Consider the following 70,513-nt stretch of genomic DNA (forward strand, 5'->3'; position numbering starts at 1 on the left):
GATAAGTCTTGTGATCCATCTCAGAAAAATGGGGTCGCTGTTTCCCTCCCACATCACTGGAGCAAAACAAAGGCAAGCACAAGCATGAGAAGCGTGACTGTCAGAGTTGGTGCTTGAGCCCACAAGCTGACCCCCTCCAGCCTGCAGGGAAGAAAGAAGAGCTTTGATGAATCAATTCAATCACGGAACCGAGCAGCTCAACGCGAGGCTGTGCATGCACACACATATAATGCAAATAGTTATCTAAGAAATCATGATGTCTCCATGTAGGTCTCATGTGCAAATGTTATCTTTACATATACAAATAAAAAAACAAGATGCTTTTATTATATAAAATATAATTGAACGATTGAATTGTACATGAAGGTTTTACATGCATTGCATAATGTTGACGAATCCTTTGTAACTCGTAATTACATCGCGCCTACAAGGCTTCTGTTCTTAGCCACCTGTAGCGATTTTACATTTACAATCAAAGGCAAACACATTTTCATCTTTAATTAGAACCCTTGAGTCTAATATCCTTTTAGGATTCAGTACAGTGAATATACCTCTTAGGCTACCTGACACACAGTATTCTCCAGAGCCAGCGGATGCTTCTTATCTTGCATGCACAAATGATCATAATATCCAAGATCAATAGATCTTGCAATAGATAATGAAAGGTAAATAATAAAATAGTTAATTAAAGCATAGTAGAAATACCCCTCCCCACACACACACACATTACAAATAAACACTTTAAGGTACCTCTTTCCCTAGAAGCCCTAGAAGGTGGCTGTCTCTCAGCTACAGCTTAACAGGGGAGAGGGGACTTCTGACCCTTTTCCTGAAAGTAGGCTTGAACAGATCCCTGCTGCAATACGCTGAAAGGACCAAAGAAAGATGCTACCAGTGGCCGTGCCCTTCAGCATGATGCTACAGAGTACAGACCATCCAAACTGGATCAATAAGGGACAGCTGCACACCACACTGTAACGACACAAGTGGTTGCAGAAGCTGCAGAACATCAGCTGTAATCAGAGCAGGGCTCATAACTGGTGTTGAGGTTGCAGATTCTGCAAGGCATTGGAGAATGTGTTTGGGGCTTTCAAGACGTTTTAGAATAAAGTAATAACTAAAACATTTAGAGAATGAACTGTCTACTGGAGTAGGGATTTACTTCCGCACTCGTTTCAAAAACACTGAGGTATAGGCACAAGTTCTCGTCACCGTGCCGGTCGGTGATTTTACGTGCATGCCTGCAGAGCACACATTCATGTGTTTCCATAATAAACACTGCACATCAGGGGTATGGGAAATCCTGCTGTGCAGGTTCAAAAGCGTCCCTGACCGGCGAGCGAGGACTGAGTGGACGAACGCAGCAGTCAAAGCATGCAGAGAATGAGGATTGGACACGGAGGACATTCAGAGTATCATCATAACATGCAAGTGACGTCACTGACTGGTCCCCGGCACGTTTGCGTATACCTCGGCTCACGTGCACACGCGGATGGGCGGGACAAGGCAAGCGCGCCCGCGCGGCTCGTGCGCGTTTGGATTTAGCGCTGCATGTCGTCGTCGGCCGATGGTGGATGACGTCTGACGAAACTGGAGGATTTGCAACTGCGCAAAACGTGCCAGATCGGAGATCTATCATGGGAAAAGTGCAGGGCGCGATGAAGTGCGTGAAATACCTGCTTTTCGCTTTTAACTTCATCTTCTGGGTGAGTCCGCGCGCGCTCGGTTCACATGGAAACAGCATCCATAGGTACCACCTTCTCACTGTACATGTTATTCCAGCAAACTGGTGACTATTTAATGATCTGCTCCACATAAAATATGCATATTTCATTAAACCTGTTATTTGTTTATCTCCCCACCAAACCGGGCCAGTTGTCTCATCTTGACTTAAGTCCATTATAAAGCACCAGCACCTCTTAGATTGGATGTCTTTAATAACCAGGGAGTGCCACTAACCCCTTTACGCTCGTGTGATTGATGGTTTTGATGCGCTGTGGTCATCCTGCAGCACAAACTGCAGTGTGTGCTGCTACTTTTCCGACACACCCACTGGTGGGATCCTCGCCCGTGACTTGGCGTGGCGCTGTGAGAGACTTTCCAGCTGCACGTCTCTGTTTCTGTCATTTATAATCTGACATCCTGTCAGTTATCCCTTTTTTTTTGTTTAGAAATATTTCCTTGGTCAGCATGGTTTCGGAGTGAGTTTCCTTAGATGTCTCACAAATGAAATAAGGATTCTTCACTTTAAAAGTCTCCATTATTTGGAATTTAAGAGCCCCCAAAAAAGAGGTTAAAGTAAATCCCATGATGAAAGTCTTGCAACATGTTTTTGTATCTGATTTGTTTTTGTTCTTTCGTACATTTAATCATCTTTCCACTGCAGCTCGGTTGTGAACCCATTGAGGTGTCTGACTCGCATGCTGAAAATAAAAAAACTAGAGGAAGGAATCCGGGCTAAAAGAAAGAATAATTTATCCCCCCATGTTTTTGTTAAATAATGTCTCAACATAGGTTTATATCTAATCATATAGTTATTCGATCTGAAAAACAATCAAAAACACAAAAGAATATATTTAAAGTCAAGCGGCAAATTAAAAAAGTCTTGACAACAAACTGAAGCTCAGTGGTGCTTGACATTTTTCATTCCAGAAAACAAAAAGAAAAAAAATATTGCATAAGTTAAAAAAAAAAATACAATCACAAAAAGTCGCTAACTGCTGTCCTAGAGTCAACGTTGGACACTAATGTTTGACTGCTAAACGATATTTAAATGGCTGAATGGACTCATCTTTCATCTGTGAGATGATCACTGGAGTCACCCCCACACAGCATCCTTTTTGTTTTTGGAGCTTCAGGACTGAAACTAAACTGCTGTGGTCTGAGCCAAAAGGGGCGTTACAGCACGCTGTCATTTTGGGGTGCAGAGCCAAACAGGCGACAAATGCCGGGTGTGGGTTACATCACCAAGATACCCTGAGGCTGGCACAGCCTGCGGCTGAAATGCACCGTGGGAGGTGATTTATTGATGCTATTGATGCCTGATGATGAATACGACCCTCACTTCAATCGTAAAGCCTTAAATTGTGACCTTGAATTGAAATATTCTGTTTCTGAAACAATGGATGCTCACAGTCAGCAATTATTGTAAAACTGCTCACCTCATGTTTCCTATCAGAAAGTCTGACCTTGACAGGCAGCATTCATTTAAATCCCCTTTTATTGTTGCATAGAACCCTGATAACATGTATATGTGTACATGTATACAAAAGGTGTGACAATCCTGCAGCAACAGACAGGAACACACAGTATACACACACACACATTTCAGTTTGAGCGTCTAAGCAAGTCTGAAACTTTGACACAGATTGTGAGCATCAAGTGTCTCTGTTTGCGACAAGACAAAGACACGCTTGCGTCCTCTCATGAATCTTAATGACAAGCAGAGCCAAAGGAGAAACCTTGTTGGGGTCCGAAGGGATCCCTGGGAAAGCTCCATCGCCACTTAAATCCTAAAAATGATTGCGTTGCTTCTCTGCTGAAGGGATCGGACCAGTCATTGATCGTGTTATTTGTCCCGTCTCAGCTGTCGGGCCTGTTGGTGCTGGCCGTGGGACTTTGGCTGAGGTTCGACGTGGAAACAGTGGAACTTCTGACGGGAGATGAAGCCCCCGACACCTTCTTCATAGGTAGGTGTGGCCTCCAGTCACAGGCCAAGAAAGTGGAGGAGAAAATAGCACTTTGACATCTTGATGAATCAAACCTGACCGTCCAAAAGATAGTTTCATGTAAATGTTGTTCATAAATTCAGATTCCATCCTGCTCACACCGGTAGCAGATTTGAATGGCTGATTGCATCAGGTTTTAAGATGCACTGTGCTAATGAGGGAACAGACCCTTGTTAACGTTAACGCAAACTGACCAATCAGAGATGCTCAAACAGAGACAAGTAGATCAGCGCCTCTCTCAGATTAATTACCAGCTCTGCCCCATCGCTGCAATCCAAAGGGGGCTTTTGATCCATGTGGTGAATTTGGAGTTCCTTTGCGGAGCTCAGAATAAAATATGCAGTGTGTGATTTAAATGTGCATTTATAGCAGACTAACTCCCTTCAGTGTGCAGTGCAGCAACTTTCACACAATGGGCCCCGTTGTCTCTCCCTCTGCGTGGGAGCAGATGCTGAGAATGAAACCTATTCTTATTCCCCTTTGGAGCCTGAAATGGTGGTGACTTCACTTCATCAGCTCTCTGCTGTGCTTCTGTGGTGGCGGCGGCCTGTCTCCCTGAGGACACAAGAAGTAGAAGGTTGGGCGAGGCAGGTGGCAAATCTATCCCGAAGAGCCCCTCTAGTCATTCTAGCGCAGTATATGCTACACCCTTGAAACAAACATGATGCTTCAGACGGTAAATTCAGTAAGCGGGTCGGAGGAAGAATGCAAGTCATTAATGAGCCGACAGTATATTTAAGACGCTATTTGTCTAACAGCTGTCTATGTGTACGCTACTGCAGTTCTTCTTTTTTGGCTTGAGTTGACGTGCATATATTATAAATATTGACATTATCACAGCGTTTTATAAGGCTTCACTCTGTATTTTTTATTTATTTTTGACGTTTTTACATTTGCAGGTCCATTATGTCTAGTGTTCTGTAAACTGTAGCTGGACACCACGATTGCGTGATTATTCCGCACTTGAAAATAAAATTGAACGATTGAATTGTACATGAAGGTTTTACATGCAAAATATATATATACGGTAGTATGCTCATCTCATGATGACACACTGTATGTCGAAGGGTTTCCATTGATTGTAAATGTCCAAGTATCAATAAAGCCATCAGAACAGCACTACAGCGATGGTGCTTCTGCAGGTTCTGCAGCAGCCCTCGTCGTTAGACGGAACCAACTGCGGCAGATTAAAGGAATTATCATTCATCTAAATATCTGCAGGAGTCTGCGGAGGATCAGTCGCCTTAGCAACAAAACAAATATCACCAGGAGCTTCCTGAGCACGGCCTCGGCATGGGATACCATGAGAAGGAAAAAGTGCCGGGATTCACCATGGGGAAAATCACTGCCCATTCTGTCATGGCTGCCACTCACGAGTCCAGAAACCTGAGAGTGAGCTGTTTACACACAACAATGTGCATCGCTGGAAATTGCCCGCTGCCATCAGCAGCCATGGAGATCTTCCTTGACATCACCATTAAGCCTGTGATTAAGTGGATGGAAAGTATCACCAGCCAAGATCCGTTCAGTGTCGACTCTTTGTACACACACCAGAAGCTTTCTTGGCCCACTCTGTTTTCCATTGCTCGCTCTCCTCTCTTGAAAGCAGCGCCTCCCTCGCCCCACCAGCAATCCATTCACCGCATCTTTGCCTTCCTTGTGCCCAACGGCAGCAAAACAATAGCTTTGCAATCTTCCCCATGTGGATTAATTAAATTGCTGAGCATGGACCTCAGAGAGGTCTGGTTTGTGGTTACAGCGTTAAAGGGCTCAGTAGCGAGGGCTGGGAGCAGGAGGAGCAGGTGATGCTATCCAGGCCTGGGGGGGGGGCAGTCGGCCTAAATGAAAATTTAATTTGCCTTCACATGGAGCAGATGGTCTGTTTTCCTGCTTCACCCGATGGAAGTGTTAATGCACAAATAACAATAGTGCACGGTTGGTATAGCAAACTTATTCCATGTACAAAATACAGGCATGATTATTATCAGCGACACCGGGAAACATTTGACACCAATTCAAAGCTGAGAGATTCAGTGTTCTCGTCTGCGACTCATGGCTCACCAAATGTAAAGCCAAGGTGATGAAGTAGGAGGGACGTGGGATGCGACTCAGGGGGGGGTTTAAGCCCCTGGAAGGAACGTCCACCTCCACCTGTCTGCTGCTGGTCGTCACACATCACTGCTCCAACAACGACGCGAGACAAGTTAGATCCTCAGTTCAGTCTGTGAACTGCACAGACTGGGTTTAGACTTTTGTGTTTATTATTGTCACGTTTTGTGCATTGTTCTTTTTATGATGGTAAAAACGTGACACAATTGAAAGCATTAATCGACCTGGCTTTTTGTCTCCTCAGCTGTGTACATTCTTCTTGGTGCAGGCGGGTTAATGATGATCGTTGGATTCTTTGGGTGTTTCGGGGCTGTTCGGGAGTCTCAGTGTCTTCTGGCATCGGTGGGTTAAAGTGCTTAAAAATATGGAATGGACTTAATGGAATATGGAAATATTTCACATATTTCACTTTATGCACTATTTAAATAACTTTCCGGTCTGTTTTAATAAATTAGTACAAGTTAAATACATTAATAATCAGAATTGCTTTCATTGACGCCAAATCACTAGAAGACAATATTTAACGACAGCGTCTTCTCTTTTCTGCAGTTTTTTGCTTGCCTCGTGATCATCTTTGCAGCAGAGATTGCTGCCGGTGTGTTTGGCTTCATAAACAAGGAGCAGGTACAACACCAGAGTGATAGGTTGTTTAATTCTATTGTAATATCTTACAAAAAAGAAATAAAATCTATATTTGTGGTTGTATTTCATCAAATCAGATTATTGAAGAGGTCCAAAAGTTTTATAGCAGCTCCGTCAGTGACGTCTCCAGTTCAAATGGGACCGCTGTCGCACTCGTTTACCATGAAACCGTGAGTCAAACCTGTCATCACTCGTTCCCCTAATTCATCAGGAACAGTTTATTATTCCATTTGCTTTTTCCATGTGCAGCTGAACTGTTGTGGAGGTTCTGCATCCGACACGTCCGACACACTTTGTGCAGCTATGCCAGATGATACCCAGGTGAACCCCCCCCCCCCCCCTCTTGCACCTGTTGTTACACGTTATAACCACATGGTGGCAGTATATCCCTGTTTTTCTTTTTTTTTAAAGACAACATGCTGTAAAATGAATAAATGAATTCACTGCTGGATCGTTTATCGCACCTGTAATAATAACATGCACACTAACTGCTGTTTTAGGATTGTCTCACTGCGATATCCAACTTCTTCAACGAGAAGCTTCATGTTCTTGGATACGTTGGGATTGGTGTGGCAGGAGTGATGGTGAGAAGTCCTTAATCTAAATTAAAACTGCGTACTTCATAAGAAGCAGTCTGTGAGGATGCTTCAAGCTTCAACCTGTTCCAACATTGTGTGTGATTCCAGATCTTGGGAATGATCTTCAGCATGGTTTTGTGTTGTGCCATCAGGAACAACAGAGAGGTTATATAGATATAGATGATAATCCCGGCCCCTCCACCTCCAGCCAGCCCCGTAAAGATCAACTCCACAGTTACCTGTCAATGTCATTCCCCATCATCCAGCCTGAACTGAAGGGTAGTTTCACTGAAAAGCTTTAACAAACATCCGAGCTATCACAATCCTCGCACCTCCACTGGTTTTAAATGGATATTGGATGTTTTAACTTTATCTCACAGCAAAACAAATCTACCTTCGGGTACAAATAAAGTAACCTTGAACCTTCCACCAGTCCTTTCTTTTCTATAAATCGTGCACAGTTTCTGACACGGCTCCAGATATTCCTCGGCCTTGAGCGTTTTTCCTCGCTGGCGCTCCATGGACATGAAAGCGCTGCACAGTAGCTACACAGAAATGTTGTGACTGAGGATTGCTGCTGTAAATACGGACACCTAATTCATGCGCCTACTGCTATCACCATTTATTGTGTCCTTTCTAGCTCCTTTTATGTTTATAGGCCAAACACTGAGTGCATACACATTGTGAGGGCTAGTCCACCTCTGCAAATACATTTCCATGTGACTTTATGCCACTCATCGGCACAAAGAAGCCTCAATTTGCTGTGCTGTTCATATATTCCCTTATGAATGGATCTACATAAGGAGTGTGCTTGCTGCCAGCCTCCACTCGTGAGTATTTCTAAAATAAAAGCACAAAACAGGAAGTGCAGACCCAATGTCAACCGAAGGGTTAGGAGGACAGGGCTGATGAGTCATCTAAATAAAAGGTCACATGGGCTCTCGGAGCGTGTATGAACTCCGACAGTGAGCAGCTTTTGCATTTTGTGTCAATTGTTGTGGATGTAAATTTTGTTGGTGTGTCAATATGATGTGACTTATAGAAAAATAAACGTTATGTTATATGTTAATAGTAATAAAAAGTTAATAAATAAGAATACCGGGTGCTTTTACTGACATGTTTGACTCATTACTACCCCCCCCCCCCTCCTACCTTTGATGTGTATGAATCATGTTTTCTTTTGGTAAGGTGTCAAGAGGCAGGAGCAGATCAGATCTGGCGTCACAAATGTAAATTTTGCGGTGGTCCAAGTTACTGATCAAGCAACTCAGGCACGCCGCTAAAGCAGAGCTACAGTGGAGACACACATAGATGATACTTAGAAAATGCCCCTGCATGCGTTTAAATGATATACTCAGTCATTGCTAGAACACAGTTAGGCGCTCTGTCTGATCAACACAAATTCTGTTGATTCATTTTGTGACTTTAGTAACTTCCATGCTTAATTTATCATTCAGACCTTGCAAAATTTAGCAATCTGGATTCCATGCAGTTATTTTCTATTCTTCATCAAGAAGTCCCTCCGTAATATCAGATCTGATTTCGAAACTGATTCTCATTTTTTAAAGGCCTTAAAAATATGGCGGCGCCAACATTTTAATGGTTTATAAAGTTTTTATTATTTTATATGTTATGATGTCTCGGAATTCCTTGTCTTTATTGCCTTGTTTATTTTCAGCAAAGGAAATTTCTGCCAGGGTTTGTCTGATCGCATTAGACGAGAGCTACTTTCATTTAAACTGGGAATAAATAAAATATGTTTTTTTAAAGACATTCAGTTTTGAAATGATCCAGAGACGATGTTGCATTATCTAATAGCACTGGTTTCCCTTGCTTTGTCCTTGTTAAGCCATTCAATAAATCCAGGAGTGCAGAATGAATGCATCGCAAGTTTAATGTACAGAAAGCCATCAGAAAAACAAAAAATTGTAACATCCACATCTGGTCACAGTACTTATTGTTTTATGGCCGACAGCGTTTTTTTTGTTTCTTCAAAAGATAAAAAGTCAGTCTGTTAAGGCAAAAAAACAAAACAAAGTTAAACTAGTAGGGTATTTAAATGTGCATACACGCAAATTGTGTGGTCAATGTGCACAAATGCATCTCAAGTTTTGGCAGATATTAATAAACTACAACTTCAGTTCACAGACTTCTACACAAGTGGGCTAATACCAAGTATATTGAGGACACAGTCGACAGTTTGGCAAGTATATGGCCCCGTATCAGTCGGAAAGTTCACGATCAAATGTGACATGTATAGGCAGCGATTATCAGACGTGTGAAAAATGATTCACAAAGATCCCTTTGCTATAAACGGAGCACCATTTATCCCCTCGTTTGAATCCACCTGTTCCAGCTTCAAGGATTTGCAGCACGTGACAGAAATGCTAAATAAAACTAGGTTACGTATAAAAAAAAAATGAAATCAAACAAAGGCCAACCCTTTTGACATAATTGGTAATTGCATGTGTCTCTTGAATGGAATGCCCCCCCCCCCCCCCCCCTCCCTCACAGAGGGAAACCGAACTGAACTGCGTTAGAGATTAAGAAAGAATAACACTGCAACTCTCAGTCCCTCGGCCCAACAAAGGCGAACATTTCAAGTGCAAACGTTGACTTCAGTCGACTGAATAAATCACCAAAGTGTTTCCGTGCACATCATCCGGTTTTTGGAACACGATGATGCTTTCAAACTCAATCAGATAAAAGGCATAAACTGATGATGATGATGATGATGATGATGTAGCTGCCAGCCTTTCCAACCGTCTACGCCCGGATGGTCCTAAACGGACAGCCAGGAAGCCGCTCACGCCAACAGAAGGCTTAGTGGCGACTTGTCCATGATGTACTCCCCGACACCAACAAAATACATAACCTGTGCAATGCCGAAGAGGGGGGCGATGACGAGAGCCCGGCAGCCAGCACCCTTCAGGAGGGCCGAGGGTCCCTCCTTGTGCATTATTTTGCTGTGAAGAAACAGAGGGATGATTTATTTCTAAAACCCGCACTAGAAGATATAATTAGCAGTTATGTAATGACTTACTTTACACAATCCAGAACTCCTTTGTAAGTCTCTTCATTGGACCCTTTGTTTAAGCACTGCAGTCTAGTTTTCACCACTGGAGAAAAGAAAAAACAAAAAAAGACCAGGTCACAACCTGGAATATCTCTGAACCGAGGAAAAAATATAAAATAAACTAGAATATAAATGATTATATTTAACGTTTCATCCAAAATGTTCTGCAATGGTTCTTGCAGCTCCATTTCAGTAATCAATCTAGATAAAAAAATAAATCTTGACAAATGTCGCGCTGCTCTTTCTGAAGATCACTTCATCCTCACCGTCGCAGGGGTTAACAGCCACGGCGGCGGTGGATCCGGCCGCGCAGCCCGAGAGGAAAGCCCAATAGAGCGGCGCCGACGACTCGGGTCCCCGTTTGCCCAGGTTGTTCAGGTTCGCAAACAAGGGGAAGTACACGACGGAGAAGGGAACGTCCCTGAAAGAAAAAAAGGAAAAGATTTAATGAGCCGCTGACGCCGACGTAACCGGTCTCAGCAGACAGACGTGTCGTACCTCATCAGCGTTGCCCCCAGACCTCTGTAGAGCCCCTGGATGCCCTGCGTATGGAGCAGCTCCCTCGCAATCTGGGTGGCAGACACGGCTCTCGGAGCAGAGACCGCAGCGCCAGAGTTGTAGGAGCGACTGAGCATAGAACTGGTGGCCGCCACCTTGGTGGGGGACATCCTTCCTGGTTTCTGCTGCTGGGCCGCTGCGCACAAAAGACAAAACATAGAACGAGGTGATTCGCATTAGAGCCAGTTCGACGTTTGGCGTGCTCGCAGAGGGAGGGGGGGGGGGGTAGCTGTCTTCATTCTCACCCAGCCTTCCCGCGTCCTGCAGCTGTATCTTGAGCATTTCCATGGGGGTGGTGACAATCACCTGGCACATGCCTGCGCCGCAGCCTGCCAGCATCTCTTTGATGACAGGCAGCCTTTTTCTATGAACACAAGGAGACACATTTTAACCAATGGAGGGGGGGGGGGGCTTCATTTCCCCAAAGAGAACGTCCTGAATCGATTTTGCTCACCCATCCTGGGCGAGTTGGTGCCTGAAGAAGTCATTAGCAGCCAACTTGATTGCCTTCTCGGGAGTGACAAGGGTCAGATTTACAGCAGCGCCTGAGGAGAGAAGAAGCACAGTTAGCACTGAAGTGACAATCACGGCTCATTTAAGGACACATCAATCAATACATTAAAATGTAAAGAGAAAAAAACACTTTACAGCTAATGAACAGAGACGTTGACAGAAGGATGGCTACAGACAAAAAGGTTTGAGAATAATATAGACAAGCCATGAGGGTGTACACAGATAGAAGCGTGAAGCGCAGGGAGTCAGTTTATAATCAGGTCACACTGAGTGGAGGAGAAAAAGACTCCATTTAGAGTCTTCAAGTCAGTTAATGGCAACAGACAAGAGAAATGAGACGCCAGCGGACAAACAGAGCGAGGACAACTGTGAGCGAACTTCAAACTGGCCTGAGAGAGAGCTTAAATGAACTTCCTTCCACCACAGGCTTGTTTTAAAGATCAGCCACAGTCTGGAAAGGAGGAGGAATGAAATGGAGTTGACGGGGTGGAAAGCAGAAAGCCAAGGAGGTATTAACAAGGAGTCAGTAAAAAAACAGAAAACAAAACACAACGTGGGCCGACAGTTTCAAAGAGAGCAATATTGTAAGAACCATTTAATGATTTGCCTCCAGCGTGGCTGCGCCTTATCGGCTAGCCTTCACTAGCCCAGGGGGGGACCCAAGTCTGTAATATGAAAAACACAGATGCAAACAAACAGCATTCCTCACACAAGCAGAGGCCCGACGACTACAGGCCGCAATTTTCATCAAATTTATCCACAGATGTATTTTCATTTTCCACAGCACAACAAGCTGATGACTAAAAACTACAAAGACATGCGTTTTCCTACTTGCTGCACGAGAATAGCTTTTTGGCCGCTTCTTATTCCATCTCAGATATATATATATATATACATATGCAGCATGCATTAAAAACAAAATGGCTGCAAGGCCTCAGCAGCATGTTCAGGATCTAATATAACGGTTTGTCCTTCTCATTATATCTGATCATCTCCTACATGTTCTAGTCTCGTGGCTCTTTATGTTCAAACGTGCACAAGTCTTACCTCTGTACATTCCAAAGTAACCCTCTGATCGAACTGTCTGCACAAGGCAGTCCATCCTGCACAGAAACAAAAGGGAGGAATATGATGCTAACGGGGTAAACGGGGCAGGACACGTCCACCTTCCACAGGGATCCATTAGTCATCGTGACCCATCGTCCATAATTCTACACACGATGGGTCGGCGTGTGCCACAGTGAGGTTAGCATGAATAGCATGAATAGCATAGGATACTGTCAGCGTGTTGTCATGGAGGACGGCGGTCACTGATCATACTTACATGCCCTTGTAGACCCGGTGACCTTGTCTCTGATTTTGCAACCTTGTCTTCGCCAAGTCGATGGGGAAGACACAGGTGACTCCAACAACGCCAGCAATGCCTCCATTGATGAGCTTGGCTGGAAGACTGAAAGGAGGGAAAGGGAGAGCGAGAGAGAGAGAGAGAGAGAGATCCATACTTATGAACACGTCGTCTTTCACTTTTATCTGAGGTATGGAATTTTACACACTTGGAAAACATTCCGATTAGCAATAATAAAATGGTTATATTGTGTTAAAGGGAAGCAAATAAACGGTTTCAAACAGTTCACTTGACAAGAAACAGCAGATGTAACGCATAATCCCAAATGATGCGTGCTTTAAAAAAGAATCATAGTACCTGATCTGCTGCTGAGTCATGATCAATAAGTATAAAAGCTTGGAACCCGGTGGCGTAAATCCGGTTCTGGAGTCCTGGTGAGTAAAAAAGCAGAAGGGAAGTCACTCCTAATGCAGCAACAGGCCCAAACACGAGATGAGCCTCCTCGCTGCAAGCTCTGTCTGATGTAGCAGTGGGCGTGTCCCCAGCGCATACCGGAATACCATACATGGACATTGTCTTCTTCGATACATTCCAGATAAGTCTCACCAAACTAAAGAGTTTCAGAAATCATTAAAGCAACTTAAACCTAAATGTAAAATTACAATTTTAAAGACTAACTTTAATACAAACTGTTAAGGAAAACAAAACAAGATTTGTATGTGGAAAGAATTGCGCTTAATTCATTTTAAAACTATAAATCTGCGTTGATATTTGAAGCATCTTTATTTGCACGTGAGTAAAATGCTTTCTGTCGAACTTCGCCTCGTCGCATTTATTGTTAGTTTAGATAAATGACGCTCTAAAATTCATATAAGGATGACGTCAGCAGGATGCCCATTCATACAATAGCAGAACTAAAAGCGGCGATTCCGGGCAAAATAATTCCTCCGACATGAAATAAAATGTGTCGAATAAAACAAAGTCCTTCACTTACCACGATGTTTTATTTGAGTTCGTCTTTAATGTTTCTCTTCCCTGCCGTTAACGTCTGCTTGTTCCGCCGGTCTGTTCTCCGTTCACAGAAGAGCTCCCGTGAGTCCCGTACGCGCGGACAGTGGAAATTTCCATTGGGATTTCAGCGGAGGGCGGGCTCAACTCAGTGACGAGCCTGTATGACAACCAATCATCGGTCATGTGCGGTTGCATGGTCGGAGTTGATTGGTTAGAATGTTCGTTACCTTTTGGTATTGGATAATAAGTCAATCAATCAAATGGTGACATTCTTGAAGTTTGATCATGTATTTTATTGGGTGGGATTATTATGAATTAGGGGAAAGATTAATCATTCTAACATCATTCTAACATTTTAAATCTATGGACTAAGGTTATAATAGCGTTCAGATAGTAAACTTGCTGGCCACTACCAGTGGGATTTAATATAATCTCTTATCTTCAGTGTGGCTGTATTTAAAAAGACTGACTTTAGATGTGGTCTAAATATAGGTTGCGTAAAGGGCTTCATTTATGCCACTTTGTACCTCTCTATCGTCAGGATGAAAAATATTCTCTAGATTCATCTGGCAGCCGTAGTTACTTTACAGAGATCCTTAAATCACAAGGTTTAATGAACACAGAATGAATCCTGAACTCTGCAGAGGGTTCATTTAACATCTGGACATCAGATCAAGGAACCAAGAGCCTAAACTACGCTGCGAACTTCTCGTCTTTCTGGGAGGCTCTTTTCATCTAAATCTTTCCTCCTCCTACTGAAATGCAGAATGACGCTGGAATGTTTGGACTATCTATTGGATGGTTACGCTATCTGGTCTGAGTGCATGGGGAACAGGACATTCAGTGTTAAACACATATGAGAACATGCAGAACCAAACCAGTCTATGTGATCTAACTCCATTATTAACAGTGAAAGAACCTTTAAAGCGTAATTATAAATGTGTGCAAAATAATTGCATGATCGAGCAAGCACACATGGGAGAAAACGTCACAAAAAAGATTAACTACCGGTATGTAGATTAATTATATGACTCTTCACACAAGTTTAATTATTCTCAACGTATCGAGTAGGAATCTATGTAATAGCAAACAGAATTTAGACAAGATTATTGATTATAATAATGTGGAGAACAAAAGTAGTATGCAGACTGTAAATTAAATTAAAACTACCTATCAGCTAGCATGAAAATGGCAACATGATTAAATGAGGCCTAATATCTCTGGGTAGTCATAGCAACCACTTTTTAAGTCCTGGGCGGTTGTAGATTCAGCAGACAGAGGACCCAGCCTGTCGGTCACGAAGCTCTTCAAGTGGAGGATGCCAGACGGACATTTAGGATGAGCTGAATTAAATTTGACAAATAGGATCCTTGTAGCTTTGTGAGTCCCGGTGTTGTCGCACATCAGTGTCGACTCTGGCATTCGTTGTGCAGGAAGAGGAGGACGAGGGAGAGCTTAATATGATATAAAGGCCATGTGTATTTGAAAGTATGCACAATGCAAAAGGAGAGTGGGGGGACAATATAAAGACAAGCAGAAAATGCAACATGTCTATTTATTTTGCATGGAAGTCTCATTCTATTTTTATGTGGCCTCAAACAAAGCCTTTAGCATGAAGGCGACAGATCACAGTCTGTCTTTATAGCATCTGTTTGCGTTGTGCCCACTCACACAGCATTCTCAAAAGATTCCGGTCCCAAGCCCTTCACTTTTTTCTCAGTCAGAAGATAATAAACTCGATAGAGATCAGACTATTGTAAAGTTGTATGGGGGGAGAAGTCATCCTTTATTATTCTAGTGCTGCAATGACCTAGGGTGTATTTTTCCCCTCAAGGGACACTGAATATTGAATATGCAGCTTTTATATTTTGAAATAGTAATAAAATGGTAAATATAATGGATATTCAAATTCAATGTAGTCATAATACGGGATGTGAGTGGTTTGAGTCTTGGTACTTGCAGTTGCAGCTATATTTTAATGAAAGTTTTAGTGAATGTTTCAATACAGGACTTATCTGTAAAGGAATTCTTTATCTTGTGTTCTTTTTTAAAATATTCTTCTGTAAGTAATCTGAAATTCTGAATACTTCCTCCACCACCTGCTGGTCCTGTTTCTTGAATGTTATCCTTCTTTTTTTTCATCATTTATGCAGACCATGTGACGTAGATGCAATGTCTGCTCTCTTTTGTGAAGGCTACTCTGTTAACTCATGTCATGCAAACTTACTGCCACACTGCTGCTCACCTTAATCTAACCTTAATCTAATGGTTGCAACATATCAAAAAGTGGGTTCCAACCAATTTAGAGGTCAGCATTCCTCCTCCGGCCATCACGTCTCTCATTTCTCCTAAATGAAAAAACACACAGCACAAACCGAGCTCTGTGGTTTGTCTGAAACGTGGTCGGTATGCGCATCGCATGCTTGTCTATGCAGGACAGCTGATGAAGACAAATTCCATTTTCATCCCCTGCTTTATTCATGAGTGTGCAGTTCGGGTCAGTATTAAAAACAACACACAGGAAATTTGACGACTGCTAGTGTCATTTTTACACATGGATAGGTCAGACTAATATTAGTGTCACACTAAAATCCATCCAGAGTAAATAAAAATAAAAAATAGGCAGGAAGTTGTAGTGATGTTTTTATTGTTCTGTATTGTGAAACTTCTCTACTTTTGTAATAAGGTTACGTTTGTATGTGAAGATTCTTCTCTTCACTTAATAAATCCAGCCTCTCCTTTTTGAAAGATGTTTGGTGCCACGCTATAAAATTGTTAAATGGTTTCAAAGCAAATATGCTCATCAAACATTCAACCTAATAATGTGATCAAAAACACAACATTTGCTTCAATCTGAATATTTTTTTTATTTTTGACTGAGATATAAATGGATGAGGGCACTAATCGAGATGATAACTGTCACTTTTAAGCAACACATATGAGACTTTAACTATAGAAACCGTGACAGGGGAATGCTGTAATTTCTATAATGGATATAGCACATGGTGACATAAAATAATGACCTAGAGAACGACCTCTGAGCCGCTGAGCTAATTATAAGCCTCAGCTGTCTTCCCAAGCTGAAAGTGCAACACATGAACTCCACTTGGCCGAGGTGAATATTAACAGTGAAACTCACACTGTATTTTTAGGGTCGATTCAAGCCTGCATTGTGTCTGGTCTTTGTGGTCCAACATCCTCACCGCTTGTCCATTGAGCAAGAGGACAGTAAACGGTCATGCACGTCCCGGAATGACATATCGTGTCCTGGAATGTTGTGGCCTTGTGATTGTGATGACGTGAACACGTGGCCCGGGATGTGACTGAGTCAAGCGCAGCTTAGTCAGAGAAGCTATTCAGGGAAATGAGCTTTAATTGTGTTGTATTCAGAGTAAACAGTCTGAAAGGGAGAAGCAGGCCACAGTAAAACAGGCAGCACAGTCAGGAACAGCACAGAGGTCACTGCTAAAGGAGGACATGGAATCCTAAAGACATTAATGATTCATCCACTTCCGGTCTGAGGTTAGAGGACGGCGGGGTCAAAGCGGGGTCATGTGGTTGCTCTGGCCAGGGTACGGATAGAGGCGTCTGAAAGGTTTGGCACACCTGGCCCCGTCGGCGCTGGCCCTGTGTGCACACTCGTTGCTGTCGGTCCTGCAGGTGCCACAATGGCAGCTGATGGCCACGGGGTAGGTGAAGACAGGATTGGTGCTGATCGGGCAGCCGGGCAGGACGGCTGTACGGTACGCGACCTCGTCGTAGGTGCAGCCCCTCTGGAACAGGAAGCGCGGTCCCAGGACGTCCCTCATGTTGCTGTCCTGCTCATCGTTAAAACACGCCGATGAAAGGAATACATCTCACGTGCATTAAATGTGCACCACTTTGGTTACGATATTAAGTGAATATGTTTGGGCTGTTTTTTGTTTTTTTTTCACGGAAACTTAATCTACACCTTCCCAGCCAATCAGGATTTAGACATTTCAATTTCAATTATTTGTTATTGCACTGAAGCACGGGTAATTTTTACCATTACGAACTACCAAAATCAAGATTGATTTCAACCTACGTGGATGCTGTATACATCAGTAAAGTATGAGTATATGAGTACATACAAGTACATATGAGTATACTGTACATCCTTCTGACTTATAACTTTATAACTTACAGCATAAAACCAGCCCTTAAAAATCTTTAAAAGGAGAGACTTTGAACCTTTTTTTTTTTACTTGACACTTCAGTCTGTACTTTCTCACTTTTACTCAAGTAAAGGCCATGGCTCGCTCTCGCTATACATTTACAGAACTGCTCTAATTTCCTCTAAAAGAAATAGCGATCCTACCCTCGAGTAGCAAAATCCCATGCAGATGGTGGTGTTGATGGCCACGCAGAAGTCACACTCCGGCTTCTCCACGTACAACGTGAAGTCAGCGGGGAAACAGGCGGGAACGGCTGGACTGAACAGCAGGAACAGAAGCCCGCTTGTGAAAACTGCCGTGTGCATTTTAAGCGATGTCATTGATTTTTCCCAATCAATGCGGGACCTGCGTGAGAAAGAAAGACAGAGATGAATTGATGGCCGGATTACAGGAAACGAGTCATCTTCCATGCTATTTGCCTCCCTCTGCATGCATCCCGGTTCACCTGTTGCCGTAGCGTTGGCGCCTGCAGACCGGATGACCTCCGTGAGCCTGAGCATCCGCCCCGCTGGACGGTATTTATACAAAACAATACGCAATCCGCCTTCATCCGAAGTCATTATCTTCGATCTGTGGCTGAAAAGGAAAGAAATGATCTTTTAGTCCATTATGAGGATGACATGAATTAATGATTTCCCGCATGAGCAAAGTTCATACAGTAACCAAGGCAACCCGAAACAACAGATGCTGCTCTGGCTGAAAGCCTCCCAGTATATGTCAAAAGCACGGCTCTTCTAAAAGAACGTCCCCAAAGGACACAGTGCAGAAAACCTTCATCCAATCTGTTCTCGCCTTCAGCAAAACAAAAGAGAAATTGATTCAGGTGTTCTTCAGCTTGAAAACATCAAACTGCTGAAAAGTCATGAAAATACAAGGAGGACAATTTTCCATTCGACACGGCCAGACTGCGGGCATAGTCTTCTCTACATCATCGTTTAATGATTGCTGAGGATGGATTAAATCAGCTCGGCACAATCAAGTCATAAAAGTAGAGACTGGGAATGTTTTAATGTGTAACTTACTCAGCAGATTACAAAGTAATTACACAGCGTACCGACATGACGTCCCTGCTTACGGCTTACGTCGACCTTTTTCGTCTCATGCAACATTTCCCCTGAATTTCTTTTTTTTTTAATTTCTGGAGCTGAGTAAAGAAATGTGACTGCTGACAAGCCAAAAAAAAAAAGAGAGGAGAGGAGAAGAAGAGTACAGACGCAAGCTGAGAGACTGAACTTGTCCAGCCTTCTGAAGCACCTGACATAACTACTGACCAGAAGTTGTATAAATGCCCCCCTGGATGGGGTAAGGCCATCTCAGGAGCAACAGAACAGAGCATCAGAACAACGCAGAACTCAGCAGAAACTCTGAATCACTACCATTTACGATCACTCCAGATGCATCTGAACTCAGACCTGCCCTTGATGGATCATTAACTACAGCGAATCAATCATTATAGTCCCCTGAACGCATCGGAGTGGAACAGTCTCCTGCAGCATTCAACATTTTCCTGTCGAAGGCGACGGAGAACTGACACTTTGACATCGTGGGATTTTTAAACTCTTTTGTTGGCGGGTTTGAATGAGAAACCTTTAATTTGGGTGCAGCTGATTCACACTCCAGTTCAGTGAATCCGAGAGGCGATTCTTTTATTTCGCTCGCACCACATGCAATTCTGTCATCCTAGATTTGAAGGGAAGAACGTGAAATATTTTCATCACTGGATGCAGGCCTCCTCTTGAGTGTTCTTAATGAGCGTTATGAGGACATGTAATTGACAGGACTCTCCTTCTGAACGCGCCATGGTCGGCACAGGTGGCTCAGTGGCCCCGTTCTCTGAGTGGGATTATGTGGTGTTTGTCGGAACCATTTTGGGAGCGGCCGCCGTCGGCCTTTTCCAAGCGATCCGAACCCGTAAGGAGACCAGCAGCGCTGAGTTCTTGCTGGGAGGGCGGCAAATGACGGCTCTGCCAGTCGGCATGTCGCTCACGGCCAGCTTCATGTCTGGCATCACCGTTATCGGCACACCTGCCGAGGCCTACTGGTTTGGAACCGCCTTCTGGCTCTTTGGCTTCGCCTACGCCTTCACGTCTACCGCCACAGCAGAGATCTTTGTCCCACTGTTCTACAGAATGGAGATCACCAGCGTCTACGAGGTAAACAAATACCACAACCTGCAATTTATATAGATGCACAAACCAGCGAGAAAAGACTGTAGAGCTTTTAGAGTAGTGGGACTGGCCTGCGACCAGGTTGTTAAGCAGTAAGTGATATGATAAAGAATTATTGAATGCATATACGTCAACGACGCCCCTCTTGACATGTAATCTCTAGTGAATCTAAAATTTGAGAGACTGAGTTTAACTCTATTACAGACCTTTTTAACCTGTTTTTTGAAATCAAGTTGTGAATCTATAAGGACTCCGAGGTACTTTTATTCAGAAACAATCTGCAGCATTTCCCCCCAAAACAAAGACATCTGGGTCAGCACCAGAGCACTTTGTCTTTGAGAAAAACATGCAGACCGTTTTCCATACATTTAATTGCAAACAGCACTGCTGTTCAGATATATCAACAACATATACAGTACTTGAAGTACTGGTGATCATTTCATGTTCAATTAGTTCCGTTTTTAATTGTGCTATACTGTACGTGGATCAGGGTGGCAGTGGCAGGCAGCAAGAAGGTCACAGGTTCAAATCCGACTTCTCCGGCTTCCTCCCACCACCACAAACATGCAGGATTTTGAGGACCTGCCACTCACAGGGGGGTAAACAGGCTTGTTGAAAGCTGAGGGGAAGTCAGCAAACAGGGGCCCGACAGCAGTGCAGGGGAGCGCCAGATGTTTGCGGTGAAACCCGGTTAGGGTCCCGAAACCAGCGCATCCGGTTTCATGTATGTTTAAAACGACGTTCCTGTTGAACCAGATCCTCGCTGCAATGATGTGTGACTCCTCATTCCTTCTCATTCCCAGTACCTGGAGCTGCGCTTCAGCCGTCCCATTCGGATAATGGGAACGTCGGTGTATGTTGTACAGACGGTAAACAAACATGCTTTTATTAATGAAAGAGGAATATTCAGTATTATGGAGAATGGAACAAACATCCATAATTAACATGCTAAATGTCGCCCCCCCTTTGACTTGTTAATTTTATTCCACATGAATATGGATGACATAGCTGTTGTTTACAACAATCAACTAATGCTTTCTTCCTCTCTCAGATCCTGTACACCGGTATGGTCATTTATGCTCCAGCTCTCGCTCTGAATCAAAGTAAGACAGGTTTTTTTTACACTAACCACAGGAAAAATAAAGTTGTTATTTTTTGCATCTAGGATTCCAGCCTCAAATGCCTCCTTGCAATGCAAGTGTCCCATGCAGTCTCTTTAGAATCATCTGATACGGCTGCATTTGCTTTTCTTTTAATCTTAAAGCACCGTAAACGTAATGCAATGTGTGTTTTTGTTTTGAACGGCTCTTAAAATCTACAAAGCATCACGTGTTATTACGCCTAAATAAGGCTGTTGCATTTTCTTCATTCTAATAATGCATCTTTATTGTTTCTCAGTCACAGAACTCGACCTCTGGGGGGTGCTGGTCGCTACGGGAGTTGTGTGCATTATCTACTGCTCTTTGGTTGGTTCTGTGCATCACAACATATTTTATCTCCTCATTGTCAGACACAGGCTATAATCGGTTGTCTGCATGTTTGACCGATCACAGTTAGCCTCAACTACCCAAAGGTTAAAAACCCTAAACTGGTTCCAACGTACTTTCTGTTCCAGGGTGGCCTGAAAGCTGTAATCTGGACGGACGTGATGCAGATGGTGATCATGCTGGCGGGGTTTGTGGCTGTCATAGCGCGAGGAGCCGTACTGAGGGGAGGCCTGACGCAGGTCTGGGAAGATGCCGGCAAAGGAGGCCGACTGGAGGCGTTTAAGTGAGTGCGAGCCAACGTCAGTGTCTTTACTGGTTCGCACGTGTCCCACATGGGCGGAAAAGTAAATACCAAACGATTCCTGCTGATTGCATCAAAATTACAATCCATGTTGCTCAATGGGGTTTTTTTTTTTTGGATCACCCACACTTCACGCAGCTTTGACCCAGATCCTCTGAAGCGGCACACTTTCTGGAGCATCATCATCGGTGGCAGCGTGACATGGCTGTCCATCTACGCCATCAACCAGTCCCAGGTGCAACGCTACATCTCCTGCAAAACCTTAGGACAAGCGAAGCTGTGAGCCTTCCTGCAGTGCCATGCGGATACGCTGTTGGCTGTGAGTGAAGCCTCATGCACTGATCAGTCGTCTTTCATCTCCCGCAGGTCTTTGTATATCAACTTGGTGGGGATGTTGGTAACTTTGAGTCTGGCCATGCTGTCTGGTCTCACCATGTACTCGATTTACAGGAAGTGCGACCCTTTCACAAACGGTGACGTGTCTACCCGTGACCAGGTAAATGCAGCTGTTTCTGCACACATTGCGATTTGTTTTGTTTTGTAAGAGGATTAACAATAAAAAAAAAATGCTCCCTATATGTGAACCAGTTGCTGCCCTACCTTGTGATGGATATTCTGGCAGATTACCCGGGAATCCCTGGCTTGTTTGTGGCGGCCGCGTACAGTGGGACCCTTAGGTGACGCCTGCCGCCATCAAGGAAAATTCAAAGATGAAATCTAAAGTTTAGGAAGGAATGAGCTGTTCTTACCAGAGAAAAGTCAATATCATTTGTTCCAAAAGGTTATCAATGCACGATTCATTTTCAGAAGCTACACCATCCATGCACTGCCCAGAGCCAATCACATCTGCAATCTTAACTGCTATGCTTATATGGTTTTTCAGCACAGTGTCGTCCAGCATCAATGCCCTCGTTGCTGTCACTACGGAAGACCTTGTTTTGCCACTGTGCAAAAACCTCTCACAGAAACACGTGTCCTGGATGAATATGGGCCTGAGTAAGTCCTAAGCAGCAAAAAAAACTCATTTGTTTACAGGAAATAGTGTTGATCAATCACGATGAGCAACCTGCAGGTTACCAGTAGGTACCACATTATCTTATCTTGTTATTCTGAGCAGGTAGTAAAAAAAAAAACTGTTTGCCATTCCAGTTGCAACATGTCTGCAGGAGAAACAGGAAGCCTGAAAGCTGAGAATAAAGAAAGTCTTGTTTATTCAAAGACAGAATTGAACCAGAAGTTTTTCTATCGCAAATATTGCAGGAAAAAAAAAGAAAAATACACAAACTTTGGCTGATGTTATGAAAGTAACATCTGTCATCAAATGTATTTACTGTGAAAATACTGGACATATTAATTTGGGCTCTGTCGAACTGTCCCCAGTGAAATAATCAGCATGAATCATGCTGTCTGCTCAGATCCTTTCAAGGTTGTTGTTTTCAGCAGGAACCATGAAAAGTTTACATCTGTGCTTCCTTTTAAAGTCTCCCAAGCTGCTATTCATTGACGCAAATACAACCATGACCGTAAAACAAAGATTTTATTGGAAGGTTTTACGTTGTTCATGTTGTCCATGACCCATAAAGTCCCTCAATTCAAGTAGTCACATGTCTAATGAAACACAGCTCTATTCAAAACACATTTTAATGTGCTATTTTATATTAAATGTTATCAATATTAGCATTGAACATATAATTTATTGGGAGAGTAAGTGTCTCAAAGACACGTTTCTGTGGTATTAAAGTATAATAAATAATACTTTTTAATCGGATATCACTTTGTATGACCACACGTGTGATAGATTTTGCACCAAAAGTTTAACATCTTTACTTTCATTTCCCTCATCATCCCACCTTAACAGGTGTTTTCTTTGGAGCCTTGTGCATTGGAATGGCTGGAGTTGCTTCACTGATGGGAAGCGTTTTGCAGGTAGACCACACCGCCATGCGCTTCGAGCTCCACAGCTCCAACAAGTGGCAAGTATTAACACTGCACAACTGATGTCTGTTCCCAGGCGGCTCTGAGCATATTTGGCATGATCGGCGGGCCTCTCCTTGGTCTGTACCTGCTGGGCATGCTGTTCCGCACATCTAACTCAGTAGTGAGTATTTCCTCTTTTCACCAGAATAGCTGCACAAAAAACAAACAAACAACCCCTTTTACGGTACCCACGGTTCGAACCACAGGAAGAGTTTTTGTCTGACTGTATGTGGGGTGAAATTGTGGAATAGTTTGAATGTTGATCACAAGCAATGGCAAAAATATTCAAAAGTTTAAGTTAATTTACAAACGCATGGTCTTGTCTCAGTACAGAAAGGGCGGGGCTTAATGTTAATACTGGCCTATTATATAAATGGCTTCTTCTTACCATTGTTGGTATATAATTATTGAAATATATTGTATATAAAATATTGCTTATTAATTATTTAGTAATATGTGCTATATATAAATGTTCCTAAATTGTTTCGTTTTTTTTTTTTACATTATTAGAAGTCCAATAGATTTGACATCTTAGTTGTATAATGGGGTTGGGATTTAATAAGTTATCTTCTTCCCACTCCTTTTCAAGCACTATATAATGAATTATTTGCTATTTCTTTTGGACATATTTACTGTTTTTTTGGTGCCGATATATGGTTTCTTGTACATGAAAATGTATTTATTTTATTTTTTATTCTGCTTGAAAACTAAACTAAACCCCTGATAACCCCTGAACAGGAATGGCTTGACTGAAATCTTATTTACTTTTCAGGGAGGACTTGCGGGGATGATTGTTGGCCTTGTGTTGACTCTGTGGGTGGGGATTGGAAGTCAGATATACACACCCACAGCTGAAAAGACAAATCCTCTCCCACTCAGCACTGTCGACTGCAACAGCACGGCGGGTCAAAGTGCCACTACAGCTTCTCCGTGGACCAGCCCAGTGACGCTGACCTCACAGCCTGAGTGAGTCGCGTGTCTGAAGGTTCATCAAGAGCCTGATATGTTCGCAGCAACATTAGTCATTAGCTTTGCAGCAAATAACTGAATTGCTAAAGTGATTCAAGGCGTTTGCTAATTCATCACAAAAAAAAGCAAAGACCACTCAATGAAATCAAATGTATGATTTATAAAGCAGCCCCTTGATCCAGCTGCAGATCAGTCATCATGAATGTGATTCTTTTCTCTAATGTTCATATGATGGCGTGGAAATCTTCAAAATTTGACTCAATGTCCAATAACAATATACACTAAAAAAAAAAAAGTGTTCCTTTCTGCCTCCTCGCCTCGTGGCAGGGATCATAGGAAAATAATTGATGAAAACTAACATGTTTTCCATCGTCCCAGTGTCAGACCACTTCTAGCAGACTCCTGGTACTCTTTGTCCTACCTCTACTTCGCTCTGCTGGGCACGCTGGCCACAGTCGTGTCTGGCCTGCTGGTGAGCGCAATGACAGGTGAGCATTTATTTCCTCGCCAGCATATCCCACTTAAGAGGCACACTGACGTTTATGCGGTCTAAACATTTAGCATCACATTTCAAATGCAACATAAAACACCAGGCACTTGTTTCCAGGCGGATGCAAGCAGGAAAACTTAAACCCCGATCTGTTGCTGAAGCGCAGTGACCTGATTTGCTTCAGCTGGTGCGGCCAATCAGAGGTGGGCGACTCAAAGAGAGGCGGTGTTATGAACCAAACTACTTCCTGTTTATTCTTGCCATTAATAGTTTGCTGAATCTTCTCTACAGGAATCAAACATCACAGAAGAGGCTGGAAGAGACCTTCATATGGAAGCTGACAACCCAGCATTCATAGACTATGATATGACGAGTAAACACAGTGAACAGGCCACAAAGCTGTAAAGCTTTATTGTTCCGAGACTCATTGCATTTGTTTTTAACAAACAAAAAATGCCAGCCACAATTTCTGTCACTTTCTTGTGTTTACTGTAATTTGAAAAAACAAATCCAATCAATTCTGTCCCTGAGACAAAGTATCATGTGTACAGTAGCAGAATAAAACAATAAATGTATCTGAATTTAACACACTAGCAGGCAGTTGGTGTTTCACTTTGACTAAACCAGGCGGTAAAAAAAAGCATTTAAGACACCTGATTGATTTGGCTGCTCCTGTTGAACAGTGATGTGGCAACTTTAATGGCCCCTTTGTTTGCACCTCGCTGTGTTTGTTCACGCTGACACGGAGACAACCTGCTGATACTGTAGTTATTTATAATATGAATGATCGCATTAGTTTTGAAGGAACAGTGGCCATTTGTCTTCAAGCTTTTTGTGTGTTGCCTCTTTACTAATTGTAAAAAAATGAGTCACAAGTTCTGCTTTTTAAAATTTTGTTAAAAGTTTGTTGAATAAAAATACCCACAAACAAGCGTACAAATGACTGTGATACGCTGTCAATGCTCTTGTATTCAGGCCTGTGAAATTCATGTTGAACCAAAGCAGGAGAGGGAGAAACAGAGTCTGATCAAAGATCTGGCTAACACAGTAACCCTGCTCCTCGTCTCCCTGGCAACATACAATAGAAGTTTACAAAGCACCGGCCTGCCCACTTTTACAAAACGCTATGCTGACAAATGAAGCATTCAGCGTCTCAGGTTCTGAGGAGTGGAGCCGAGGAAAATGAACTAAGCTCTGTTTTCACTGATACAGGTGAGGGAATTTCCTCCTTATAGAGCAATACATTCTGAATAAAAGTGATTCCATGGCTTTGACCGAGTCAAGTTTTCAAAGGAGAGATTATGCTTCCATTGACAGAACACCAAAAGATACTTTATTTTGTGGGTATATGGTCAGTAAAAATATATTTCTTCCAGTACTTCTGCTCAAAGTAAACTGTAATATTTGAAAGAGCATTGCACATGTTTCTGGACTGCTGTTACCTTTGGACACTGCGAGGGGTTAAACCAGTGGTCCCCAAACTACGGCCTTTCCATACAACATGAGTGGGGTGGGGGATCAATAATGGTATGGGGTACATTTAAGAGCGGTCATTAATTTGATATTTTGTTTCCTAAAATAATAATAATAATAATATTGACAGTGGAGAATATATTAATATTCTGAAGAAAAGCATTATTCCTTTCATTTGGGACAATCTTAATGATTATTACATAGAACCAGAAAGGTAATGTTCCATGGACGTTTTTTCTGTGACGAACCCGGAAAGGTTTATTTGGTTATTATTTATTTTATTAATAGTGTTATTTATTTCCCGACTTTTCTTCTGTGAAGAAAGGATTATTTGGTGGCTGTCAGTAAAACAATAAATGTAGGCACCCCTGCCATCGTCACACTTTTTCAGTACAAACTGACTAAGGAAGGAAAAGGTTATGTGGCCCTCACAGGAAAACGTTTTGGGACCCCTGGGTTAAACTATTACGGAGATAGAAAGAAAATAATAAGAAAAGATAATGTTTTAGTGTTTATTTTATTTGTTCCCTTCTCTGTTTCAGAGTTAACAGCTTCGAGGTTATGGATGCCATCTCTGCCGCCCTGGCTTGTCTTCTGGCGCTTTCTTCTGCTGTGATGCAACCAGGAAAAGGAAATTTCACAATCGTACCGACAGTCACGAACTCTGAGCCGTCTCCTCTGACTAACCAGACACACACTACCACAACGGTGACTTCCCTCAACTCTACTGTTGATGCAACTGGTACATCAAAGCCGACTCCAGTTGCCAGGTCAACACGGCACGATGAAACGGCCGCAAGCCGTTTCCAGGCTTCAGCTTCGACACCAGTCATAACAACACCTCACACTCCATCGTTTACCACAATGACACCAGCGAAACAGTCCGCAGCGGGTCACGCAAGTTCACCCGATACAACAGCAATGACTCTTAATTCATCGGTGACTGTCGACAGGAGCTCGGATTCATCGGACGGAGCCTCACAAGGTAAACAAGCTGTTTTGTGATGTTATTGTTTGCCATATTTTTCTTACCAGCTTTGCAACTAAACTTTTCAGACACGAATATGACCATCCTCTTCAGCATTGTGCTTGGAGTGTTTGCCTTTGGATTGGTTGTGTTCATTTTGCACAAATGCAAACATAAAATCCAAATGTTGCACGAACCTCTCAACAACTCTGATGATATGGGTAAGACGTCTGTCAAACAGTCATCATTAGCAGTTAAAATGGCCACCGTTTGATTAGTTGTTTTCCCCACAGATGCATTTGTGGCATATGATGACACACTCGTCATTTCTGGAGGGCTTTATGATGGACGCCCCATTTATGAGAACCCACCAGCAGCCTCACAAGACCAATCCCAGCTGCACCTCGAGTTCCTTCACTGAAGACCATCTGAGAAAACCTTCTGAGCTCAGCAAACAGAGACAATAAAGTTTCCTCATCCAACAATTTATACAAGATGCTAACAGTACAGAGAAAAGCGGGCTGAACAGTGAGAAAGGACAACGACACCTTCTCTGGACAGTTTCAGTTGCTTTTAATACTGTCAAATGCTTCCAACTGGAACACAAAGATGTATTGCTATATATTAAGACAGGAATACAGAACTGTCCCGCACAACTTAAACAGTTGAATATTTACTGTCAGAGTGACTCGACTGCCTCCAGACACCAAACAAACCGAACGAGGAACACAATAACTTAATAACGGAACGGAACTGATCCATAACAATCCTTTCAGCGCGTGTTAACACTTACATCTACCTGTTACAGAAATATGGACGCTTGTTAAGGACAGAGAACACTCAAACACAATAAATTAATGGAACAGAACTGATCCATAACAATCCTTTCAGTGCGTGTTAACACTTACATCTACCTGTTACAGAAATATGGACTCTTGTTAAGGACAGAGAACACTCAAACACAATAAATTAATGGAACAGAACTGATCCATAACAATCCTTTCAGTGCGTGTTAACACTTACATCTGCCTGTTACAGAAATATGGACGCTTGATAAGGACATAGAACACTCAAACACAATAAATTAATGGAACAGAACTGATCCATAACAATCCTTTCAGTGCGTGTTAACACTTACATCTGCCTGTTACAGAAATATGGACGCTTGATAAGGACATAGAACAGTCAAACATGAAACGTCTTTCATATCGTCCCAGAACTATCTAAGCAAAGATCTTCTCGGTGTTCTTTTTCTTCTTGTCACAACCGGTGACAGAAGTCCAGCCTGCATCTCTCATCCTCTTCATCGCAGCTACCTTCAAGGAGTTCCCTGGTGATTTCTCACTGACAGTGCTCTGGATATGAATCAAATATTAATTTAATGAATTCATTCTTCCTTGTCAACAAATAAAAGGAAAACATTTCATTGTAAACTAGCATCACTACAGTTATCTTACCCTTTGAGAGATGTTGTGTTTGGATGAAGGTACCGGTATACTTGCAAAATTCTGTTAAAATGAGAGAAACGCCAGCTCAGACTTCGCTAACACTGGATCATATGAACAACACCAACAGTGTTCATCCTAGAAAGAAAACACAGCCGGTGGAAACAAAACTCACCAAGATGTCGTTTTGATCAGAGCTGTCCGACTTGGGATCAAGCTCCATGCTGTTCTTCTCCCAGCAGAATCCCTGGTCAGGAGGTGTTCTTATTCTGTAAGTCTGAGATTCATTTGAAAGAGTAAATGTCAGGAAAAGCCATGAATATTTCATTTGCGTTGGGAAATGTCAGAATGATGAGGTATAGTACTCTGATCTTTGATGTTCCGCCAGCACTGCTTGCTATTTTGAAGGGTTTCAGGGCTTCGCTGTGAATTTTCTATGATGAAAAAGAAATGACTTTGAACTGAATAAATGCTAGTGTTTTAATCACAGACGGATAAAGCTTTGTTATTGTTTACTACTTGATTAACAGACTCAGCTGTCTACCTTGGTCTTTGGTGCTGCTCCGCGTGAAGCTCTGACGGATTCAGGGTCAAATTCCTTAATATGGGACATAAAATATATTTAGCATCATCTCGTAATATCTGAATATACAGGATTGGTTCACTGCTAGCATAGTGTACAATGATAATCTGAATGGGATTAAAGAGGCAGTTTAAAATCTTTACTGAATATGAAAATGTTGTCAATGCAAAATAACCTACTTACAACCCGATTAAGAACATGCAAATACAGTATACTTAATGAGAACTTTGGTGGACTAAACTCACAGTCTTCCTCTTTTCTCCAATAATCCCACCATTGTTGCTGGAAGAGGGGGTTGTCATGGTCCTTGCAAATTTGAACACGTAATTCTTTAAAGCGTTCTCTTTTGGAGTCTCAGAAGATCTCCGTTTTTCAGGGTTTGAGGCCAGTGACTGGAATTTTTAAGAATTATTCTTAGTTAAGGAAAAGTACCACACGGATCAATGATGGTGTCTTTGTACATGCACATTTTTATTTACCTGCATGTTTGGCCTTTCTGGCAGCGGAGTGATTTTCACTGAGGACATTTCTCTTTTCAGATCAGTTAGCTCAATTTGCCATCTTTCCTGAAAGCAATGAAAAATGTTTTTAAAAGACTAAAAGATCTCTCAAAAAGAAGTACAACCTGTTAAAAACCCAAAAATGAACTGATCAACATGAAAACACACCTTCTCTGCCACTTCTATCTTCAGCCGTTGCTTCAAATTGTCCATATCCATTTTATGCTTCTCAAGATCCAACTCCTGTTAAGAATTTTGTTTTCGCAGAGTCAGGATAAGATTCATTTATCGCCATTGGTTGTAAGAAAGCATGAATTCATGATACTTCTGCATCGCACCATCGATTTCCTTTGGGAAAAAGTCTCCATCTCTTTCCTCTTTTGCTCATGAAGCTCTGCTGCCTTTTCTTCAACCATTCGGTCATACTGGCTCTAGACACACAACAAGTTCTTTCCATTGCAGCTCGTGTCTGGATGGACACCCACGCTGGTTCAAACAGGAAACCAAACTCTACGGAGACCGTACCTTATGTTTCTCCATCAGTGCCACCATATCTGCTATCTTGTGTTGACACTTGAGCTCCGCGTCCTCCTTGTTCTTGGTGGCTTCTGCTGCTGCCTGTCTGAGCAGTTCAACCTGGAAAACAGCATGGCTTTATTTTAATTCTTATCCTAAAAGGTTAAACAGGCTGCAAAGTCTCACACGACATTGGTGAAGTAACTTCAGTTTTGACATCGACATATAAGACTGATCTAGACTCAAGCTCCAGAAAAAAATCTCTATTGGTCTTCCATTTTCTTTCTATGAAGTTTCTCCACCTCCTCCTGAAGACTGTTGATCAAAAACAAAAAAGAAACGTACACCCCGCAGGCTATGTCTAAGTTAACATTTTTTATAAATATTAAAACCACAAGATAAAAAAACCATCATCACACCACATCTTCAAGTTGACTGCATTTTGCCTCCTCCTTTGTTTTCTGTTTTTTCAGCACTTCATTCTGAAAGAACAGCAGTGAGATGTTAGCATATATATATATAAGTAATCCTGTTGTATATCCACAGGGTCAGTATACACATCTCCCTTTGGTATTTCTCCAGCACTGACATTTTTGTTTCAATTATTTTCCCAAGGTTGCACAGCTAAAACAAACAATTTGTTGTTATAAAGAAAAAGATAAACAAATGAGGACAGCATTCAAAATGTTCACTTTAATCATCACATTTTTCACTAAAGCTTTGATTTGTTTTTATTTTTCTGTAACTTCCTTCTGCAGAGAATCAAACTACACACAAAAAGAACAGAACAAATGGCTTCCCTCCTAAGATTTTAATAATTGATTGTTAAGTTGGCATACTCACACCATCTTCAACGTTCTTCTGCAGAGTCTCCCTTTTCAGATATTCCCCATGGATGCTGGTTTTAATGGAGTTTACTTCCTCCCTATTTAATGTAAATCCTGCATTTTGTGGGACTATACAACGTTAAATCTCTAGGTGTCTAAGTTGTAAACTAACCGCAAACATTGGTTTTCTTCTTCCAGTCTCTGAATTTCACTTTTGAGTTTCACAACCTTTTCCCCACCCTGCTGAGAAGTCTAATTTGTTACTCACACATAATGACTAAAAGCCAAACCTGATACACAACTACTGTAAATGTGATCTTATATTCGATTGGATGATTCAAACCTGAACGTTTGCCTCACCATTGCAGAGTGGCTCTTAAACTGCTGCAGAACGGCCGTCTTCTCAGCCTGCAGCTCATCCAGGTTGGATAACAGTTCTTTGTGCTTTATGCTTGGGAAATCACACAGGTTAGAGATGAATACTTCGGCTATAAGCAACCGTTGACAGTATTAAGAATGGCTATGAAGAACGTACTCATGCTGTATGACCTCTTTTCTAAGTTGCTCCATCTGAAAGGTACATTCTTCATTTCTTTTCTTTTCATTAAGAAACTGCCCCTCCAATTCTTGCACTTGAATCTGAGGGAATATGAATATGAGATTATGGGCTAACAAAGACAGTTAAACAATAAGTGACGACACTTTACGGTATAGAATATATAGTCGTTGAGTGATAATGTCGGCAAGAAGAAAATAAATCATATAAACACCTCTTTTATGGCGTCTTTTTCCTTTAAATCTTCTTGTGCCCTTTCTGCGATTTCACAAGCTTCCTTTAGCAGATTGTTTTCAGCAGAAGTGACTTCTACCTTATTCTGTATAATAAATAGAAGAATAATCTTCAGCAAACATCCTTAGGTATCTGCATTAAACGGTGAATGGTCTGCTGGAGTTACCCTGAATAGCTCAGCCTCTTGAGTTTTCCTGGAAAGCTCAACAGTGAGTTTCTCCACTCTGACATCAGAGACATTGATTTTAGCCTTCATGCTGTCGATAGATTGTAATTTGTAATCCTAAGAACAACATAGTGTGAGTTAGAGTCTTCAAGTTATCTTAAGCAGTGATCATGCTATGCTGACATTGATAGATCCAAAGAGTAAAACAGTCGCTACCAGTTCTTCTTCTAGAGTTTTCATCTGCTCGTCTTTCTTTGCACTCTGCTCCATGGTCTCTCCTGTTGATGCAAACATTTTGCTTTGCTTTCACATAGCAGTAAATATAAACACACGTACGCTTACCTAAAAGTCTGTTTCTCTTTTCGAGTTCTTCACCGTTTGCCACAAGTTTATCTTCAAGCTCCTTTTTCCTTAAATTCAAGTCGTAACAGGAACATTGTGGCTTCAGGTAAATGTGTATGTGATCGCTGTTACACATTTTCAGGACTTAATTATACCTCTGTATCTCCAAGGCGACTAAATTCTGTAACTCCAGAATTGTTGTCTGACTCTGCTCCAGCTTCTCCGCTTGTTGACTTTTGAATCTGCTGAGCTCCTCCAAGTTGAAATCTTTACTTTCAATCCTCTCTGCAAATTCTTTTTTGTTTTCTTCCAGCATTGCAGCGACATTGTCACGATTTTTCTGAGGACGTCAATTCAAAGTGGGCAGAAAAAGCAGGGGACATATTCACTGACAATCAGGAGACTTTCATCACACTCACCTCAGTTTCTTTACAGCGCTGCTCTGCAGAGTGCAGATCTCGAAGAAGAAATCCCTGTTGTGCTTTTGAGCTCATGAGGAGTTCATATTGTTCATCTGTGAAGTTCAGAAACATTTAAATACTTCGTCAAATTTGGTAAATATTTTTCTCCCTTTAAAATACTGTTTTAGTATTCCTCTCGGACCTTACATTGGATAATCATAAAAAGCAAAATATTTTATAACTTATTCTAAAGACGGTTTCCATCTACAGTCATCCCACAACATAAAGACGCTTAACTGAAAACTATTTACTTCAGAGATCTGTTGTTTGTTTGTTGATGTCAGTCAAAGCAGCTGCAAACGTAAAATTAAGATACAACCCAGAAGACTGGATCATCACTTTAACTGAATCATGTTTTCGTCCCACTTATTGGCCTTCAGAGATCCATGTGAGAATTATATGAGAATATCTTAAAATGTACAGTATGATAATCCTGATCTTACTTGTTGCTTCCTGAAGCAGTCTGTAGTGATTCTGGGTTTCCTGGAGTTCAAGAAGGATTTTTTGCAGTTCATTTTCCTTATCCCTGAGTTTGGTTTGAAGCACTTCAACCTGTGAAAGCAGCTGACTATAGTATTTCTGAACATGTGGTTACATGAACATATCTGGAAAACCCTTTTATTGTACAAACCTCCATCTCTTTTATGTTATAATCGTGGCAATGTTTTTCTTTCAGTCCTTCAGAATGGAGCAAGTCCTGTTTGACTGAAAAAAGAAAAAATATATTATTTTTCTTGCTTGTTCATCCAACAATACTTCATTCAATCATGTAAAGTATTTGTCACTGACATGAAAATCCTGCTATGAAGTACCAACCTTTCTGCATCTCTTCTTGGTTTGCTTCTGCTTGGATACAAAGGCTTTCAAATGCTGTAGTTAGTTTCTGAAGAAAAGACAGATATGAAACTGTGTCATTCTGTTTTAATAAAACCATTAAACAATTATTAGTAATTAGTAAATTAAATAAAAATAATTGATATAAAGCGAGAAGAGTTACCTGAATATGACTACTGTATTCCAAAAAGAGGTGATGTGTTTCTTCTCTTTCAGATTCAACTACAAAATGTTAAAACATTTTATTATTTTTTCGCATTGTGCAATTGTTTGATAGACTTTATTAAATATACTGTAGCTGATTAAAACATTTGATCAAAAATTTACTTACATAAATGCATTTTCTCAGCTGACCTTTCAAAAGTATTCTTGAGAATACTACACAAGTTTCTTGTTGCGTTGTTCCTATATTTAGAAAAAGACAAAATATCTGTATTTAAAACAAGATAGCTGCATTTATTAAGTTAGTCCAGCGCATGTAGTTCCTCATACTTGTTCCTCAAATCCTTATTTTCACTGATCTGGTCCTCCAGTTTTATGCTGAGACTTTCATTTTCAAACTGTATAGAAAGAACAAACACAACAGAATCCACTCCAGATATCGAAGGGTGTTTATATATGCTTAAACTTCAACTTTTTATCAAATATGAAAACTGCATGTGTGTCTCTACAAAGGGAGAGAAACACAAAAAGAAAACTGCACAAACCTGCAATTCCTGAAAAGCTTTGCGCTGAGTTTCAATTGTTCTTTTGTTTTCCTGGAGTCTCTTTTCTTTTTGTGTGGCGTCACTGTCAGCTTGGGCCTTCCAACGCTTAACCTTCTCCACTTCATCAAAGAGCTTGGAATAGAGCTGGCCAGGGTTGCAATTATTCTAGAGAACATTCACAATGATGGGAAGTAAATGGACTGACTTCAATATAAACACATAACGCGAAGGTCAGTCCTGTTCTATTTATCACTGTCAGTTTTGTACAATAAAAATGTTACCTCCTCCTTTCCCAGTGGCGGCACCACCTTCATCTTTGGTAAGTCTACAAAGCATTATGTACAATGAGGTTCATACAAATTCATCTGCTAACTTTTAGCTGAAGTTATGTAGACACTGCAGGTTATAAAATAGAAAATACCTTGTCCGGTTGCTTTAGTTGGTGCAACCATGCCTGTACTGTGGATTGGCATGCCCTTGAGGTAAAACAGCAATTCTGACTTGTTATTCTTCTCATGTATTTATGAAAACATATGGCTCTTTTTTATATATATATATATATATATATACACAATCATCTTACTTCAAGGAAAACAACACCCACAAACCCACAAGTGTGCACACAATACCATATGAATGAACCTAAACATCTAATCCTGTCTGCTCCTTTTCCCCAGGTTGCACCCGTCTCTTTACACACAATCAGTCTTTATTGTTTCAACATGTCAAACACAAATATCTTTCGTTATTTATCTGCAGGATTGATCATGGCTGAGCTATGGTTAAAGTGTTTTAACTCTTCTCGAATTGTTATTCAAGAAAAGTGAGTCTAACTTACCTGTGGCATTTTATTAGTGATATCGCGATTTTCAACATTTCCCTGTGGGAGAACGGCAGATACCTGCCCAGAACTCAACCTGGGGGGCATCAACAGCTTGAAATTAAAACTCCGGTCTCTCTCCATCCTGAAATGAACACATAGACACAGTCTATATATTCCTGAAGTATTGTGAGAATATTCAGATACTTTACTAAATACACTAACGCCACAAAGAAACAGTAAAAAAAGGTAGTTTCAGTGAAGAATTTAAGCAACAGAGGGAGTTTCTTCAAACAAAAAGAAACACTGATGATAATCTTTCAGTTCATGAGAAATATAATTTTCAATGTAAAAGTTGTTAAACAAATATAGTCATTATAGACTGAACAATATTATCAAATAATCACGTAAGGCCGAAACAGTAATAATAAGACAACTGCAGTTCTTTGGATATCACGAATGATTAGCATTGTGGGATAGATAATATAATTATAATAAATATATTAATTGGCATAAAGTACAACAAATAATGTCAGGTAATCGTCTTGTATTTTATATTATTTCCCTCAGTAGCATTGATTTATATTAGCCGATGGCTAGGTTAAGAAGTTCGCTTACTAGTAGGTAATACGTGAAGTGACAGGATCTTACCTTGCCGGCCAGCTGACCTTTCTTCAACAATTCCTACGAAACACGAACTAGAAATCAGCTTCGCTACGATAAAAATTAGTAGAAATTAGTTTTGCCTCCTCCAAGCACTAAGTTATCAGGTAAAACCATACCGAGGTTTTACCGAAGCACCAGCTGTGACGCACTTGTTTTACTTTTTAAAATCGAATCTCGCGCGAGCCTGTTTCCCGTGACGTAATGAGCGTCACTAATATAACACATCTATTACCGGACAGGGAGGATATTCAAATGACACGTTTTTTTCTCCATTGATGTACGACGTTTATCTTTGCAAAGTAACTGTGCGTTGCGTAGCAGTCATTTATGATGACATTTATAATTTAAATAGGTAATTTTAAATTGTAAAACGATCTAATGGATTCAAGTTAATTTAATTTAAAAATGTTTTAATTTTTAGGACCCAGATGATAGCTGCCTTCATCTTGCCAGCTCTTAAATAATGGAACTAGAGATGGCCTTCAAATCCCAATGTACAGAAATACACTAAAGGGACACCTAAGTGAAATAATATCTTAAAAGTTTTTCTAAGGCAAGACAAAAACTGATTCTGTCAAACTAAGGAGGCCTTCAGCACCGAGTGAACCATTGGCTCTGCTGTTTGAAACTCACGCCTTTTACTGAGAAGGGTAGTATTGTGCTGATATTTATTTTTGAGACAAATGACAGACATAATCAGTTTTGCACATGTTCCAATGTTCAGCCGGTCAAAAGTAACAGAGGGTTTTATTGTCTCATGACAATCTGAGCGTTATTTGTGTTTGCAGTGAGGCCTGTTGTCATTCATTTGTTTTATTGGGATTGTTAGGAAGTGAGAAAAACCCAATCTGCTAAAACGGAGGCAATGCAGTCAAGTCATTTGCCTGAAAATGCACGTGTTTCAAAGAAACTGTATCAAATCAAAGCATACAACCATGTCTGCTTGATAAAGGGTAAAGGTCATGATTTAAAAATAGTTTTAGTGCATCTCGTTCTTTTTTTTTTTACTGATTGACATAATGTGCTGGACTGGCTTCTTGTCACGTGAAAGTTTATTTGATTTTCCCACTTCCATATACAGTAATTTGCAGTCAGTGGCATATTATGTTAATACGTTACACATTATGCAAAAAGTTATTTGATCATACAAAATGATCAGAAAAAAACATGCTAAAAGAGAAACTAAATGCATGAATAGCTTTGCAGAATATTCAAACTGATAATGGCACTGAGGAATTTTCCAACATGTTTCATACTATCAAGCCAGGGCCATTATAATTATATTTTGAATAAAGTGAGGCCAACACTATAATCATGCACTTTCACAGTGAATGGTTGGGTAATTGTAAAATATAGTGTGGCTCTTTCATTTATTTGACAGTGCATTTAGAAGGTTAACTTACAATAAATGATGTGTGACATCAGTGAGATAATTCTAGACAAAATTCAATATCTTATCAAATATTACAGTCACTGTAAGCGTATTAGGGGTATTTTACGTGGATGATTTAAAGGGCTGTGTTTGCATAATAGCAAGAAATTGCAAGTGTGGTTATGAGGCATCAAGGTGAAGGGAATATTTTGTCTTGGTGCATGCAAGTATTTGGTTTCCATGCGCCATTAACAGACAGGCTTGAACCAGAAACAAAAACAGTATAATATAACATGATCCAAAACATTAGAGCATATCAGACGGTGTCTTCTGTATTCCTTGCTCCAGCCACCTCCTTGGCAGTGTTGTCCTCATTGGACTTTTGTCCTCTCCCTCCCATCCCTGCCCTCCTCTCGTCCTCTTTGTTTTCTTTCCCGAGCAGTCGATAGTTGAGTCCCATACCTAAAAATATGAAAACACTGGCGACGATGAGGATGATCCCACAGCTCTGGTACGTGTACTTGTAGTCATGATAGATGTCTTTTAATTTTCCTGTGAAGGACAAACCACAGTGTATATCACACAGTAAACATTAAACTACGGAGAAACTACACAGAAAGCAATCCAGAGACTGAGAACTGATGAACTCACCAAGCAAAGGAGGCCCCAGCAATACAGGACCGCACTCCACAATTGTGACCAGTCCAACAGCGCTGGAGAAGCGCTGGGATCCAACCAGGTCCATCAAGGTCTCAAACAGCACTGAGCTCAGCCAGCCATAGGCAAACCCAAAGAAGATGGAATAAATCACAAACCCTGAGTACCCTTCTGATAACGGTGCAAACACATGGCACACGCCATTGTACAGCACGGACGCGGCAAAGAAATACTGTATCCTCGGCCGGATCCACTTGGTGTTAGCCACAATGCCCATTGAGGGCCGCGCAAACATATCAACAAAAGCAAGCACAGACAGCAGGAAAGCTGCCTTCTCCTTAGGGATGTCTTTACTCTTTGCATAATTGCTGAGAAACACAAGTGGTGCAAAGAGACCAAAAAACATGACAATGTTTCCCACGATGTAGAGCAAAAAGCCACGGTGCTTGAACAAGGACAGGTCAATGAAGCCGTTCACGATCCCTGACGCCGTCTTCCCCTCTGCAGACTTGTCTGCAGGCTTGGGTTTTGGGCCTAGAGGTCTCATGAGGGAGCCAGCAACACAACAGTTGAAGAGCAGGCCACCCAGGATCAGGAAACTTCCTCTCCAGCCAAACGTTTCAAAGAGCCAGGTGTTTAATGGAGCCAGTGTGGACAGAAAGATCGGGCTGCCAGCCATGGCAATTCCATTGGCAATTGGCCGTCTTTTGTAGAAGTACTTTCCAATCATAGTCAGAGCAGGATTAAGGTTGAAGGCCAGTCCCAAACCTCAAACAATACAAAGATGCATAAATATATTAATATATACAAGCCGGAAAAATTATGCGTGTTGTGATTTCTTGGTGTTTTCTTAAAAAAAAAAAAAAAATCAACTAAAAAAGAATTCCACTAGATGGTAACAATACACAGCAAACTTAGATGACCCATTACCAAACCTAAATAGAACATAGGAAGTTAAAATTAGGCACCTCCCACCACACCAATGCAAAAGTACAGTGCTTGGACAGAGTTGCAGAAAGAGGCACAAATCAGGCCCACTCCAGACAAGCATCCTCCCAGCATCATCACAGGACGACTCCCATACTTGTTAACCAGGATGCTGCTGATGGGACCTGCGGCGCAAAAGACAAACAGCATATTCTCACATTGAAGGTTAACATTGTGCTGATTCCTCCTCAGTCAACAATGTGCAGTTCTACATTTAGCCACCAGAGAGCACCAGTGCCATGGCTGTGTCTCAGCAAATTCACTTCTCAAATAATTTTTTTGTCGGTGCTGCACTGCAGTAGTTGTGTTCTCTTCTCACGCCAGATATAATGTGACCTGTCAGAGAGAAAACGTGCAAACAATACTGAAACAAACAGATTTGATTGACATTGTGCGTAGCGGCATTTGAAATGATTTTTGTAAATGGGAAATAGTGAGTGTAGTATTGTGTGTGTGTTCATGTGTTTTTAGGGTTAAAACAAAATAAAAAATGTTAAACTGTTTATATATATTCATATATATATATATATATTTTGGACCCCATTACACTAGTTTATAAGAAATACTGACCGGATGACATAATTATGAATCAGTATAAAATACGCATGTATGTATGATTCCAAGAAAATATTCCCACAACATATTACCAAATAACTAAAATACACAAATCCATCTGCAGATTCTAACAAATGGCATAAATGAGCACGAGGGCTCACATGGAAGACGCTTCCGCCTTCCTGCCATAGTCCCTCCACTACCCAATAAGCCTAAATAGAAACTGACAGTTTTTGTTTAGAGGTTGTCCAGACTCATTTGCCAGCACGGTGCAAGACAAAAGGGTTTTTAAATTGTAATGTAGGCCGCCGCAACACCAGCAATGAGTTCTTTCCTACGCCTTGCAGGAGGAGTTGCTTAGAATAAAAAAGGTCGGTGGCAAACCAATGTAGAATATTATGAATGTAATGAATCAAAAATTGAAGGAGTAGAGGTACACCGCAGGAGTAATTAATGAACTCCTACTGCCGATGTGCTCAGAATGCCAAACATTTACGATGACTCCATACTCACCCGTCACGGAGTCACAGCACTGACACACGTTTTCTCAGTTATGTTCGATGAGCGTGCGTAGGTTGCCGTCTTTGCATATTTATCAAATGTTTGCAGTAATAAAAAAAAGGTTAAACAACCATATTGCAAAGGCGTTTATCTCACCTCAGCTGTGAAAAAGGAAATAAACCTGAACAAATGGAGAACCATGATGCACTGCCCTCATAAATAAAAAAATGTGTTAAATCAAAAAATATGCTAAGATGAAGAGTTATTCATAATTGCGTCTTCTCACTGTGTGTCTCGGTGACAAGCCTGCAGGGAATCTGCTGCTCAACCACAAGCAGCATCCATTCCTTTGTGCTGATCATTTAAGGTAAACTATTGGAAGCTTCAGCTGCATGTCAACGTTTTCTTGTCTGAAGCGCGCTTGTAAACATTTATCGAATGACACAATTATCGAATGACAATGATATAGTAATCATTTCATGCTTTTTATCTTTCAGGTAAATGTATAACTCAGGGCAAAATAGAAACTTGGATGTATAAAAGTTTCTCACACTGGAATTTTCCACACAAATGCCACGTCTTTCCTTCAAAAAAGGTGCTTTAATCATAATTTGCCCTGCTATAATCACATATGAGATGATTGTGAGCTGCAGATGGTCATCTGGGATGAGGAGTGCTCCTTTGAAATCCACTTTCTCTCTGTGGTGAATATCACACATATGAATCGATCCTTATCATCATCATCATCATCCTCACATGGCCATCAGGCCTCTGTGACATCACCCAGCATCTCTCATCAGCAACACAACTGACCCTCCAGCCAGGGTGCACAAAGATGAGATGAGATGAATTCATGCGCTCCAAAGACAGGTGATGTTTGCATTTTCCCCCAAACAACACCTCCATAGAGTTTCCAAGCATTGTTTTACAACTCACCTCCGCCGTATGTGACTGCTAACATGATTGAAGAGATCCAGGACACCTGGCTGCTGGTCACGTCAAAGATCACCTCGATCTCTTTAAAGAAGACAGTGATGGACTTGGGGAAGGCATATGAGAATCCAATAGAGATGATGGCCCCGGCTACCACCATCCATCCCCAGCCACCCTCAGGTGGCGTGTAGCCTTGTGGACCATCAGCGGCAGGTGCCATAGTCACTCACAAAACTCCTTGTCTGTCTCAACACGTTTATTTTGTGTTTTTTTTAATTTGGGGTGCTGTGCAGGATAGAAAACATAGGAAAGGAAGTTACTTCATTGATTGTGTTTATCAGTCTTTTCTTTATTTTCTGATATATGTAAACTACTAATTTGGAGAACATGCTGTTATTGCTGAAGACAGTTAGATGGTTACTAAAAGCTTTAATTGAATTCATGTTTTGCGCTCGGCTGTGAAATGTGAATGCGTCTGCATCAACCCCGACTGGGAAGCATCAACGGCGTCACCTGGTGCTCCAGACAATCTTGTTGCACATTTGCTCGTTGGGAGCCTTAAGAATGTACTGCAGTAAATCTGGCCTGCCGAGGAGCAAAGAGGAAGAGGGAAAAATAGAAGTCAGAAAAATATCGCAAAAGTGTTCAAACCAAAATAATCAGTCAGCCTTGAAGATGTGTCTCTCCTTTCTGCACCACAGTGCCTTCGTGGGAACAGTGGTTCTTAATAATCCACAATTCCTTTGCAAGCTTTAGATCCTTTCCAGCCAACAACACACGAGATTCCTCCGATACATCCTCCTAAGCGTTTCTGTACCAAAGACCCATGAACATCCCATTCATTCTCCATTTGGCGATGAACTTATTCATCAAGTTATAGTTTATGTTATTCAAATGTTTGCTCATTTAAAATCTCATTTCCTCCAACAGTTACACATACAGTTTGTTTCATGGTGTTACACAATGATGATTTTTTTTCACAAGAATTATGAGATTGCTCGTTTTCATGTGATAATCGAATTAATGATTTTTGGTTTTTCGTAATAAAATGCATTTTTTTCCCCTGTATTTATCCTCCCAGTAAATGTTTGGCAGCTCTTGTCGACTTTCCTTATCCAACAGCATCTTGTGTGCAGAAGAGATTTGAGTTGTTTTGTTGTCTGACTATAGATGTTTGTCTCCTTCCACCTGCCTTCTACCCTCTGACCTGCTTTCTCTCATATGGCTCTTCATCAGCACCGCACTAGTCTCACTGACAGGGGTCTCTAGCCCCCCCGCTGTGTAAATTCACCAGCATCTAACACGCGTTTTGTATACTGCCTCCAAGTATCTCCGAGTCTTTTCGAATACCTTGTGTATTTGGAGCATTGGCCAGATTTTGCGAACAATATTTCAGTAACGCCACACGAGTTTAAGGAAGGCTGCTCTGCTTTGATTGGCTCTCTGCAAGCATTCACTCAGCTCCCGCCTGCTGATCTCCCACAGCCTCATTTTAAAAAGTGATGAATAAGAGTCCATCTTCAGAGTCAAACAACTCAGTTTAGTGTTTACACAGGGGAGACTATTCCGAGAAAACATTGATCAGACCATGAACACAGGTTGAATTCACACTGCTCAATAGCTATCGTGGGTGATGATATAGCATTTTATTATTATTTGTTTTAGCGAAGAAGGACTTGATGTGGTTGATGAATTAGTTTAATGCTCTGAAAACCTATTGGATAAGTCGGTTGTGTGGAGACAGTGGTGAATATTTCATGTGTTCAAGAACTTTTGCGTATTGAACTGGGATTTTAGTTGCTGCCGTGCAGTTGTTAATGTGTCTCCTGCATAATTCTGCAGATGCAATAGGCAACGGCATTGAAAAAAGAACTTGTACCTCAAAAAGACGTTGACTAAATACACAGGAACCAAAGGGGGTGCAGAATGTTACATTTTCAAGGTAACAACTTATACAACACATATATGTGCAAATATATTTGGGTTTTATTTTCTGCTTGCTTTACATTAGAGCATCAAGGATTTATCAGCATGTGATGAAGACTACGGTGATGAAGAATCCAAATACTAACTGACATATCTGTTATCCTGAACTCTTAATTTAACCAATCAAGAGGCGGGGATTGCTCTTGCTGAATTATGAAATACTGGATAATACAAATTACATTGAATTAGGTTAGCATCATGGGCAGCACAGGTAGTGTGATTAGCTGGAGCTAACGAAGCATTGCCAGTTTTCCCCCTGGAGCCGGTGCCATGCCCGGATAAATGCAGAGGGTTACGTCAGAAATGTCGTAAAAATGTGGCAAACATTTTAAAATGCAAATCAGCATAAATAAGATGATGCAATTGACAAGGTGAAGCGGAGATGCTTGAATTGCTGTGGTGGTGACCCCTCACTGGACAAGCCAAAAGTCCAGTAGTAAGGGAAAGGTCTATATCCAGAGATATGTGTGTCCGTTTGTTTGATATCAATCTGATTCTGTCCTTACAGAAAGTTAAATATACAATATTATAAATACAATACAATAATACTATCGATTTCTCCAGATTGTCCTTCACATCTGTCATGTCCCCCACCCCCCTTTGGAAACAGAAGGCCTGCATAACTCTGAGTAAGGTCAAATGAAATCCTTGCACGAGTTGAGTCACCAGCACGTCCAACAGACGGCCTCAGTATGCAGGAGAAATGCTCCTTACTGGCAGCCTGGTGTTTTTAAAGCATGAAATATTCAGTGGTTGACATCAAGTGATGAATGGAGGAACAACTTAAGCCATGCAGGACTCCAGATAAACTGACAGAGCCATCAAAGTAAAGAATAAAACAGATCATTTCATACTCAAGATTGATTGCTTGGCTCTAAAATGGGCAGAATTGAATTTATTTTTAAATGAAAACTGTTGTTTTATTTCGACCAGGTATAGGAGAATGGAATAAGTAGATAACCGGGCGAGCCATCAATGCAAGCCCGCCTCCACAGTGGTCTAAATAAAGCAGCCAAAGAGGGTGGCCAGAAAGGGCCACTCGATAACAAAGACCGGCAGCGGGTATCAGCACAGACATGACAGGACTTGGTGTCGATGGATGGATGGATGCTTAAATGACTCAACAAGGAATTTGGCACGTGGTTAATGACACAAAAGTCACATGGCCACATGACTGGTGGTAGATGAAGTGTTGAAACATTGTTGCTGGACCTGATGAAGAAAAGCAGAAAGGTACCCATTTCCTTGGAGAACTATAGTCTATCTGTGTGATGCGTTCAGGGACCTGCTGCCTTTATTTCACGGGGACATTTGTCATCAACTGACAGAATTCAATGTTTTACTGGATTGCACTTACATAGCGCTTTTCTACACCTTCATGGTACCCAAGGCACTTTGCAAAGCCTCACATTCACCCATTCACACACACCATTGGGTGACACGAAGGCACTGCCTGACTTACTGACTATCCAGTGTCTTGTCCATGGACACTTCGACATGTGGGTAAGAATGAAAACAGACTGCTAAAGTGGTGCTGATTTAGCTACATTTCTGTGCTTATCCCGAACACTTTTTTTATTCATTCTCCCTACAGCCATCCTCCAGGCCTCTCATTAATGCATTGCCGGTTTCTAATATGGCTTGTTATCAGCGCTCCTGATTTTGTCTAATAAATTATAAATGAGAACCACATGTTAATATTTGCAAAAGGAAACTGTGCAGTGTGCATGACATAATAAGTATTGTAATAAACTAGACGATAGCGATATGTATTTCATGAATAGCCCACTGGAAATAGAAAATGCATGCAAGTTACTGTAGAGAGGTCTGGCAAAAGTTAAATGTGTGTTTGTGTCAAGCCTCTTACCTTGGCGGGAGCTCTTGAATGAGGCCACGGTGAGCTCCTCAGATAAACAGCCATCTCTTAAGCCCGTCAGCACATTGCAGATTTCATTGAATGGCACTGGGGGTCTCTAAATATGTATGAAATTAAAAATACAAAAAAACACGGCATATGTTTCACAGATACTCCTCAAGTGTTCTGTGGTTCTGTATCTGTGGGTGACAGTCCGAGACCAGCCAGCAGCAGCTCAAAGTCAGACCTCATCTGTCTCCAGTGACAAAAGCGATGCTGAAAAGTTCAGTTCATTCAGCGCCCGGATCAAACAGCTGGATTATTTGGGCCCGATTGTGCTACGTGTTGAAGTCAGTCAAGTTCTTATTGGCTGTGGGAGGTCTAGTGCCATGTCCCTACAAGGCTATCTCCACCCCTTGGTCATGTGCTAAGCTCCAAAAAAAGAAAAAAAGAAAGAAAAGGATAGAGAAATTCACCCCACAGCCCTGTAATGTCTGTGACCTTGGAGGATATCAAACAACGTCTGCACGCGAGGAGATAAGATGCTTTCTAAGACTCTGATTTCCTGTGTTTGCTGATTTATCAGTGCTATTAAAGAGAATACTGAACGGAGCAACTATATGAGAAATCTGTTGGAGGTAAACAGCAGACATTGTTTACCTCAACAACCTGAAAGACAGATTTTTTTAGAGGTCAGGGGTCAGATCCAGTTGAGCTTTTCTCCCACACTCCCAGACAAACTATTATTGAGTCTGTATTGGATCTTGGGACATGAAAACAGTCCACCTTCAAGTTCTTGACAACCTTGGAACATTATTACTCTTTGCAATATTTTATGTCATTGTGTTTTTGACGGCAATAAGAACTTTCCTTGCTTTTCAAACAGAGGATGCAGTAGAGAACCACCCTGCTTCTTCTCTCATGTGCTGGAATGCAATTAAGTGTAGATTTTGAAGAATGAAAACTCTGAGGAGAAACAAACTTGTGCGCAATTAAAAAAAATTGATTTTCAGTAGCTTGTCTTTGCACTTTACATTTTACTGCATATGAAAGACGTGGTTCTTATAAAACCTTGCTTCATACAGGGAAAAACACCACAGAAACATAATTAATGGAGAAACAGAAGAGGGACAAGCATAGAAAATCAGGATTTACAAATTACGATTTATGACAAAAGTAGCGACAGAGGCATAATAGACTGGACAAACAGGGATTGTAAGTACAGATGTTAATTGAGTCAATGATGCTGAGACCAAACCCCCAAAAGCATAATGCTAACAGGTGCTGAGCATGGTCTGATGAATTAAAAACAGTAAAACTCTGCATGAATCAGCGAGAAGTCCTCCATCTGAGAACAGTACAGTACACAAGATATAAGGTATGAGACCAGTCACAGGAGGAGGAGCCATTATGATTTGGTCATGTTGGCTCAGCCTCGTTGAACACCCACACTGACTGTAAACTCATCCTCTTATTCAGCTACCTGATTGCAAAATAAGGCATTTGCAGTAACTGAATGGCAAGACACCGGTGACTTCACGCACTGAAAACCCAGTGCATTATATTTATCATTATGAGTATAATTATTAGAAAAAAATACGCAATGACTTAAAAAAATCTCATCTGTTATCAGCAATTTTGCTGAGGTCTAAAATCTGCAGTCCCTTGTTTACAAAGCAGTAAATGACCTCACTGTGCTGTCAGTGGGATTAAAATAGATTATCTTTAGCACAGGTCATATATAGTCGGCTATAATGAGCTGCAGAAAACCTCCTATATGTACTCAGGCAAGCTGGGATGTCTGCAGTCAACACCACACCAGTGTTCCTTGGTCATTACTTTTATATACGCCTTATATTTCACGGCGCCACCTTGTTCTAAAACACAATGCTCTCCTGACCAGCCCCCCCACCCCCCACCTCATCAAGGGCACTACATGTACTTCCTTTATTAAATAATAAATCTGATCTATACCCATATAATAAGGAAAATATGGTAATTTTACAAAAAACAATACCTGCAGTGTAACAATGAACCAAACAAACATTGCACCACAACCAGCATCGACTGAACTGAGTGTAATTGCACCGTGGCTCACAGAATTGACACTCGCTGGTCAAAGGTCCGTGGCAATTACCGTTTGCCCAGGCAAGATGGAGCAGATGAAAGTGGCGCAAATCTTGGCCTGCTGAACCTGGAGAGAGGGGTCTTCATGAGGGTCGGAGAGACGACAGCATATTACCACAGCTAATTAGCTCTCTCTCTCTCTCACACACACACACACACACACACACGTAGGTAAACATATTTTCTGTTTGCGACTACAGTGACAGGGGAGCCTTCGCATGCTGTTATGTGCAGAACGGTCTTACTGCAGCTCAAGTTCGAACACAGAATCCCATAAACTCTGTGTGCGTTTCCCCCAGTGCCTCTCAGGATCAGACATTTTCTCTCATGGAACAAGGACAGGACTCAGAGTCACTGAGTCAGAACCTGAAATTGACTGAAACCCATCTAGGTCTAACTTCAATATCAATCCGTTATTGGCTCTGCACAGAAGGTTGGTGGGCATTAGTCTCCTGAATGGTTGACTGAAATAAACAATGCACTTATTAGATCCTTAAGTCAGGGCAGGAGTCAATGTACAGTTTAGACATAAAGATCCAAGATCCAACAGGACACAATCAATCATTTCCTATGACTTTGTGGTGGCGTCAGCCGGCTTTTACTGCCATAGTCTGATGGGGTTTTTTTTTAAGTTCAGAGAGGGACAGGAAGAGACTCATAAGAGTCGTGAGAAGGGCTGGCTCTGTTTTGTACTGTACTCTGGACTCCATGGAGGAGGTGGGTGAGAGGAAGATGTCAGCGAAGCTGAGCTCAATCATGGACCACCCGTCTCGCCCCCTACATGAGACTGTGGGGGCTTTAAGCAGCTCCTTCAGTGCACCCAGTGCAAAACAGAATGCCAGGTCATTCATTCCAGGCCAGCTGCTGTGACAGTTTATAATACTCTGTAAAGTACAGTTTGATTGAAAAAGAAATCTTAGTAACTTCTCTTTTCTTTTCTTTGATGTTCAATCTGCTTTTGCACCAATACTGTACTACTGCACTATTATACACCTTTTAGCTGCTGCAACAATTGAATTTCCCCATTGTGAGATCAATAAAGGCTATATTACCTCATCTTCCATTCACCCATCGCATCACTTTTTTTTGGAGTTGCTGGAGCCTATCTATGGTTGAGAGGTGGTGGTACACCCCGAATGCCTCACCAGCGCATTGCGGGGCCACACAGACAACCACACGTACGCTTGGGCATACAGAAAAGTCGAAAAAATGTTGCTGTCACTCTCCCTAAAAATAAACATGATGGGTGGGTTAGACTGCATTCTGTGAGCATCTGTAGTTGGAACAACAGCCGTACACCATTTATCCTCCTGGTGACACGGCACACACAATTTGGAGGATTAATGAACAGCTGACTCTGTTTGCAGGGACATTGATTGTTCATTTGCATCTACCGGCAAAACTTCCCTGCAAAAAAAAAAAAAAACAATAAAAAAAGGCTTTCTACATCATGCACAGATTTATTTTCCAAAATTGCGAACCCCAGAACCCAAAAGAAGGTCACAATGCTTTTTTGTGGCCGCTGCTGCCATCACCAGTTTATTTCCACGCTGTGTGGACCTGGCTGCTGATCGACCTTATCAGAAAGGTCGCCTTATATCTTGTCCAGAGAATGGAGCAGCACCAGTTGGTGTTTGAGAGAGTGAAGAGGTCTGTAGGGAACTGCTTCTACACAAAACAAATATCTCTCGCTCTTTCATCCTGCAGTTTGATACAAACAGAGGGAATGGGGCCATTTTGTCCATGTGTTGTCTCGTTCTCTTTATTATCTGAAAACTCTGAAAGAAGGAGGCAAGACACAGTACTAAGATACTTTCCTACACAGTTTGAACCAGTGATGTGAGGTTTATGGATGGCGAGGCACTGACTTCGCCACAATCAGTTCTGTAGTTCTGTAATCAACTACAGAAACGCCTGTGGAAGAAAAATCTCTTACTTTGACGTCAGTACGAAAACGTCCACAGCATGTGTGTGCACATGCACGCACATTCATTGCGTGCACGCAATGAATTTAGTTTAGTTTTCAGAGACAGAGCTGTTTGAGAAAGAAAATAGCAAACAGATGCTGTCCTGCTGTTGGTGTCTGGGAACTGCGTTAAATTGTGGAAAAAGAGTATAATATGGGCTCTTTAACACTAACGCTAACCGCAACCCTCATCTTAACACCAACCTTAACACTAATCCGCTTGTTAGTTCTCTGTTCTTGCTCAAGAATTATCTATATCTGATTGCCTGTAGTTTCAAATGTAACAGAGCTTTTTTTTTGCACTACAGTGAAATGATTGGCTTTTGTCTATGAACAATATTAAGAGCATATTCTTTACGACAAATACATTTATAAAGATTCTACCTGCTACAACACCTGAGTTTGAAATATTTGCTCCTACAGTTTATTCTCAGGGTTACATTTAGTTTAGGGAATGTCTTGCATTTAGTAATCAGTATTCAGCATACAGTATGCAGTGCACGCACGCACACACACACTGCAACATTCATATCCTCTAGCAAATCTTCTAAATATGAGCCAACTCGGTATTCATTGGAAGCTTGTGTGTTGTACGTTATGTTTTTGTCTGCTCCTGCTCTCTTTGTTTTTGACAATCCTCCTACCTGTCCTCGTCTCTGTCGCTCCCTCTCTGTCATTGTCTCTGGCTCTGTCTCTCTCTCTCTCTCTACTTTTCAACCCAGCCGGTCATGACAGTATGACACTATGAGCCTCAGGTTCTGTCCAAGGTTTCTGCCTAATGAAAGGAAGTTTTTCCTTGTCTACGTCGCCAAAGATCTTGCTCTTGTGGGTCAAGTTGGGTTGTATCTTTCCATGCAGGTCTTTCCCTGCTACACCTGTAAAGTGCCTTAAGATAACTTTCTGTTATGATCTGGCGCTATAGAAATAAAAATGAATTGAATTGAATTGTTGGGGATTGATATTGAATATTGTGGTTTATATTTGGGGACTTGTTTAATCTCTCATACATGATATAAGAGTGAATTTTCTCATGCATTAGCCTGAAATCAGTCTTGATGTTTGGAAATCATGCACAGACACAATATGTCCGCAAACCAAAAAAACAGCCGTTTCAGGAATAGAAGACAGAAATCTCTGTCAAAATGTAGCAAGAAAACACGAGAAGTTTGAAACATAAATATTGAAGCTACCCGAGACCTCAAAAGTAGCAACGTATTTGTAGTCTTAGTTCCCACCTCTGCCTGCAAGTCAGAGTGTTGGAAGAAAATAAGGCAATTTATAGCCAAGGTTAAATACTACTAATAATAAATCACCATGTGAATTGTAGAGCTGGTTGAAATCCAACAGGCATATATCTAAAGCCTGTGCTTCCTTGATTTGACGCCATTTTGTTCTGTAAACGTGCTCTTTTGCCTCTAGCCCCTGTGGAGCTGCCGGAGGGTAGTTATCATTAACATATCTGAAGCACGATTGGAGCACAGGAACTGAGTGACGGAGGTGCGAGAAGGGAGTACTCTGGATGTGAGATGAGGCAGCAGCAGAAGAGCTCTTCCTGCTACTTTGCAGCACAGGGAGCTGACCTTGGGGGGGAATGAGGGAAATTGACAGGGGTAGAGCAGGAACAAGGGCCAGCTATATATCAGGGAGGCAATTTGTTGTGGTTTATCCGATGAGGGTCAATTCCTGCAGCAGCGCCATAGATCAGAGTTTTCAAGCCAGAGCGTGCCTTTATGGGGAGCGGTCAGGATGGATCCATTTTTGAATGACCGAGCCGCTGATCAAACCCCAACAAATCACTCACACAAAACATAGAAGACTCGGGTAATCATGAGGATTTGTGATGCAGGAAAACACGCATCAGCAGATTTATCTCCTGCTGTTTGTGCCCTCGCTGCTTCGGTCCAAAGCAAATCTTTTTTTAAGAGGCAATTTCATAATGTCCCTTTCAATTATGCTACAAACAAAAGGACATGGAACAGGTTATTATATAGCGGACAGAGGCATCAACATATTACCAGTGCTAAAAATGTATTCCACCATTTGAGACCAAAGCATATTCCTGAGTATGGAAAATACATCGTGGATATCTCTGAGTTAGACGGCAATGCTGAGACAAAGAGGAATCCGACACATGCATTTACTCCCCGTCTGACCTTTTCTATAGCTGCTTCTATTTTGAATCACTGTCTCTCTCTGCACCTTTGAGACTGGCCAGATGGCAGGTCTACTGAGTGATAAAATTCGAGAGCACTGTTACGCCACAAGACTCTTTGGCTCATGTCCGAGCTTCAGTGGAGGCTGAAATGAGCACATAACTCCAGCATAACATTTTAATTTCCTTTCATTACCTTCTGCTCCTATGTGCCCAACGGGCTAAGCCCAATACACATGTCAGTCATTTCAGAGTGGCAAGTCAATAAAAGGAAGATGATGAGTTATATGGGGCATCCACATGGACATTGTTTTAAAGTGGATGAATTACTGTCAAGGATCTGATTTGCTTAAAATTATCCTTTAGGAGCCAAATTATGAGACTCGAAGCAAATGCATTTCTTTATTTTTTATAAATTGGGGACATCTTGTGGACAAAGTTTATTTTGCACCATGTTAATATTCTATATAAAATGAACGGTTCATTAGGGCTATAAAATATTGGGGAAAATATATATTAAACTTAAAGGATAAGTCGAAAACCTGAGAGTGTTTTTTCTGTATTTCCAGTTATTGGAGGAGAATAATAAACGCGTATCTATTAATATTTATTCATGCATTCACATTTGCCTACTAACACTTGCAAATCTCAGTGTGGACTGAGAGGTTTTTTGCCATACATTTTCAAATTCTCAACATTGGCACATAGAATATATTACTGTAGATTCTCTCACACATCCACAATTCTCAATACACATTTAGAGATGACTTTGTTGCAGACTGGAGCGAGGAGACCCCAGGGAACAGAGGACGGAGACGGGGTGAACACTGAATTTGTATTTTACTGAGGCTCGTCAGAAAGCTCAATGTCCTGGAGCTGTACACAGGATAGCGGGTCGGCTGGAGCCCAACGAAAATAACTGGGTAACAAAAAGACACAGCCGAGAAGGAAAAACCAAAAAGCCAGCTCCGATACAAATCGCTCACAACAAAAGGAAAACGCTGCGCACGACCTGGGCGCACGGATCAGCCGCGGTCGGCAAGGCGAGGCGAGGCGAGACACAGGGACGGGGAGCGGCAGAACGACGTGATCCAAAGAATAGTCCGACAGGGAAGAGCGGGCGGAGCAGGGTTTATGATGGCTGGTGGTAATCTGCCTCAATCCGCCTCAGGTGTGTCCGGGGTGACCGCAGCCAATCCGCACGCCGCAGGTCCTGGAGTGAGAGACAGACACAGGTGTGCGTAATAAGGCAAACCATGAAGTGCAGCAACATGACCCTCACAGACTTAACACATTTGCAATTCTGATTAGATACCCACGGGTTAAAATACAGTCACACAACTTTCCCCCCCGACACATTTGAAATCGGTTTTGCTCCGACAAAGGCCCCACGGGGTTGTACGTAAAGTTTTATTGTACCCATCCAGTAGTTGTTAAGACAGGTCGTTAAATCCAACAATCAGCTTGAGGAGAGGTCAAAACTCAAAAGTCATGAAATAAATGAATCAAAGTGAAATACATGACACTGCGTTTCATTTTTGTGGCATGCATTATTTTGGTATAGGGAGCCTATCCAGCCATACAGTTTGAAGCCTCTCACTAGCTTGCTGTAATTTATGTATCATCATATTGTGACTGCTCAGCTCAATGACTCAGTCATGAAGGCATCTATTCATGTCTTTACGATGCAGCTCATGTATTTATTTATCCATTAACCTTTTAAATACACTTATTTGATAGACTTGGCCTTTCAGGATTTTGAGACTTTTACTTCAGAAGTTTGATATCCCTCCCCCCAAAAAGCTGATGCATACAAGCCAACACATGCGTTTGTATTTTCCATGAATTTTATTTTTCCGGATTTAGCAAAAGTTATACAAATTAGAGCAATTATATATTTATGTTGATTTCTTCTTTTTTAAAAACAAATTTGTCTGAAGGTTCCATTAATACCTTATTTTCCAAAAAATTCAGTTTTCTGACAATTACTTCATGGTTCCGGTTTTAAAGGGTTAAAAGGGTCATGGCTGTATAGCTTTTCAGTCAATTTAAAAATTGAAGCATATTGAAGAAAACTTCACATTACCATTGAGATCACTGCAGAATATTTATGCAATATGATTTGAGTCAGTTGTTCACGCCTCAGTCGACAGGATTTTCACTGTACACCATTTTAAAGCTGATATACTACACAACCTACCTTTTTTTTTCATCCTCTCTTCTCTTCTCATTTTCCGCTTGAGGAAGTAGAGAGAATTGACTTAGAATTGCTTCATGCAAAGTAGCTTCACTTTCCACTCCCACCGACACAGGCCACAGGTATATGCATGATTCCCAAAGACGCATGAGACCTGGAGTGTCCATGCTGCAAATAAAAAAACATCAGCTCTCGTGCTCTCATTAATATACGGAGGTGTGTGGAAGAATTTTAGGATGCAGCATCTTTCCCATGGCGATGGATAAAAATGCTGCGTGTGCTTCAATGAAATAATAGATTATGCAGCTGAAGCGTTGCCTTGCTGCCCTTCTGAAATTCAATTTGTTGACAATTCAAAAAGGATAACAATTGATGTCCTTTTCTCGCATACATAGGTCTGCTTATTTAAATATGAGGCCTAAGCCTTAGAAACATATTCATGCTGAAAAGGAACTCGAGCTATTACATCTATATGTGTTTCTTTTTTGACGTATCAGCGAGGAGTAAGAGTTGCTACATCCATCACAGCCATAGTCATGATACTACGACTGCTACTGTACTTTCTTTTTGCCCCTTGAGGGGTCGCCACAGCAAATCAACCTTCTCCACTTCACCCTGTCCTTTGCTTTGTCCTCCCCAACACCAGCCACTCTCATGTCCTCCCTCACTACGTCCATGTATCTTCTCCTGAGTCGACCTCTAGCCCTGTTCTCTGGCAGCTCCATCCTCAGCATCCTTCTACCAATATAGTCCCTGTCTCTCCTCTGGACATGTCCAAACCATCAAAGTCTGTCTTCTGACCTTATCTCCAAAATGTCTAACCTTCACTGTCCCTCTTATTGCCTAATTTCTAATCCTGTCCAACTTGGTCACTCCCAAGGAGAACCTCATCTTCATCGCCGCCACTTCTAGCTCCGCCTCCTGTCTTTTCCTCAGAGCCACTGTCTCTAAGCCGTCCATCATGGCTGGCCTCACCACTGTCTTGTAGACCTTTCCCTTCATCCTCGCTGAACTCTCCTATCACAGAACACACCTGATACTTTCCTCCACCCGTTCCAGCCTGCCTGCACACGATTCTTCACTTCCTTTCGAGATTCTCCATCGCTCTGCACTGTTGACCCGAGGTACTTGAAGGTACGTCTAAGACGTACTCATGGTAATTTCTCTGAATTTAGATTGCAAAAATGGTGATTCCTAAAAAAAAACCTCACAGTAAACAAAGTTAAAAACGAAGTGAAGAAGCTCGTGATGACAGTTTCATAGAAACCTTCATTTGTGCCTTACAGAACAATATCTGAATGTTAATTTTGCCTTGCCATCGAAAGCTATGTAAGAAAAAGCATGCAGACCTCGACTGCCTGAGAAGCGAATGAATAATTAATTGGTGCGACTGCAGGTAAGGCATAATTTACCTCACCATTTCACAGTGATTTTATTAGCGACTGGGGTTTGGTTGGCCAGTCAAGTAAGAATCCATGTAATATTCATCAGCGAAAAGAGCAAGATAACTCAAAAATATTCTGGACGGATCTGGAAATGTTCCGGAAATGTTGGGAATGGTATGAGGACCTTTATTTCACCGCCAAATTTCATCCGGATCAGATCCGGAATGCAGATACTGTCGCTATTCATATTTTCCAATGAATTAAGGCTTAAAAAAAAATCAGATCTTGTAAAATATGCAATCATTTCACTCACCAAAAATAACAGTCATAAAGGGATCCGATATGAACTATCATGCAAGATGTCTTCTGGATCTGATCCAGAATGAAATAATTATATATTGATGAAACAATGACAATGAGACATGGGGAAAAAAGCATGTTGTGCATTATTTTAGAATGTGAAAGGTTTGCATTCATGTTATCAATGCAGTGTGAATGGTGGCATCTTCCAAAGATTAAACTCAGGTACTCGGTTCCAAACATTTCCATTTACATGGCCCCAAAATTAAACAACTACTCTGGTCTCAGTCTCACATCTTAACTCTCTCAGTGCCATTGACGTCTAAAGACGTTTTTTGAACATCCACTGCCAACCCTGCCATTGAAATCTGACTCTCTTCACCGGCCGATAACTCCAGAATGCAAAATGGTAGGAACACACTTTTTATTCTTTCATCAGAATAAAAAGTGTGCTCCTACCATTTTGGATGAAAGAAGATACTTCAATCTTTCATTTGATAGTTTCGGTGTGTGCATAGTCATAGTAAAGAATATTCTGTGGGTCTTGGAAACTCGGGGGGGCAAAAACTGAAAATGGCTGGCATTCAATGAGTTAACATTGAAAACCATTTATGGATTAAAAAGTCAACTCTGATTCACGTTTACTTTTCATGGTTGGTGTGTAAAAATACCAAGAACAACTTAGAACCTTTTGGCGATACAGATCACCATGTGGATGGTGCAAATCAAATTAGGAGGGGAATGAGCTGCTTGGTGGAGGTCTGCGCCCTCTGAGAGCTTTTCTAGTTATTACATTTATTAGTCTAATCTCTTGCAGTCGAATGAAAAATGTGGCTTCATGGCTGGCTCGCATTGGTGAACAATAAAAGAGAACTCCACAGGCAGTGTTTTAATGCAGTGAACATCTGTATGCAGGCAGGAAAGGTTTGGTACGCAAGAGAAATGAACTATTCTTCAGTTGCTGTCTTCTGACAATGAAGCTGCATGACAATGGTCTCACTTTCAAATGTCTGAAGTGCACAAATCCAAAAAGGAACTTACCTGAACATGATTCCCACTTGTTTCATTCTGCGCTCGAGTGCCAAGGAAAAGTAGACCCTCAAAATTCAACAGAAACTATGAAATAAGAGGTTAGAGAATTGTTGTGACAAATAAGGGCCCTTGAAAAAGGCTCACCCAAAGATAAAAAAGTACATTGTATCTAAATGTGGGGAAAGCAGGTCATGAATATTAAATTTTCCGGTGACACAGCACAGACGATATAAATTATGCTTCATTCCAGTGAGTGCCTCTTTTTTGAATTTGGGGTAAAAGCTATTCTGTGTTATCAGATTTTCTTTGAAGCCAGCATTTCCTCTGAATTTGCATCATCTTTTATTTAAATGTTAGGATCTGACTTTCTGTTGCTACTGTTAAATGATGACTCCTGCTTTTCACAGCTTACAGAGATCAGGCGGGTGAGATAGACACACAGACTGGATTTGACTAAACTGGAGACACTAAAGGTTGCTGTGCAAAAAAATGCAGATTCTACACATTTGTAATGAAATGTTGTTTACCCTCTTCCTTAGAAGAGTCAAGCATAGGGAACTGTTTATCTTACTTTCTATTTATGAGATGTGATTGTTGTGTCCTGTCTGAGATTTACTTGTGACTTTGTCTTTGTCGACAAGTGCAAACTATGAAACCATTGCAACAGCACCCTGCATTGTATAGACTTAGATCACCTATGCTCAAGCCTATAAGTATGGCTTTTCTTTTTTTTCCAAGAGGAAAGATGCCCAAATGATCATGGTCATGAACTGCTGGTCGAGATGTCAGGGCTGATGCAAAGCTTGCACATTGTCTTGCAATCTGGAAGTTCCCTTGAGTCCAGTGCAAACCAAATGTCACTTGCTTGGTCAATTCTGCAAGAAAGTTTCCCCCCGAACAAATGACAAATGTTGACAAGTATATTCCAATTATGGGCTTGTTTGTTAAAGGTGGCTGTCGGGAGCACATACGCTAAAATAGAATTTTTTTGCTACTTGATCGGATAACGCTATAATGAGTGGCTCATTATAGAAGTCAGTGTATCATGAAATCCCCCACACACAAATGCATATATTATTTTAAAGGTGACAATGCCAAGAAACTCAATGAAGTCAATGTTTTATTTAAAGCAGAAACGGGTGAGACCCGCAGGATCAGATCTCATTCTGCATCATGTACCGATCCATCTTCCTCACGAAGACGAGCAAGAAAAAAACCAATTCATTATCATTCAAACTCATTTCTGAACATTTACACAGTAAAAAGAAAAGCAGCCACTAAGGACCATTCACACAATTCAGATTTTAACTGATCCACTACAATTAACAACTTTTATATTTTGATTTTGTGGAGCATAATTTAGCAGAACTTACACCTCAGTGGTTGTGAAACGTGTTCCTTTTTTCTTTGTCACCATTTATTTCAGCAAGTATTCACTTCAAATTAAAAATACTTGAAGTGGAGGTAATTAGATTTTGTTTTTTACTGAAAAGATTGGTTATGTTATTTTTACAAAGCTGCCAAATTATATTCAATATATTATGTTTTTATTTATTGATAAGGTTGTAAGGTCATGGTAGGAGAGAGCCAACATAGGCTGGTGGTGTGTAAGATGACTCTAGTTGTGAAGAAGATGAAGAGGACTAAGGCAGAGCAGAGGACAAAGTGGTGGAGGCTGAAGAACGAAGAGTGTTGAGTGGCTTTCAGGGAAGAGGTGAGACAGGCTCTGGGTGGACAAGAGAGGCTTCATCGGGGAGACAGGTAGGATAGTACTGGGTGTGTCTAGGGAAGGAGATAAGGAGACTTGGTGGTGGAACCAGGAAGTGCAGAAGTGTAGACAGGAAATAAGGTTAGCTAAGAGGAAGTGGGACATTGAGAGGACAGAAGAGAGTAAACAGCAGTACAAGGAGATGAGGCAAAGGTAGAGGTAGCAAAGGCCAAACAGAGGGCATACGATGATGTATGTATGCATCTGTATGCCAAGGTTAGATAGTAAAGAAGGATCTGTGCAGTATGTCAGAGTAGTTCAGGACAACATTCATAGTTTTTTGGTTAAACAGAACAAAAACATGTTATAATTTTCTGTCAAGTATTTTCCTTGGATGAACAGAGAGAGAGAGAGAGAGGTTCATGTCTATCCCATTTCTTAGTGAATAAAATGGAGTAAAATCTATATCAAATGTGTCAGGAAGAGCGGTCGTCAATTGAATATAATAAGTGAATGAGTATCTGCTTTAGCCGGGCTTTCAAGAGTCTAGAGTATCATTCAGAATCAGAATCAGAATCAGAATTCGGGAGCATGAATACCCTGACTCTGGACATAACTTCAAACCTGATGTTTCCAAAATACCAAAATATGCATTCTCCTACATACAATCCCTAACTGCGCCTGATTCTTTCATCAAGATGCATGAATGATACCCTGTGAGATTATAAAACAATGCTGCAAAATGCCTCACAATATTAAAGAATGAAAGGAAACAATTCTGCCCCCCCTCCCCCTTCTACCTAACCTGGCCCATCCTTCCACCAAGTTTCACTGACATCTCTTCAGCTGTTTTTGTGTAATCCTACTGACAGTCCGACAAACAATGGATGAAATCAAACCCTTTGGCCGAGGCAAAGATCCCACCGATCCCCAAAGTTCTGTCACGGCTTCTCATGTCCGATTCTCTGAGGAGCCCTGTGTGACTGAGATGCAGCACAATCCAGCGGACTACAGCTGCCTGCTTTCTGCTGGGTTTATGAGACATGTTGCTATTGGACAGAGATTGATGATAGCATCTGATGCAATTTACTGCAGGTCCAGGACTGCTGGTTCACATTCTGTGTTTAATGGTGAACATACAGATTGCACAGAAAATCTCCTCTGAATCTGTCAGCTGGAATTGAACTTCAGCCTTAAACAGTAAAGCTTCTAGATTGGATTTCTCATTTATCTGCAAATGCTAATGGGAGAGTTCAGAGGCCTCTGCCTCAAAAACATCTCTATGCTTAGAACATTTCATAGTCTATATAATATCCTTGACAAATGTCCATTGTATTTATATGACAGGAAATTATTACTTTTATTATTATTATTATTTTGCTGTTGTTGTACAGTATGTAGAAAATATAGCGACAGAGGGACACCAAATTGTTTTCATTTTTGGAAGTACCTATATTTTCTGCTCCACTGTTTTTATAAACCAACATCCAGGTCTCCTCCATTTTCAGGCCGCAAACCACGTAGGAGGAGATGTCAGGATGAACTCATACTTGATGGAGGAATTACAAATCTCATTTAACTTGGAAACTCCTCAGGATCTCCCAGGATGAACTGGTAACTTGCTGGGAAATTGTGTGTGTGTGCGTGTGTGTGTTTCCCTCTGAGTGGGAGACTGCCTCTTAAATTCCAGTTATTTTTGGGTGCATTAATTTGAGTCAGACCTCTCTTCTGAAAATAAAAATTAATTACGCTGACCTCCTCCTAAGTGAATTAACATGGGTTATTGTGAATGTATTTGCTAATTAGCACGACTCGCTGATTTTGCAGTCTCGCAGGTGGGCCACTCTCACTTAGGAACAACCTCCGGATTAATACCAATTTCACATAAAGCTGTGAGGCGCCATTCCTCTTCGGGACCATTGTGACTATGACATGAGACATGACTCACAAAGTTACGCTGTGCACAGACGTCAACTAAATCTGCACCAAAACAGAGCAAAAGTGGAAGTGCCTATCATGGGAGGTTCAGGGAATCGGTTTTTGGTCTTTAACCTTATTTTTTTCTTCTTCTAGGCCAGTTTCAGAAACAATATAACACAAAATGGTATAGGAGAAAGCTCATGTCGTACGGAAGCCTGAAGTAGCTGAGCCCCCTTTGTTTGCTTTAATCAAATTCCAGTACCTACTCTGCTTTGGCACTTTTCTCTCACTTTTTTTTTTTTTTGCTTCTGCAGCACTCAGCTGTGGCACGAGTTCAAACACATACCCTTGACTCTTTGTTAGGTTATTAACCTTTTGGGAAGTGAGCTATGATTCAAAGGTGGACAAGGACTCCCTGGAGGCAGCGCCACAGCCCAACCAGATGACTCAGGCAAAAAAAAAAAACACACACACAAAGGACATGTGGTGACATAGAGAGAAGAGTGGATCAGAGGAGCGCACGTAGGGCAGGCACTTCTGACAAATGGAAAACAACAGATGTCTAAAAAAAAGAGTCTTGTGCTGCTGAGTCCCGGTAGCACTACCTGAATGCATAAAGCCGAAAACAATTTCTCACAGAGGAATGAAACACAACAAATGTGGCATTTTCTCTTGATAGATGTGGGATTGCATATCACTGTTTGAGAATCAGCGTTGAATGGGAGCTGCAGACCTGCTCATGCGCTCCACCATGAGAGCGAGCATTTCTTTATCTCAGGTTGTCGCTCTGCTGCGGACACGTAAAATAACGAGGGACAAATGCTGACCGCGTGAGGAAGCAGCTGAATCTAAATCTACACGGAAATAAGGAGGACATTGTCAAAGAAAAAGTTACAGAGCTAATTTGTCTCTCGGAGACATTCATTGCTGACTCCTTCTCTCTCCCACTGTAATCACAATATATCTTCTTCGTTTTTTTTTACGCTATCACTGCTGTTAGTGTGTTTATTCAAATTTGTCCTTGACAACATGCAAAAATATGATGTGCCAAAGACAAAAACAGTTGTTGTTATAGTAAATGCTGGTCAGAGACATTGTTCCTTTCAAATATAAAGCATATGCGAGCATTATGAATGAGCAAAAATAGGTTAATATAGCGAGTGTATAATAATGTATTAATCAAGTATTTCCTCGAGTATCTTTTCCAGTCCTGGAGAAGTCAAAATGCAGCACACTTTACCAGCTCATTCCCAACAATAATGAAACGCACCCATAAAAAAAGACTATAGTCGTAACCATTTAACCCCTTAATGCCCAGTTTCTTGCATGTGCAGAATAAGAACTTGATTCATTTCTCTTGAGTCGACGCCTGTACTACGTGAATACCCAGCTCCTGTGGCGCTAGCAGGAGCAACAAAAGAGAGTTCCACATTAAATAAAAAATGAGCCAAGCGAGGAGAGTTTCATTATTCATCCCAGCCTGGCATGCCCAACTCCCCAGCTTTCGGAAGGGAACACGATGAAATTTCAATCGGCGCCATTGTATGTGTTGAGTTTTAATGTCAATACCGTCGACAGTATTTAACCTCCTTGCAGCCTCTCCCCCCAACTCCAACAAGACACTTCAAAAGAGCACCTCTCTGAATCCCTACGTCTTGCATCAAAAAAGTTCACCTCGGAGACATGCTAACTACCCGGCCGAGTGTGTTCCTGAATGGCAATGAAGATTCCGATCGTTCAAGAAAAGGGAGAAAAGAGGAATCAGCCGAGCCCTCTGTCCGTCAATCTGTCCACTTCTCTGTCTGACCGTCATTCTGCACCTCACCTTAAATCCAACATCTGTTCATGAAATATTGCTGTATCATTGAAAAAACGCTGCAACATGAGAGTGGAAACACTGACATTCACTGTGCGAAGTCAGCAGAGATATTCTATACGCTCTTGCTTTGCAGCACTTTTGCTTACACACTATTGATGTGGAGAAGCACACAAAAAAACGACAACCTGAAAACTCTAAATTTGATGAAGGTGAGAAAAGCAGCAGCAACAACAAGATGGCAAAGCTGGGGCTTGTGAGACTGCTGCTCACTCAGGTACGGAGCTCTCATTTTTGGCAGCGTAGACTCTAGAGCCAACAAGAATGCAATATCGGAGAAGTTTGGACAAAGAATTCACACTGGCTGGACTATTTGTGCAGGTGCTGTAGTTACACTTGTGCAAATCCCAGAAAATGTAATAAAAAAAAAAAAAAATCTGAACATGCAGAATAGAAAATACAAAACAAAAACAAACACCAAATCTGTAATGCACATTTCTGCTGCGTACAGTAATTGTCAATGTTATCTTAAATATTGCACTGGGGAGAGAAGACATGTCCTATCTGCGATCAGAAATTGGTTTCCAAAACATACATTGCGATATTAGTATTAGTATTATTTTTTATGTAATTTTAATTATCAGTACACAAAACATGATTAAAAAACGTTTGCTATTTGCAAACACAGCAGTATTTGATCCCAGAAAAAGGCAGCTTTCCGGGATCTAATAATTAGTATGATACCCTCAGGGATGATATAAATCGTAATAGCCATAGTATTACGAATTATATAATTAAACATATTTTTGTCACTTAAAATACAAAAAATATGTTTAATTAAAGGGTAAAATCATATATAAGTCATATATAAGCGCTAAGAACATGATGGAAAGCTTCCATCATAAAACAAACATGTAAAAATATTGTATAAGTTATTATCTAAGAAAGGTCGTTAAAGTAAACTACAAGCCAAACTTTCCTGATTTCTAATACTAATCCATAAATAGACTCATCCAGTATAGATGAAGCCACTAACTCCAAAAGAAAATCTCTCTTGATGTCAGTCTGTCTTGACTTTATTTGAATTAAAATCCTTGCAAAGAGAGAGAGAGACATTCTCTTCCCCTCTCGCCCTCATTTAATATAGGGTGGGATTGCCATCTCATGAGCTGCACATTTCAAGAAAAGCATTTATACATAATGTCTCCAGTCCTTCTGATAGACCTGTAAGGAATAGATAGCCATCATCATCCCTGCACATTCGGAACACCCATGCAGTCTCTCCGTCGTCCGCTTCAAAGATGGCATGAATGGGAAGGAAAATGTCATTAGTGAGATAGGTAATCTGTTTCTGGAGAGGAATCAAAGATCATAATTAGATTTTCTTCACGGCTGCTCAAAGAGTTTCGGAGTCAAAACCCACAATCATTTTAATAATTGTAAGCTGACTGGGCTTGAAAGGAGGGTTCGGTGAAAAGAGATTTACTTCTGCAGGAGCCCGCCTATCATTTAAATCGCATAATAAAATGTGGAGTAATAGTATGTACAAAGGACAAAAGTAAAAGGAGTCGGAGGAGGGTAAAATTATTTCAACACATATAGTGACAAACCTGTGATAAACTGTTAAATTCATAAAAAAAGAATATTAGCGGTAAGTGCTTCCATTCACAAAGCCCCTCCCCTGTGGTGTGTCCTGGCTATCAAAGCTTGGCATGTGTGCAGGAGTCAGAGCTGTACTTAATGTATACTTATATATGTACCTCCTCAGAGGCGGGAGGTTATGTAATCGCTGCCGTTAGCTTATTTGTCTGTCTGTCGTCTCTCTGTCTGTTTGACTTTTAGCAAGATAACTCAAAAGGTTACAGATGGATTTTGATGAAATTTTCAGGAAATGTTGGAGATCCCAAGAGGTCCCTCTTATTGTCTCATTTCTAATCCTATCCAACCTGGTCACTCCCAAGGAGAACCTCAGCATCTTAATCTCCTCCACTTCTAGCTCCGCCTCCTGTCTTTTCCTCAGAGCCACTGTCTCTCATCATTCACTTTGAAAGCAACAGCAGAAATTAATGATATCAGCTTTGGTAATTAGTCAAATTGTGTGATTAAAGGGATTGTTTTGCCATTTTTAAAATGTGGTCAATATTTGTTGGAAGAAATGGAAATCACCGCTGATGCCGACTCAGCTGATGCCTTCATTTTTAGAAAAAGCAACCTAATATGTATTGCTAAACATATTTTGAGAGAAGGCAATGCAAAAATGACAGGGAACTCTTAAAATAGAGCTTTGATATCTGACTTGTTTCTTTTGAGCTAATCTGCCTTCTACAGGAAACACGGCATAACCATTTATGTACAACATGCTTCATGTCATTTTTGATGTTCTGCTGATTTCTCCACTGTACTCCATGTTTTCCTAAAATCAAAAGCAGTAAATAAGAAATATTGATAATAATAATAATAATAAACAATATGAATCTGTTGTTCTCAGGATAAGCTGTTGTCCTCAGTTTGCATTTTAGCTATGGTGTGATGTAAATACCTGTAACCAGAAGAGGCATCAGACTACATTTTGTCTTCACTGATATCTCGGTAAAAATGGTGGCGCAGCAGTTATGGAGGAAAGTAACTGCAACTTGAGTGCTTTGAAAGCTGGGACGGCAGAACACAGTGAGTTCCCCTGCAGTAATGTTATTTGTCACACAGCTCTGGTCTCTTAAATGTGTGTTTTATTACAATCACACGCTGAGCTTTTGAGGCGTGCTCACACAGAGCCGCACAGGTGTGAATTTGGAGGATTACAGAACGCAGATCCATGAAATGAACCTCCGCCGCCGGTGAACAGGGTTTTCTCCTTCTGTTTCTCCTTGTGTATGGAACTTTAAGATCTAGAGAGGCACTGCTGACAGAGTCTGTTGGTGGGAAGTCTCTGACGAGGTTTAGCCATTAATAATGTCCTTTCTTCCTTCAACTCCAGATGCATGCAGGCCTGTGTTGCCAGATCAAATCAAGCATGTGTAAAGTTGCACTGAGGACGGGTGTAAGGAATGTTGCCTGAGTGTAAGTGACTGGTAAGAAGTGAAAACGTAGTATTTCCTGGTCTCACGGCACCGGCAAGGCATAGTTTATGGAAGACCTTCAACTTCTGACAAGCAACATTATGCTCAAATTCAGCAGTCCCCAACCACGGGCCGCGGCCCGCTACCGGTCCGTGAGGCATTTGTTACCGGGCCGCACAGAAAGAAGAACTAATTTAGACAATTTCCGTTGCATCGATTATTACAGTCGAATTGGTTGCTTCAGACTGTTAATGGTGATAGTTCTATGTTACTACTAGTCTCTCTCTCTCATTTATATATAATATTAAAAAAATATATGGTCCAAGGAATCCAGCAGAACATGTCCTTTTAGATGATATGATTGTCTCGTCTGTAGCTATGGACGCGGGGATAACATAGACATTTTGAAACCAGCCCATGTGTATAAGATGGCACCTCGTTAATAATAGTATCGAAAGAGACAGCCACGCGTCTGTGTGCCTGAGGCTGGAGAGGAAGCCGGAGCTGCTGGGAAACGACCACACGGCACCAGACGAGCGTTAACAACTGAGCGGGTTTCTTTATCACATTGCATTTTTGTTGCATCATGTCAGTCTTCGCTCTCTCATGATTGGCTTCTTGTACTGACCCTCCCCTCTGCTGCATTGCAAAATTCATTAATGATTTCAAGTCCAGTGTCGGCTGAAGGCAACCGCGCTTTCTCAGAGGGGGGAGTGCATAACTAGTTTCAATGTTCAAAGCCTAGCATGTTTGCAGACCCTTTAAGTGAGAAGCTGTTGACCTTGTTGCAGTTTGGTCTAAATTGAGAATCAGGAAACATTCCAACGTGGACAATACCGCACACTTATTCTGAAAGGGCATTCCTTACATTATAACTCACTACAAATCAGTCCTCACAGTAAGCGCCTCCGTGATTCCTAACCATGGCTAAATTTAGAGCATCCTCCTGAAAATCGGCTCAGGTATATAACTCATCTGTCATGGTTTTGCATCAAAGTTTTGGTCTTCCATATTTCCTTCCGCCTGGAGGAGTGTCTCAGCACAACGCTACGGAGGCAATCTGCACCACAGCTCAGCTATGGGGCTACTGAGGGCAAGGTGCGTCGACATGCAGCACCTGGTTGCTACACGCGAGCTTTCGCGTGTAGCAATTGAATGTAACCATTCAATTAAACTACTTAAATAAGCAAAGCAATGTATAACATTTATCTAAAAAGTACCATCTTGCATTAAAAAAAACATGAAAACAAAAAAGGTTGGAATATTGAAAAAATGGCAACTATTGAAAAGTTGTCATGGCTGATTTCAGACTGTTGTGCATTTGGTAACACCCAACACACTAATCTGTACATGATGCTGAATACATACACTTTAAATACACACCAGCTTGTCCCCCAAACTGCAAGTCTAAAGCTGCTCCATGAAAGAAAATGTCAAGAAGGGATGATGTTGAAATGAATGAAATGTTGAGAACACTTTTTGAGCATCTTATATATATTTTACCTAAAAAAAAATCATCAATTGAATGTTTTTGTTTTTTTTTCTCCCTCAAAGGTGAAATTCACTTTGTTTCTGCAGCATCACAAGACAAGTGGACGGACAACACGCACTCGACTCTGCGCTAAAATTCAGCCTGAATTTGGCATCCACTCATAGCAGACGTGGTTTCTCAAACACATTACCCAGCCAGGCACCATTGTCTGGCCACCGTATCCACACAAAGGGAAGAAAGAGCTACACATAGCTTAAATAGAGCTATGTTGACTGGGGTCTTTTATCACATCCAGGTAGACAGAATCACCTTTTAGTGGTGGATTCGCAGGAGCCATTTATATTCAAGGTTGATTACGAGTAGGGTGTCATTTGCATTATCAGGGACTCAGCACTAATGAGAGTCGTGGTTTTAGGCCTTAATTGGATTGCTTCACCACAGTCCCTTATTGATATTTGCATGCCACGGTTCATCACGATAAGTAATGAGAAGATTATTCACTGGAGGCATCCAATTGCAAACTGCATCTGTGAGTAGAGGCGGCACTGTCCACCCTACGTCTCCCATGGGTGCTGAGAGGGCACACAATGACAAGCGTACACTCCAGACAGTGTGGAACAGAATGGGTGAATGCTGAAGCCTGATGCTGCCGCTGCACCAGACTACCTCAGCTCATGTTTACTAGCTCACTAAATGAGCTTTCACACCTGCCCAAGCGAAGCGGACTATCGGAGGAAACAAACCCTGGTCCGTTTAAAGTGTACCAAACGGCTCTGGAGTGAAAGCGATTTTTATCATGATTTTATGTTTCATATTGCACGTTGTCACCAGAAAAAATCATTTTCACTGACAATGGTAATAAAATCTATTCTGATTCTGATTCTAGATGAGCTTTCACACCTGTCCGCGAAAACGAAGCGGACTATCTGAGGAAATGAACTCTGGTCCATTTAAAGCAGACTAAAAAGCTCTCGTGTGAAAGCAACTTAAGAGGTGGTTGTTGTTGTTTACCTGCCATTAAGTCTCCTAAAATAAATGACTACCATGCGAGCCAAAATTAAGCAAACCTCTGCCAGGGAGTGAGGTAAGGGGATTAAAAAGAATGTAGGAACGTAATCTGAGAAGGAGCATTTGCAAAATGAGATACGGGGATTGGAAAGGATTGGGTTCCTGTAAGAATCATCTCTTTCATTTTATGGGAAGAGATCTTAGCTCCGCAACCAGACGCTGTAAAACACTCACAAAGCCCTCAATCACACTCACAGAAGCCCTCAGAGTTTTATTATGATTTGCATATTTTACACTACTGAAGACAACCAACAGCTCACCAGAAGCATGTCAATAAAGCTGTGGGGCAAACCTTTGACTGGTTATGGAAGATAATGAAACAAAACAAAGCCTGCTCATCGGGGAAGCATTTGTCCAAAAAGCGAAAAATAGCACAACATTTATGGAATACTGCACAGATGGTGCTTTTCCTGTGGGCATCAGAATGTGGAAGCTTTTCCTCAAATTCAGATAAATTACTTTTCTATCATTATAACTTGTCAATTAGTTTGGAAATGGCTGCGCGGCTACGGATCAAATGCTGGAGGTTTTTTTGCAATTGTAATCATTGCCCATTTGTTTCTTTTTCTTTTTTTGATTGCAAAAGAGCAAAAATAAAAGCATAAGAAAAGTATCTTCTACATTCTCAGATTCTTCATTCTTAATTCATATCTGCATGAGATAAATGATTCTGAATACATTTGGGGCTTGACATGCTACAACACCGTAATGTTTTCTGTACCATGAACACTCTCTAGACTCTTCTGTAGTCCATGATTGTAGGGTGAGTGCAGAGGGAATTACATTAAAAACAGTTGTCTCTGCTTCTTAGTCCCACCTTTGGAAAATGCATTGGGAGGGGGGTGCTAGGATGGATAGATAAGATGGTTTCATTCAATTCATATGAATGTGGAAATGTTTCAATTAACTATTTTTCAGATTGTGTTGCATTCAAATATTTTCAGGACTTCCTGATTGTGTGAGAAAACGGGCACCGTTCTGCTGCAGTGATGTGTCAAACTTCTCCATCATGTGAGACATGATATGGCTACATCTACAAACACTGGTTTCTTCTGACCTGAACCCAGAGACAGGAATATGCCCAGAGCAGCATTTGGCACATCAGCGAATCTCATTACCATAAAGCAGGGCAGGGGAAAAAGCCACACAACACGAAATATAAAATAGCAACCCCCCCCCAGCCAGCTGTGCTGCCACAGATCACGGTGGAAGCATGACAAATGACATAAATGTTTTGTTTTTCTAGAATTAAACAACGCCGACAAGGCTTACATAAATGAATGCGTTCACTCACACACTTTTCTTTCCTTTTTTTTTTTTAGATACGAATGAATAAAGATGGTAACAGCCTCCTGCCCATCTCAGAGCAGTTGATGCAGTAAGAACTTTGCAATGTCTCTTACTGCTTGGCTTGTCCCGCTTTATCTAATCTCTCAGACATGGCCAGGGCCTCGAGCAAGCTGCCCTCACTCTGCACTGGCTCTGGGCAAGGTTGAGGAAGAGGGTGCACATGGGCTAAAAGCACATACAAAAATCATACCCCCCAAGACTGTTTCTAGTAACCTTCAGACATCCTCAGCACCTCTCATCTCTTCTTTGACTCACTTTGGTGCACTAGATCAACTCAGCTGAGTTTAAATGCACGTAAATAATCTGTTGCACAGCGAAACCTCAGTGAATGGAAAATGAGATATCAGAGAAGACTGTCCGATAAAGGTTGGAGGATGAATGGAATATGGAGCGATGGGATCTGCTAATGGCGCTTACAGCTGAGTCTAAGCAATTCTGTTCACAATCTTTATCAAAAAAGACAAAGAAATGCACACATAAATGCAAATGACGAATGCTGTTGTGTTGTGAATTGTTGTGCGACATGGTTACAAACTGGTGGTTGTGTGTCAAAGTGCTTCTCCTGATGAAGTGTGTGACTTTCCCTCTGTGCCCAGAAGGGCTTCCTCCAGCTGCGAACGCAGACATGTTGCATCAGTGATCTCTCTGCCTCTCTTTGTTAGCTACAGGTTTAATGAGGATCAGAGGAGGAAGTCCTGATTGGTCGAGCACATCCAGCAACTTTCAAAGCATAAATAAGTGCGCATGAATGAATAATGTTTGAAGGCTTCCAGGGAAGAGCGGGCCAGCGGTATTATGGGTGGAAAAGTTCTAGGAATAAAATCGTATTTTGTATCAGATGTATAATGAAAAAAACTATGTTGCATTTCCTTTTCCATGTTGTCCCGCCTCCCGCTGCAACTGCCACCTTATTGTGGTGGGGGGAGTTTGAGTGCCCAAAGGACCCCAGGGGCTATCATTTTGGGAGCTTTATGCTCCCGGTAGGTTCCCCCATGGGAAAACAGATCCTGGGTGACTTCAGAATAAGAGCTGTTCAAAAGCCCCTATGAAAGAATCAAAAGCAAGAACCGCAATGCCACCTTGACGCCTCCCTGGAGATGTGTTTCTGAGCATGTCCTGGCGGGAGGAGGCATCGGAGATGACCTAGGACACGCTGGAGAGACTGTCTCTTGACTGGCCGGGGAACGCCTCAGGATCCCGCTGGAAGAGCTGGAGGAGGATGTCTGGGGACAGGGAAGTCTGGAAAATCCCTGCTGAGATTGTTGCCTCCGCGACCCGGCCCCGGATAAACGGTGGAAGATGGATGGATGGAAATTGTCTTGCTACGTCAGCATCTGATCTATAGTGAGATCCCACCAGAAAAGCGAAAGTCACAGGCAGCCTTTTTGCTGATGTACTTTTTGAGTATACAATATACAAATGGAGAATGGACACAGGTGAATTTATTCATATACAATCTGAATGGTGCAAGAACAGCCATAAATCAAGTGTACGACAAAGAGATACACAGAAAAACAAACAAACAAACAGGCAAACCATGAAATGAGTGAAAAGCCTAAAAGATGACAAATGTAAGCTGGGGTAGTCAGATTTGACACATAACATAGATATTGTGTACAATTTGACCTGTGGCAAATTTAAGTAAATGCAACATCTATGAGTTTGAGAAATCTTGATAAAAAGGTGTGTGTGTGTGTGTGTGTGTGTGTGTGTGAATGGGAGAGAGAACAGCAGGATTAGATTACGACCATCTTTAGTTTCTTGTGTTTGTATGTAGATTTCATGGCAGTGGAGTCACCATTGTGAGTCTGAGGGCAGTTTGTTCTATCCAGTTGGGCCTATTTCTCTCTCCT

The 70,513-nt window shown here is 41.4% G+C and overlaps 6 protein-coding genes across 6 annotated transcripts; 2 read left to right on the plus strand and 4 right to left on the minus strand.

Annotated features, from left to right (window-relative positions):
* The first annotated feature begins 1,545 nt into the window (after positions 1-1,545).
* LOC137915738 (tetraspanin-2-like) lies at positions 1,546-7,475 on the plus strand. The gene is made up of 8 exons (XM_068758857.1): positions 1,546-1,706; positions 3,587-3,689; positions 6,082-6,179; positions 6,387-6,461; positions 6,557-6,649; positions 6,729-6,800; positions 6,980-7,063; positions 7,166-7,475. Exons 1-8 carry the CDS (start codon positions 1,575-1,577, stop codon positions 7,229-7,231), a joined length of 723 nt encoding a protein of 240 aa, XP_068614958.1. The 5' UTR covers positions 1,546-1,574; the 3' UTR covers positions 7,232-7,475.
* A 1,458-nt stretch (positions 7,476-8,933) lies between these two features.
* Positions 8,934-13,651, minus strand: LOC137915733 (mitochondrial glutamate carrier 1-like). Its single transcript, XM_068758852.1, has 10 exons — positions 13,544-13,651; positions 12,907-12,980; positions 12,529-12,654; positions 12,252-12,307; positions 11,146-11,236; positions 10,937-11,055; positions 10,632-10,827; positions 10,400-10,554; positions 10,101-10,176; positions 8,934-10,023 (listed from the first exon to the last, which is right to left on the minus strand). The coding sequence occupies exons 2-10, from the start codon at positions 12,924-12,926 to the stop codon at positions 9,864-9,866; spliced, it is 999 nt and encodes a 332-aa protein (XP_068614953.1). The 5' UTR covers positions 12,927-12,980; positions 13,544-13,651; the 3' UTR covers positions 8,934-9,863.
* A 3,448-nt stretch (positions 13,652-17,099) lies between these two features.
* On the minus strand, positions 17,100-18,061 carry LOC137915736 (thyrotropin subunit beta-like). The gene is made up of 2 exons (XM_068758855.1): positions 17,900-18,061; positions 17,100-17,378 (listed from the first exon to the last, which is right to left on the minus strand). The coding sequence occupies exons 1-2, from the start codon at positions 18,059-18,061 to the stop codon at positions 17,100-17,102; spliced, it is 441 nt and encodes a 146-aa protein (XP_068614956.1).
* A 1,494-nt stretch (positions 18,062-19,555) lies between these two features.
* Positions 19,556-25,553, plus strand: LOC137915734 (sodium-coupled monocarboxylate transporter 1-like). Its single transcript, XM_068758853.1, has 15 exons — positions 19,556-19,909; positions 20,728-20,793; positions 20,976-21,027; positions 21,323-21,390; positions 21,540-21,694; positions 21,851-21,991; positions 22,079-22,208; positions 22,301-22,389; positions 22,596-22,708; positions 23,571-23,638; positions 23,724-23,810; positions 24,462-24,655; positions 25,037-25,146; positions 25,266-25,351; positions 25,440-25,553. Exons 1-15 carry the CDS (start codon positions 19,556-19,558, stop codon positions 25,551-25,553), a joined length of 1,827 nt encoding a protein of 608 aa, XP_068614954.1.
* Positions 25,554-28,150: 2,597 nt separating this feature from the next.
* On the minus strand, positions 28,151-35,232 carry LOC137915735 (synaptonemal complex protein 1-like). Its single transcript, XM_068758854.1, is given in 34 exon segments — positions 28,151-28,943; positions 29,046-29,096; positions 29,209-29,310; positions 29,399-29,467; positions 29,578-29,631; positions 29,862-30,008; positions 30,096-30,182; positions 30,285-30,359; positions 30,455-30,547; positions 30,642-30,752; positions 30,850-30,882; positions 30,884-30,957; positions 31,054-31,116; positions 31,196-31,256; positions 31,337-31,399; positions 31,476-31,557; positions 31,632-31,709; positions 31,797-31,910; positions 31,995-32,098; positions 32,230-32,334; positions 32,416-32,532; positions 32,632-32,693; positions 32,758-32,825; positions 32,913-33,097; positions 33,177-33,271; positions 33,662-33,770; positions 33,850-33,923; positions 34,035-34,101; positions 34,216-34,274; positions 34,384-34,457; positions 34,545-34,612; positions 34,760-34,924; positions 35,041-35,084; positions 35,181-35,232. Coding segments are annotated over 34 exon segments (2,937 nt in total). The 3' UTR covers positions 28,151-28,811.
* A 2,701-nt stretch (positions 35,233-37,933) lies between these two features.
* On the minus strand, positions 37,934-41,470 carry LOC137915737 (monocarboxylate transporter 1-like). Its single transcript, XM_068758856.1, has 4 exons — positions 41,254-41,470; positions 39,243-39,386; positions 38,269-39,042; positions 37,934-38,169 (listed from the first exon to the last, which is right to left on the minus strand). Exons 1-4 carry the CDS (start codon positions 41,468-41,470, stop codon positions 37,934-37,936), a joined length of 1,371 nt encoding a protein of 456 aa, XP_068614957.1.
* Positions 41,471-70,513: the final 29,043 nt, after the last annotated feature.

This window comes from Brachionichthys hirsutus, unplaced genomic scaffold (genome assembly GCF_040956055.1).
Source record: "Brachionichthys hirsutus isolate HB-005 unplaced genomic scaffold, CSIRO-AGI_Bhir_v1 contig_831, whole genome shotgun sequence".
In the NCBI taxonomy this organism is placed as follows: Eukaryota; Metazoa; Chordata; class Actinopteri; order Lophiiformes; family Brachionichthyidae; genus Brachionichthys; species Brachionichthys hirsutus.

What these genes read in the sequence shown, in the direction of transcription:
- LOC137915738 (XM_068758857.1), top strand. Translation starts at nt 1,575, where the DNA reads ATGACGTCTGACGAAACTGGAGGATTTGCAACTGCGCAAAACGTGCCA. An exon ending in CTTTTAACTTCATCTTCTGG is followed by an intron (nt 1,707 to 3,586) that starts GTGAGTCCGCGC and finishes GTCCCGTCTCAG; the next exon opens with CTGTCGGGCCTGTTGGTGCT. An exon ending in CCCCGACACCTTCTTCATAG is followed by an intron (nt 3,690 to 6,081) that starts GTAGGTGTGGCC and finishes TTGTCTCCTCAG; the next exon opens with CTGTGTACATTCTTCTTGGT.
- LOC137915733 (XM_068758852.1), bottom strand. Translation starts at nt 12,926, where the DNA reads ATGACTCAGCAGCAGATCAG. An exon ending in TTACTTTGGAATGTACAGAG is followed by an intron (nt 11,237 to 12,251) that starts GTAAGACTTGTG and finishes TTCTCTCCTCAG; the next exon opens with GCGCTGCTGTAAATCTGACC. An exon ending in CACCAACTCGCCCAGGATGG is followed by an intron (nt 11,056 to 11,145) that starts GTGAGCAAAATC and finishes TTGTGTTCATAG; the next exon opens with AAAAAGGCTGCCTGTCATCA.
- LOC137915736 (XM_068758855.1), bottom strand. Translation starts at nt 18,061, where the DNA reads ATGCACACGGCAGTTTTCACAAGCGGGCTTCTGTTCCTGCTGTTCAGT. An exon ending in TGGGATTTTGCTACTCGAGG is followed by an intron (nt 17,379 to 17,899) that starts GTAGGATCGCTA and finishes AACGATGAGCAG; the next exon opens with GACAGCAACATGAGGGACGT.
- LOC137915734 (XM_068758853.1), top strand. Translation starts at nt 19,556, where the DNA reads ATGGTCGGCACAGGTGGCTCAGTGGCCCCGTTCTCTGAGTGGGATTAT. An exon ending in CTGGATGAATATGGGCCTGA is followed by an intron (nt 22,709 to 23,570) that starts GTAAGTCCTAAG and finishes CCACCTTAACAG; the next exon opens with GTGTTTTCTTTGGAGCCTTG. An exon ending in GCTGGTGAGCGCAATGACAG is followed by an intron (nt 25,147 to 25,265) that starts GTGAGCATTTAT and finishes ACTTGTTTCCAG; the next exon opens with GCGGATGCAAGCAGGAAAAC.
- LOC137915737 (XM_068758856.1), bottom strand. Translation starts at nt 41,470, where the DNA reads ATGGCACCTGCCGCTGATGGTCCACAAGGCTACACGCCACCTGAGGGT. An exon ending in TTGCATTGGTGTGGTGGGAG is followed by an intron (nt 39,043 to 39,242) that starts GTGCCTAATTTT and finishes GTATTGTTTGAG; the next exon opens with GTTTGGGACTGGCCTTCAAC. An exon ending in GCTGGGGCCTCCTTTGCTTG is followed by an intron (nt 38,170 to 38,268) that starts GTGAGTTCATCA and finishes TGTCCTTCACAG; the next exon opens with GAAAATTAAAAGACATCTAT.